The 60,948-nt window shown below is 41.7% G+C and overlaps 1 protein-coding gene across 2 annotated transcripts; it reads left to right on the forward strand.

The window, feature by feature from the left end:
* The first annotated feature begins 2,070 nt into the window (after positions 1-2,070).
* Positions 2,071-49,590, forward strand: DRD4 (dopamine receptor D4). Of its 2 annotated transcripts, XM_020784179.3 has the most exons (4): positions 2,071-3,098; positions 31,053-31,165; positions 39,818-40,371; positions 49,265-49,590. In XM_020784179.3, exons 1-4 carry the CDS (start codon positions 2,838-2,840, stop codon positions 49,465-49,467), a joined length of 1,131 nt encoding a protein of 376 aa, XP_020639838.3. In that variant the 5' UTR covers positions 2,071-2,837; the 3' UTR covers positions 49,468-49,590. The 2 variants fall into 2 exon arrangements, with proteins under 2 accessions (XP_020639838.3, XP_078239782.1); XM_078383656.1 differs by lacking the exons at positions 2,071-3,098; positions 31,053-31,165; positions 39,818-40,371 and adding an exon at positions 40,430-45,632.
* The last annotated feature ends 11,358 nt before the right edge of the window (positions 49,591-60,948 follow it).

The raw sequence follows: 60,948 nt of genomic DNA on the forward strand, positions 1-60,948 counted from the left end.
AGTCAATGAAGCAGAAGTAGATATTTTTCTGGAACTCTCTGGCTTTCTCCATAATCCAGCGCAAGTTAGCAATTTGGTCTCTAGTTCCTCTGCCTCTTTGGAATCTAGCTTGTACTTCTGGGAGTTCTCGGTCCACATACTGCTGAAGCCTACCTTGTAGGATTTTGAGCATAACCTTGCTAGTGTGTGAAATGAGTGCAATTGTACGGTAGTTGGAGCATTCTTTGGCACTGCCCTTCTTTGGTATTGGGATGTAGACTGATCTTTTCGAATCCTCTGGCCACTGTTGGGTTTTCCGAACTTGCTGGCATATTGAATGTAGCACCTTAACAGCATCATCTTTCAAGATTGAGGAAATTAGTGCATAAATAAAACAATAATTTTGAGAAACCAATAAAGGTTGACCCATAAGAACAAAAATATCAGAAATCCAAAGGTGGGGATGGATAGCTCAGTTAGGAGTTCAACTGTACCTCCCTGGCAAGGGCTGGACTCAGTGATCCATAGGATCTCTTCCAACTCTGCAGTTCTAAGATTATTAAATACCTTTGTTAGGAACAACAGGAAATTCACAGAACTCTATCTGCTCTGAGAGTCTCTATACCCTTGAGGAGTATTAGTTGGTTCTAATAAAGACATCAAACTAATCTCCCATTGGATACGGTTTTGTTCTCATCGACCTGTAGATCTTGTCCTAAAGGAAGGGAAAATTATCTTTGTTTTCAGATCATATATGTGGTATAATCTTAGCAGAATGTCTGCATTCTCTCCTGTAAGGGCAGAAAGGGAGAAAAACGCATCTCTCAAGGCAAAAGCACTTGTATCTAAAAATAATGAATGGTGGTGGTGTTAAAATCTGCTACTTGATTTTCGAAGGGCACCTTTCAAATCAGTCAAGGCTTCCTTCCTTTCTTTTTTTGTAATAACCTGAGCGTACGAGTCCACAAACATAGCCCAATGGAGCCCTCACACCCTCGGAAACTGTCTTCGGACAAACGCCGGCTCTGTGGCTTGGAGACGGGGATAAGCACCGCGCCCTAGAGTCGGACACGACTGGACTAAATGTCAAGGGGAACCTTTACTTCACATATAACTTATCCATAATCCACTCATACGTAAGAGAGAGTGAAGTATATAGAGTCATCCAGCTAACAGTCTGGAGCTTGCCTCTGTTCTAGGGATATTATTTCTCTCCGGAGGAATGTGCTAGGAAACATTTTTTTGCAAGGGGTATGTGTGTAATTATCTTCTCCAGAGCGGTACCGACTCTTATCTTCCCCTGAAGGCTGCAGTCGTGACTTGCCGGGTCCCATCTGCTCTGCACACGCATCTCGCAGTTAACCGGCAGAATATTCCCTGGGAAGCATTGAATGACGCAAGGCGAGGACCCCCTTTCCTTTCCGTTTTTGCAGGCGAATTTGTCCAAGGTGGAGTTTTCCTCTTGAAGGAACTGGAGGCAATGCATTTTCCAGGCACAAAACACACACGCATCCATCCATCCATCAGGCAAACAGTTGGAAATGCCGAACGAGCCTTAGGCTCGATCTAACAGAGCTTTTCTTACGCCTACCAAACCCGCCCGATCATTTGGTGGGACAAAGTGCCCTTATTCGCAGCCTCCAGCCTCCTCGCCGCCCGGCTATTCCCCACCCTCGCCCAGCAGAGCGAAGGCGGCTCTCCCAAGACCCGTGGGCAAATTCCAGGGGCCTGAAAGCGCTTCGGGGGCGGGGCGGGTTCTTATTCCGACCCCCATGGCCTGGGGTGCTCCCCGTTGACCCTCTCCCTCACTGGCCCGGCGGGCCCTCTGCCGCCTCTGACACCGCTGGGCGGTTGGCCGGAGCCAGGGGCGCGGCGACCTCCCTTCCCTCGCCCGCCCGCTCGCCCGCGTCCCTGCCGCCGCTGCAGAGACTCCCCAGGTCTGGAGACCGCCAAATCCGCCCCGCTTGGGCCGCTTCAGGACGTCGCTGATTGGAGCTCCCTTTCCCACACGAAGACGCGCGGGCCGGGCCTCCCGCCGCCGCTCCCCCGCCCCATCCCCCCCCCGGCGCCGGTCTGGCTCTTCCTTTAATCCCCCTTGCCTCCCTCCCCTGAGGAGGTGACCGGCTCGGAGTTCCCTCCGGCGCCGTGCATTCTTCTTCCCGTGAGGAGGCGGAAAAGTAGCCCGGACTCCCGACGGCGGCTCCAAGGCTCGCACGGGTATCCCTGTTCCGAGGAGAAGGCAAACTCGGGGCTGCTGTCCCGGAGACGCTGTTTCACACCCACCCGCACCCCGTTGGGTGTGACTTGCGCTGTCCTCCTTGGCCCCTCCTTTTGAGGAGAGAGAGAGAGAGAGAGAGAGAGACATAGGATCGCGGGTGGCAAGGGCTCATTTTGCGGGACGAGGAGACCAAACTTTTGGGGCTGGGCGGCGGGAAGTCTAGGCTGCAGCCGCGGGGGGGGGGGTCGGGCAGCGTGACTGCAGACTAGACACCGGGCTCCTAAAAGGTCTAGGCTGCGAGGCGAGGCGCTTTGGGGCGGGTTTCCCGCGCCTTTTCCTCGCCGCGCCGGTTCCACCGCCTGGAGGATGGAGTGGGGCAGCCTGGGCGGTGTCGAGCCCGGTCCCGCCGGTTCCCGGGAGACGTGACTCTCTCTCTCCGGTCAGACGAGCGACCTTCCTCGAGACCTCCGCTTGGTCATTCCTGCCCGGCCAGGAACATGAGCCCGTGAACCTCTCCCGCAAAAGCCGCCCCTTTCCCCGCGCTGCACCGACGGGATCCTCGGCGGGCTCCGGGTGTTTCAAGAGGGGGTCGCGGGAGAGGAGGGCGCGCTTCGAGAAGCAGGCGGCGGCGGCGGCGGTCATGGGGGCCAACGAGACGGGAGGCTGGGCTCCCAACTGTACCGCTCATCCCGCTCCGGAAGCGGAGCCGGACTACAACTTCGCCGCCTTGGTCTTCGGAATCTTCCTCATCCTCTTCATCATCAGCGGGAACCTGTTGGTGTGCCTCAGCGTCTGCACGGAGAAAGCCCTGAAGACCACTACCAACTACTTCATCGTCAGCCTAGCCGTGGCAGACCTCCTCTTGGCCATCCTGGTGTTGCCCCTCTATGTCTACTCTGAGGTAAAATAGACCCGCCCTGCCGCCCGGGCTCCTTCTCTGTTGACCTTTCCCCCTTTTCGCACCAGAGGGTCCTTATTGCCGCACAATCTTGTAATAATTTCTCTTTTCAAAGGAAAGACACCGTATCAGTATCCCTTAGTTTATGCTTTTGTTTGCATAGGGAAATCGAAACTGTTGGATAGCTCAGTGGTTCAGGTAAATCGCTGGGTAGCCAGAAGTTGGGAGTTCGGTTCCCCACTATGCCTCTTTGTCAGGGGTTGGACTCCATGATCCATAAGGTGCCTTCCAGCACTGCAGCTGGATGCTGATGGTGATGACTCCTTTGTTTGCAAATGGTGAAATGCAACCTGGGCAGGTGGTAGACAACCTGTGGCCCTCCAAATTTTGGTTGGAAGGCAACTTCATTCAGCATGGCTTATTCTGAGAGCCACTGGGATTTGGGGTTCAGTCACTCATTATGGGGACGGTCACAAGTTGCCCACTGCTGAGCTAGTGGGCCAAAGACAGAATGCAGAAGAGGAGATCTTGCACGTTTCGATGTCATGACACTGCCTCGGAGAGAGAGCTGTGCCTACCAAAGTTTTCTCTTCTGCATGGTTGCCCGAGAGATGTGGAAATGTTGCTATTGATAGTAAGTGACTACTGTTGTTGGAGCATCAGTTTTGCACAGGGCAGTCTTTTCATGGAAGCTAACTGTGCTCCTCTGCAGCATGGTGGGAAATGTCTGTGCTGAAGGTTACAGTAATAGGAACATTGGGGTGCTACTCCATGTGGACCATATGTGGCCTTCGCAGGGTCACATGTGGTCCACATGGTTTACAAGACCACTGTGAGCTCTGCAGCCCTGGCTTTGTTGAATTTGAGGTATTGCACTGCTTGATGACCCTGTTGTACTAGGAGGAACCGCTGAAACATCTCCTGCCTAGGCAGGAGAAACCTTGTCAGCTAGACAGGAGAGGAGCAAATTCACTGTGGAACTCTGCTGATAGGTGTCATTGAACTCATCTTCCTTCTGTGTATATATGTACATTAGTTGCAGAAGTGTGCCTGAATATGGTATTTATGGAAACACATTGGGTCTGCCTTGACCCCCTTTAGTTTCTGGACTTTTTCCTACCATTCTTAAAAGACTTGTAGCAGGTGTGCCTCTATATGCTTAGAAGGTATGTGAAGACATGCATTACACATCAAGAGTCTGAATCCCCCTCTCCTCTTGAATTGCACAGTTCTGCAGAATAAAGGCTGCAATTCTGTGTGGCCCACATTTTTTCTAATAAAAGTTTTTTTGCTAATAGTCCTCTCATTGCTAATGTATTATCTAATACAATGTGTATATTTAGAGCCACCCTAGGTGCCGGTAGAGAAAGAGAGGGAATAAATATAATGTAAAAGTGTTGCAAACATGTCAATAAAAAGGCAAGCAAACCAGCGAAATTCAATGCTGGTCTCTAGAATTTTATTTACAAACTACCAGTGTGGTAATTGTATAACAGATGTTGTTCTGCATTCATAAATAGATTTCATTTTGCTATTTCTGTGGCATCTGCAGATGTACAACCCTTTTTTGTCTTGGTGCTTCTCAGTAACACCTTATTACTTCTTTTTAGATATGAGAAACAGGTTTAAAGATAGGGAATTTGCCAAAAACTATTCAGTAAGTCTTCTGTTGGAATGGCGATTGTGGTTAGGTTTCTCTGGTCCAAATCTAGTGTTGCCAAAATACATGGGAACTTCTGCTAATTGCCAGTGGTCCTACCGTGAAGTCTGATGGGAAGTTGCAACATCTGTCTCCACCATGTCAGCTGAATGCCAGAAAAGTTGATGCTATAAAAAATGTATTGCTGTTTATAGTGCCCCAAGACTTTAGTAATTTTTGGAATAGACTAACATGGCTATTCTGGAAAATGTGTAACTTGAAGAAATTAACATACAGACTGGAAATGAAATGAATATTTTTAAGCATATCTCAGCATTATGGAATGGAATAAAAATTTGTAGAACAAATGCTCTTAAGACAAGCCACATCTTGGACCTCTGCATCTTTACTCAAAGATCTGTATCTTTATTCAAAAGTCAATCTCACAGAAAACATGTGAAGGAATACCAAACAAATCCTCCTACAAAGGATGCCAAACAAATGAGAAAAAAATTCTCATTCATATTATTCCTGTTCTCATTTGTACTAGGAACTTGGGTGGGTGGATCTTGTACAAAGCGTTTGACTAATTAGAAGTTGAGATAAATGAACACATCATTGATGCTAGTTACATTCGATAGCTGATGCATGAGAGGCTTACTATTCCTTTGGATAAGCTCAGCCAGTAAAGGAGTTTATTGAGTATAACAGATGAAACAAATATTTAGATCCTGCCTGTGGATTCAGAAAATATCTTTTTTTTTCCAGAGCTAAGTTTTTATTTAAAAGGCTTTATTTGTTCACTGTAGATTTAGGGGATATCTAAGATAGATTTGAAGATGAGTTAATTGGGCAGCTAAAATTAGGAACTGAGGGGAAACAGGACAATTTCTCCCTTGGTTTCCTCATAGGGGTAATTTTGTTGGAGCTCAGTGTGCGCACGAAGGTATACAGCAGAGTGTATCTGTCAAAAAGATATTGTATTCCCAGCTTAACTGAAAAAAATGTTCAAAGTAGGTGTGCCAGTCCTTCTTAGATCAAAGTCATTTGAAGTTAATGGAAGTCTTGTGAGGCAGAGGTGTGAAAGGAGCTAAATGTGGACTAGATTGAATGTCAGGAATATGTATTAGAATATGAATTAGAAACAGTGATGCGACACATACAGCACCCTATTATTATCCATTATCTTAGCAAGCTGTTATTAGATGAAAAAAGCACTTATGTTTCCAAGGGTACCTCTCATTTAAAGAAGAAAAGAAGCCTGATGAGCTAAAACATTATTCCCATATATAAATTAAGAAATACAGCTTTTCTGTATGGTTTACCAAGGGCTTCTACTCAATGTCCATTGATGTATGGTAGATGAAAGCATGTTGCTGGCCGTTCATGTTTGAAGCAAGAAGCTGTACACCTGTGCTTCATAATAAATGTGTTTGTATTTACCTCTTATTTTATCTGCAGTTTTGAAGGACCTGAGCTAATTATTTTTCTGCTACTAGATAACTGTGATCTCTATGATGAGAGTTGTTGATCGAATACAGGTACAAGGTTGGAGAGGTTGCTGTACGACTTCATCACTCCATGTAAAAGGATGATCTCAAGATGGTGAGAGTAGCAACTAACAAAACAGCTGAAAATGAATATTTGAAAGGCTCCTTTGTCTTTCCACAAGGTTTTAGACAGCAATATCTATGTGTGAGACATGAGGCGAGAGGGTAGAAGCTCTCGCCAGATTGTCATCCTCCCCCAGAAAGGAGCAGGAGGCTCAGACAGACCCGCCTACGCCACCTGTCAAGACTATACAACGGGGAGTTGGTACCCGTGAGCTAGAGCGGGAACTGTCAAAGATGACAGTGGCCACTCAGACTGGGGGAGAATTGGTGGGAAGAGAAGAAAGAGGGAGGTCCATCGTGGAGGCAGGAATGGGGGATATAAAAGGAGAGGTGGATGTGATACCAGGGGGTTGGGAAATGATTTGGGTGGAAGACCCATAGACCAGAAAATGGGAAAAGGTATGGGTCCCTAGAGAGGAAGCGGACTATCGGAGGAGAAGGGGTCTACCACCACGCCCTTCCTATTGGGGAGAGTCTGAAGCCCGAGAGTGGCGCCGGAGACTCTGGGAAGAAAAGGAGGCAGTGGAAAGGGAAGAGAGAGAATGACGATTATGGTCTCTAGAGGAAGCCCAGAGGAGGGGATTCCTAACGGACCGTGGGGCCCCTGTCAAGGAGAGGAGAACCCCTTTGAACCAGTGGGGGGAGATGAGGAGATCACCCCATTATTAGATCCAGAGACTGAACCTGTTGAGTTGGAGAACAGTAACCCCTTTTTGAAGGGACCTTGGAATAACTTAAACTATAATCCGTTTGATAAAGACGTTTGGATGCCCTCATGGGACCCGTTGCTCACGAGAGACAATGCCAAAATAGAGATTGATTACACAGACCTGTTGTCCCATGTTTCAATAAAACCTAGTTCTGATTTTCAAAAATGGACGTCTCCAGTGTCTCTGTTGAAACCAGAGGAGATAAAGTTTGAACCCTCACACTATTAAGGCTGTGACCTGCAAGGAGATCCCATTTTGATTGATTAACACAATTGATTGTTTAACATTGTAGAGAGTGAAAGGATGAAACACTATGAACCTTTATGAAGCAGTCAACTTATGACTCAGGTTTCGTTGAGACAAATTTTGAACTACATTAGCTTGGGCATGAAGTCAGAAATATTGAAAGTTGGAAAACCCATGTGTGGATAGTGAGTGGAAATGACAGATGATGATTGGATGGAATTTCTTCTTAAATGGTTTTCCCAGGTTGAATTCTTCAGCATCTACTCATTTGGGTCAAAGTTAGGTGACGAACAGAGTAAAGGCAATTGCACATGTGAACAGAGCCTATGAAAATGAGAGCAAGAGTTTTGCTGAAGGTTTATGAAATTAGTATGGTCTAGAGGTGGTGACAGAATGGGGTTTGGAACAGACTGGCATTTGAGCTGGAATGTTATGGCATTTGCAAGATCATAGCACTGAAGGAAAATGTGGAAGCACATCTGCCCAGCCTGTGGAACACCACATCATATGCAGCCTGCCGTCTGTTTTATGCTTTCCTCCAGGTGGCAGCTGAATTAACAGGAGACAATAGGCATGGCCTAATACATGATCCTGTGAAATTCTTGCTAAGTGAAAAGGTATGAAGGTTTTTTTTCATTGTAAATGAGAAGGTATAAATATGGCAAATTGGATTCTTGTTTTATCAGGTATGATTTGGCATTGGCTGTTGCGCTAATGATGGAACTCAAGAGACAAATTGTTGTTTGGAGAATGAAACTCATTTGACGAATGGGTTGCCTAATTAAATTAAAAGACAGACTAATCCCTATTTAGGAAGTAGCTATTTTCTGCTTTTGCTTTTGGGGATCCTCGGACTGGAGTTACAGGGGTTAACACCTCAGCAGGAACACCAACAGTAGTTTAATTTAGCAGTGATACTGTTATTTTTACCATTAATGGTAAACTATGTAGTATTGTGTATAAGCTGGATCATACTGGGACTGAAAATACTTTTCAACATAGCACGTCAATTGTTACAATTACTAATCACTGACAATGTAAACAGGTTTTAGAGGAAATGATCTGTGGGTGGTTTACTTTCAGTGTTAGTAGTTGTCAAAAATACTTCTGTATATATGAAGTCCATACTTGATCTCTGTATCATGAGACTAATACAGAACAGGAGCTAGGGCTATGCAACCTATTCAGAAAAATCCTAAATCAAATTGGACCAATTAATTTCAAAGTAGATCGAAAGTGGATGAGATTGGTTAAGATTGAATCCAGATCAGTCCAAATAATTTGATGCCAATTTGGTGATTTGAATACCAATGAAAGACAGAATGTGTTTCTAAAATACTGCAGAACAGCATCACATAAGGAAAATGCCAGGGTGGTGTCAGGAAGTGGGGTGGAGATGAATTGGACTTTGCTTATTGAAGCTCTAGCTTGTGATCATGGACAAGAATGATACCACCACTTTCTAGGCAGAGTTTGCCAGGAGGGATTATGTGATACAAATTCTGTCATGCAGCTCTTCATTCTTCTGATTTAATTCTTAGTAGCAGGTCACATAAAAAGCTTGAGTAAGTGTTTTGAAAGTTGTTCGTTGTCTTGGTTAGTTTGAATTTCTACACTTTCCGTTCTAATCATTTTTCTTGTTAATTTGAATAGTTTAACCTTGACTTCCTTTTTAATTTGTCTTTTTAAGTAGTAATCTATTGTGTGTGAATCTTAACATATCCTGATTGGGATCCAAATTTATTTATTGTATTTTTATTTATTTATAAAACTTCTAGAGCACCCAACTTAGTGAAATCACTACATGGGGTGGTTTACACAGCATAGAATAAACCATACAATCAATATTAAAAATAAACAAAAGACATACCCTCAGTGTCCTGATCAATCAACATTAACAAAAACAAAAAAGCAACCCACAGCTGACTTCTGACATTGATAACACAAACCACATTAACAGAATAAACAGAATACACAATATATAAAGGAAAAACAATAAAATGCTGTCATATCCAAACCATACATATGGATCACAAAATATTACTGTAGGCCTCCCCTAAACAATTCTGTCTATCATAATCTTCTGTAGGGAGGGGGGGCTGTCTAATCTCTAAAGGAAATTTGTTCTGCAAGGAGGGTGCCACTGATGATGGCATCAGGTCCAAATAGTACAACCTGAATCAGGTTCCAAACTAAATCAAGGGTCTCTTGCAGTATCTTAATAGAGGCAGTAGCTATCGAAATTTGAAGCTTGAAAGATGCATCGTAATTGACCTTCTCTTAGGTATACAGTGGTGCCGCGCTTGATGATTACCTCGTTAGATGAGGAAATCGCTTAACGATGAAATTTTTGCGATCACAAAATGATATTTTAATAGGGAGAAATTGCTTCACAATGATTAGTTCCCTGCTTCGGGAACCGATTTTTCGTTTAACAACGATCAGAACAGCTGATCGTTGGGCTTTCAAAATGGCCCACACACACACTGTGTAAAATGGCTCCCCGCTGTGTTTTAGAACTTATTCCTTGCTTTACAGGCACCAGAAAATGGCTGCCCTATGGAGGATCTTCGCTGGAGGCTGAGGTATTTCGCCCATTGGAATGCATTGAACGTCATGTGGGGGGCATTGTCTTTAAGAGCTCCCCCTGCCGCATCCTTGCAGTGGTGCAAACAGCAGGCTAAACTTCCATCTGTTCACATGCTAAATCAAGAATGATAGTCTTTCATCAAACATTAATTACATCTCTGAAGAAAGAAGAAACAATTTTTTTAAAAAATTCTACAGTCAAGTACCTAAAAAAATAAGATAAATATATTGCAACATAAAATCAACTTATTAGAATAGGAAAAAAGGGCAAAAAAATTAACATAGATTTGCAAGGCAAAACTTTTTTGAGAATGCTAATAAATCAGAAAGATGGTTAGCATACAGAATTTAAAAAGAGAGAGAAGTAACAGTGATCAATGTAATACTGGATAAGGAAGGACGTGAAACATACAAACAAATGGAAATAGAAAAACTAATTAAAATAATTTATATCAACCTTACAAAAAGAAAGAAATTGAGCAGGAGCAACAATAGAACTATTTTGATAAACTCCTGGACTGGAGATTTAGTTCTCAACAATTGGAAAATCTAAATAAATGAATAACAAGTGAAATTGTGGAAGCATGGAAAAAACAGAAAAATGGGAAAGCCCCTGGATCAGATGGTCTCCCAGCTGGATATTATAAAGCATTGGAAGAAACTATAAGTCCACATTTCAAAAAGTTAGCATAGTATATTGAAACTAGAGGGAAAATTCCGGATTCATGCAAAGAAGCGCAAATTTCTGTAATACATAAAGTAGGGATGGGAAAAAAACAAATTAAGAACTACAGACCAATCTCTCTTTTGAATGTTGATTACAAGATATATACGAACATCTGGGCAACTAGATTAAAGAAGGTACTTAAGGAAATGATACACAAAGACCAGACAGGCTTCATCCCTAAAAGGAAATCATCGCCAAATATAAGGTCAATAATAGACATTTTGGAATACTGTGAAATACATCCAGAAAAACAAATGATGTCGATCTTCCTAGATGCAGAAAAACCTTTGATAATGTCAACTGGGAGTTTATGTTGCTGCAACTGAAGAAAATGGGAGCAAAAGGAACTCTTCTACAAACAATTAAAGAAATATATTTTGATTTTGGCAGAAGGCGAAAATCAAAATCAATGGTCAAACAACTGAAGATATCCAAATTGAACAAGGCACAAGGCAGGGTTGCCCCCTTTCTCCATTACTATTTATTCTAACATTGGAAATTTTGAATAGACAAATAAGAAATACTGGAATTAGAGGCCTCAGAATCAGGGGAGAATTAAACATACAAGCATATGGTGATGATTTAGCAATAATATTAGAAAATCCCCAATAGTATGGAAGAATTATTAAGACTATAGAAGAATTCAGAGCTGTAGCAGGTCTTAAAAGAAACTACCCAAAAATGAAATTTTTGACTAAAATATATAAAAAAGAGGATGTTGAAAAATTGGTAATGAGAACTAACTTTGAAGAGGTACAAAAAGTGAAATATCTAGGTGTTTTATCACACACACACACACAAGCAATTTGATGAAAGAAAATTATCTTACAACTCAAAAGGAAATATAGTGATGCCTCGCTTAATGACAACAATCCATTCCAGGAAAATCGCTGTTAAGCGAAAACATCATAAAGCGAAATTAAAAACCCAATTGAAACGCATTGAAAACCGTTCAATGCGTTCCAATGGGGTAAAAACTCACCATCTAGCGAAGATCCTCCATACGGTGGCCATTTGTGGTTCCTGTATAGCAAGGAATCCATCCCTAAGCACAGCGGGGAGCCATTTTAAGCACCCAGTGGCCATTTTGAGAACCCGACGATCAGCTGTTTTGATCGTCGTAAAGCGAAAATCGGTTCCCAAAGCAGGGAACTGATGATCGCTAAGCAAAATTCCCCCATTTAGACCATCGTTTTGCGATCGCAATTGCGATCGCAAAAAGATCGTTATAAAGCGGATTCGTCGTAATGCGGGGCAGTCGTTAAGCGGGGCACGACTGTACAAAGAGACTTGGAGGAATTGAATAAGCTACAAATCTCAATGATGGGAAGAATCTCAATAATAAAGATGATGATTTTACCAAACTTGCTATTTTTGTTTTAAAACATACCAATTTTACTAAACTATAAATACTTTAAGGACCTGGACAGCCTGACCTTGAAATTTGTATGGAAGGCCAAGAAACCAAGAATAAAACTTAGAACATTGCAAGATTTAAAAGAGAGAGGTGGCTTAGGACTGCTGAATTGGCTATTATATTATAAGGCATGTGGTATGGTCTGAATAATAGAATGGATAACATTAGAAAATCAAAGATTGTTGAAATTGGAAGGTCATGATTTAAAAATGGGTTGGCATGCATATATGTGGTATGGAAAATTCAAAGAACAGACACATTTTGCAGAACATATTGTGAGGAAAGCATTGTGTCTAGTATGGCAAAAATTTCAAATGCAAACTTATAAGAAAATTCCAGTATGGGTAGCACCAATAGAGGCACTTGCATTGAAAGTATTGAATCAAAAGGAAGCTTTACTCACATGTAAAGATTTGTTAACTAAAGAACAAAATATGAAAGACAAACAAGACCTAGAGAAATTGGTTCTAGCTACAGATTGGTAGTCAATGCTGAAATAAGAATCAAGATATAAAAAGGACAAAAACATGGGCTTAAAAAACTTGTTTTTATTCATACATACCAACATACAGAACAAAAAACTAAAACCGAACAAAACATCAAAACTAAACATCCATACTACACCTGTAGATCAGAGATTTCACCATCATCTGTCTGGTCATCTGAGTATCATCAAAGGATTCTAGTGATTGATTCACCATAAACAAATTCTTCCCCTAAATTCCTGTCTTTTCCTGGGCCCAGTTATATATCAGTTTCCAGCTTTCCTTTACAAAGAGTCTCGATTGATCCCGTAGTGTCTCTGAAAGCATGTCTAGTTCTGCAATGTCCAATAGCTCTTATACGGGAATGCTGATTTTGTTTTTAAGGGTTTTTTGGTGTGGTTTTACTTAGTATATAAAGCACCAGAAATAGGGCTTCTTAACAGTTACAATCGGATTGAAAAGGTCACTGCTATCCCTACAAGTCTATTTTATTTCTTTATGCCAAAGCAGAAAATTTGAACTCCAAGAACCATTTGGAGTAGGCAAAGTAATGTGAAATGAATTTCTCTTTCTATTAAGATTCTTGTAGCTCTTCATATCAACTCCTGTGCAAATCTTATTAGTAATGCCAGTGGGCACTCCATTCAATATAATAGCCCTTTCTATGCAAGATTGCTACTGCGTCTATTCAGTCAAGCCTGGTTTAGCCACTTACCTACTTATTTTTAATACTGTTCATTAAGAAAGGAAAGTGAATCATCCGTGCTTGGCTGAGCACCTCCCTTTTGAGGGTTTTTATGACTTTCGCTTGCTAAGAGGTGGCAGACAATGAGATTCCATAACATATCAAGGGCAATTTGGCATTCAACAGGGAAAGTCTGAGCAGCTTTTGCAAAACTTTTCTGTTTCCAGAGGTAATAATATACAATCAGAATCATGTTTGGCATTTCTTTCTTTTTGCTCCTATTCTGCTTGAAAAAGAGAGAGAGAGAGAGTGTGTGAGTTCTTTTCACAGTCTCCTGTATATATAAACATTATAATAATCATGTGCTGTCAAGTCAGTTCTGACTTATCAATACACTTCAGGGTTTTCCAGGTACATAAGAACAAAAGAAAAGCCCTGCTGGATCAGGCCAAGGGCCCATCTAGTCCATCTCCATGTATCTCACGGTGGCCCCACCAGATGCCTCTGGGAGCACACGAGACAACTAGATACCTGTATCCTGATACCCCTGACATTTGGAGTACCTTCCTTTTAAGCCTGGAGGTTATACATCCCCATCATGGCTTGTAACCTGCGATGGCCTTTTCCTCCAGGAATCTGTCCAGTCCCCTTTTAAAGGCATCTAGACCAGATGTCATCACCACATCCTGTGGCAAGAAGTTCTACAGACTAACAACACACTGGGTAAAGAAATATTTTCTTTTGTCTGTTCTCACTCTCCCAACACTTAATTGTACTGGATGTCCCCTGGTTCTGGTATTGTGTGAGAAGGAAAAGAACTTCCCTCTATCTACTTTATCCACCCCCTGCATAATTTTATACGTCTCACTCATATCCCCTCTCAGGCGCCTTTTCTCTAGACCAGGCTTGTCCAACCTGCGGCCCAAGGGCCGCATGCAGCCCAGGTCAGCTCGTAATGCGGCCCAGTGGAATTTTTTATTTTTAAAGAAATTCCAAAGTTTCAAGATACACTGCCGGCACTTGCGGCCAGAATGCAGCTGGGACATGTCACAACAGTAGGGGGGGGAGAGGGAAGGAAGGAAGGAGTGGGAGGGGAGGGGACACGGGGGCTGCGTGACTGCATTGTGCCGTCCCCGTCAATAGGTGGACCCCCTCCCAGTCCTGGAGTCGAAGCCGGCAGCCTCTGCTGTCTGAGATCGCAGCTGCCGGTAAGCACACTTGGAGTGGGGCTGCAGAGGACGGCTAGGGCTGCCCCCCCATGTGGCCCAAACCAAATGTATGTGCGGCCTAAACCAAATTTTCATCTTCTAATGTGGCCCAGGGAAGGTGAAAGGTTGGACACCCCTGCTCTAGACTAAAGAGCCCCAAACGCTGTAGGCTTTCCTCATAAGGGAGGTGCCCCACCCCAGTCATCATTTTAGTCACTCTCTTCTGCATTTTTTCCAGTTCCACTTTTTTTTTTTTTTTTCGAGGTGCGGTGACCAGAACTATATGCAATACTCCAGGTGTGGCCTTACCATTGTTTTGTACAATTTCATTATAATGCTGGCTGTTTTATTTCAATCCCCTTATTAATGATACTGATGATAGGTAAAAAGTACTCAGAAGCGGTTTACCATTCTCTTCTTCTGAGAGCATTTTGAGACTGGAGCTTGCCCAAGGCCACACAGGTTGGCGGTGCTCACAGGAGGCACAGTGGGGAATCGAACATCCAACCTCTGACTCTGCAGCCAGATACCTAAACCACTGAGCTCTACAATTCATGGTAATGCAGCAGCTGCCCTTTACAGGGGCCAGCAGACAGAAGAGTTGCTTTAAGGGAGAACACTTCCTTTCAAGCAACATTTTTTTTGTATGATCAGATATGTACCATTGCAGCTGTCTGATTGCACCCCTTAGTCTGCAGGCCAGAAAGCTGTCCATTGAAGGTTGTGTATTCCTCAGCAAGGGGATGGAGCATGGTGTTGGTGTAGGCAGCATAAAAGGACTCAGTTGAGCATGAGATCTCATTGTGACAAGTGGTCTGCTTGTTAGTCATGCTGGAGGACCTCTCCTGACCTCCTTATTTTCAGGGTCCCTAATTTTGACTGAACCTTAGCAGGTTTTCCCTTCACTTGCATTCTTCCTACCTGCTTTACCAGGATAGGACAATAGGGTATATGCAAAATAATACTGGTTATACATTTGACTCTAATGCAGTCAAAATGTGAGTCATACATAGATATAGAATTAATTACTTAATTAATCCATGTTCATATCTCATATGGAAAGTGCAGAGACGTTCTGCTGTCATTTCTAACACTTGCAGGGAGGTCACTTGCTCAGTAGTAAATAGAACTGCTGAAGCAGGACTAGGCTCCCATTATAGTCTTAAATGGTCATTCATCTTTGCATGCCTTCAATCATATTAGGATGAAGAGCCCGACTGTTTGCTGGCCCTGTTTCCTGTTGCCTCAGCTCTATTGTGTGCCTCTCAGAGTGGGAAAAAGTTTGAAGTGGGCATCCCATTTACTACTTTGCTATATTTATAATCCACCTTTATTCTAATGAGAGAGAGAGAGAGAGAGAGACCTCCCTTCCCCAAGTTATTTTTGGATCTTTGTTATGGCTGTTATCTGCTGCAGACAGCCATCCAGGACATGCATTTCTGAGCCACTGGTTATGTCTGTATCTTGCTGCAGACTCTTTAGAGGGGTTTTCACCAGCCTTACTGCTTGTATAAGAAGGCATCTTTTATGTGCGTCTTCTGCTCATCTGTCTTGTCAAGCAAAGTTTCTGTCTTGAAATCCTGATTTGAAAATTGGCATAGTCCTCTTTGGAAGACCTCTCACTTTGCCGAATATAATAGTAGCTCTGAGTTTATTTGTAATATTGAAGTGCAAGTGGAGTTATGATTATTTGGAGATACGATTATGTGAAGACTGGATATTTCTGTTGATCTCATCCTATTTCCTTGTTTATTTTCCATATTATCAAAATATTCTTATTTACTTATTTAATGCATTTCTAGTCCTAACTTTTTTTTCCAGCATTTGCTCATGGTAACATACATGTTTTTCTTTCTCCATCCTATCCGTTGAGAAAGTGTAAAATTTGCAGTGGTTTAATGAATCACTGTATCCTCTTTTATGAACAAACCATCTTTCAGCATGTATCTTTATTGGAAGCATTTCCATTTTTGAGCACAAAAGTTATTCCATACATAGCCTGTTTGTCCCCAAGCAGCAATTCTACCTGTTCATAGTACTGTATTTTTCCGTGTATAAGACGCCACCATGTATAAGACTTTTCTAACCCAAAATTAAGAAATCTAAGTGGGGCTTAGCAAGTGGAGGGGAAAGCATGGATCAAAGCCCTGCAGGATCACTTTGATTCCTGCTTTCCCCTCCATTTGTTTTTGTTCTCTCCTCAGCTTACCTCTGTGTATAAGACGACCCTCAATTTTTAGTCTAAAGATTTTAGACAAAAGCATAGTATTATACATGGAAAAATATGGTATGTGGTGGCCATAATGTTCTATTGGCCATGCTGGTTGGGAATAATGGGAGCTGTAGTCCAAAACATCTGAAAGGTATTAGATTGAGCAGGTGGATTAGATCTCATATTAACATTTTTCAGAATGAAGGAGATGAAGAGCTTAAAAAGTAGGTATGATTTTCTAAACAAGGGTGCAATTACACAGTGGGAAAAATATGAATTGTTCCACCTGGGAAGTCAGGTTTTCCAGGATGAATTCACTTTACCTGACCAGACAAGAGTTGGGGAGCAGGAAATTGACAATCAACCCTTATTTGCAGCTTGTTAAGGGGCTTCTTGAGAGTCCCCTGGACTGCAAGATCAAACCTATCCATTCTGAAGAAAATCAACCGTGAGTGCTCACTGGAAGTACAGATTCTGAAGCTGAGGCTTCAATACTTTGGCCGTCTCATGAGAAGAGAAATCTCCCTGAAAAAAACTCTGATGGTGGGAAAGTGTGAAGGCAAGAGGAGAAGGGGATGACAGAGGACAAGATGGCTGGACAGTGTCATCGGAGCTACCAACGTGAATTCGACCCAACAAACCAACAGAGAAACAAACCAAAGAGCTGAGGAGGAGACTGTAAGTTGCAGAACATCCACCTTTCCTTTTCTGGAAACTGGTCCAACAGGACTTTTTACCTGGCTTGCAGATATTCCCTCTTTCTATTTGCCCCCCCCTCCATTGTTGTTTTCTTGACAGCAAATAAAGAATCCTCTTCATTTCCTACCACAAAATTCTGCTGAAGTCACTGTTGTGGCTGCCAGGTTTGTTTGCATTAAATGTTATTAGAAAGTACTGATGATTTCCACCGAAGAATTGATGCTTTTGAATTGTGGTGCTGGAGGAGACTCTTGAGAGTCCCCTGGACTGCAAGGAGAACAAACCTATCCATTTTGAAGGAAATCAACCCTGAGTGCTCACTGGAAGGACAGATCCTAAGGCTGAGGCTCCAATACTTTGGCCATCTCATGAGAAGAGAAGACTCCCTGGAAAAGACCCTGATGTTGGGAAAGTGTGAAGGCAAGAAGAGAAGGGGACAAAGAGGATGAGATGGTTGGATAGTGTCATTGAAGCTACCAACATGAATTTGACCAAACTCCGGGAGACAGCTGAAGACAGGAGGGCCTGGCATGCTCTGGTCCATGGGGTCATGAAGAGTCGGCCACAACTTAACGACAAAACAAGAACAAAGGAGCTTGTTAATAAATCCAGCTTTGTAGGAAGCACTGCTACAGCAGAGCTATTTTAACAAGCTGCAAATAAATGAGACTGCTTGTCAGTTCCCTCTCTACGTTTTGGTCTCCTAATTGCAGCATGGTCAGCAAGCCTTTAAAACAAATTGCATTATTAGCATTATGAGCAAAGATCTGAAGTCTCCTTTACTAGATCATTTCAATGCCCTGTGGTTCAACTCTTTTAAAGGGTGCTTAATTGAGGAGAAATGACCCCCCATAAGTGTCTCTTTGGTTTGTCTCTTCCCACCACACCCACCATCAGTACTCCTCCATACACTTTTTTTGCACCAGTTCAAGTGATCACACTGCCTGATCTGGTACTCCTCAATGGCGGAAGAAGAACATTCAGATTAGGGAAGAAAAACTCCAGACTGAATCTTATTAACTTTTCATTCAAGTAGTCAAGGAAAATAATGCAAATCTGAACATCCCAGTCCCAGAACAATTCCTGTATTGTTTGTCAATATAGTTCCCCTGTAGTTGCCTCTGAAGAACCTGCACCAGCACTAAAGCAAAGCGTGCTGCTTATATACCGCCCCATAGTGCTTCAAGCACTCTCTGGGTGGTTTACAAGTTAATTATGCAGGCTACAGATGCCCCCCCCCAGCAAGCTGGGTACTCATTTTACTGACCTCAGAAGAATAGAAGGCTGAGTCAACCTTGAGCCGGCTACCTGGGATTGAACCCCAGGTCATGAGCACAGTTTTGGCTGCAGTACAACAGTTTAACCACTGCGCCACGAGGATCTAGTTAGTGTGTCTGCTCCACTGATTCCACCTAACAGAAGTATAGGAGGCTGGTTGTCAGTATGGGCAGGTCAGTGGTACAGTGTGAGCCACAAGGGTCAGCTGCCTGATGAATCTTCCACGTTTCCCTGAAAATAAGACAGGGTCTTATATTAATTTTTTCTCCAAAAACGCATTAGAGCTTATTTTCAGGGGAGGTTTTATTTTTTTCATGTACAACAATCTACATTTATTCAAATGCACTCATGTCATCTTCTGGTGGAGGGCGGGGTTTCACTTAACTGGGGCTTATTTGGGGGGGTAGGGCTTATATTACGAGCATCCTGAAAAATCAGACTAGGTATTATTTTCAGGGAAACAGGGTACATTTATCTCCTTAAAACATGTCTATATAGTAGACAATAAGCATACCGTATTTAAGAAATTGCTAATCTAAAGGTTATTCACCTCTAAGAGAAAATCTGCATTTACTTGTGAGAAGTGCTAAGAGCTTTATAAAACATCTTGTTTTCTTTGCCTCCCCCCCCCACTCCCTCTGAAATTACTTCCTGCTCCACAATTTCAATTATACATGTTTCATTTGGAGTCAGGGGAAAGATTTGTAGTCTGCATCTGCAAGACACTGGTCTTTAAATTCTGAGGAAGTTGTTTTCTCTCCCTCGATAGTCTGTCCAAATGAGATGACAGAGAATAGTTTTATTCTCTTACCTTTTGCTCATTGGAGGTATTTTTTTCAAAGTGATGCACTATCTGAACCCTCAGAGAAGCAGATTGTTCAAAAAGTTAACTTGCTCTACTTTTTATCTCCTCATGTTGCAGTTAAAAGCCTGGAAAAAGTTCCCTTTCATAAACTACAGCTCACATGCTGGGTTGGGGTATTCTGGAAAATTGTAGACCAAAAACATAACTTCCCATCAAACACATCTGAAAATCCATCAATGTTGCATATCCCAGTTCAGGCCTGGTTATGGGATGGAGAGAACTTTGGTCACTTTGGTGGATGACCTATGCCAGGAACTGGACAAGGCGGAGTGTGTCCCTGTTGGTTCTGCTGGACCTCTCACTGGCTTTCAGTACCATTGACCATGACATCCTGAGCCTTCTTGGTATTTAAGAGAATCACAGGAGGCCTTCTATTGGACCCATTGCCAGCACGGGCACAACTGAGGGTGACACAGAAAAGGGCCTTCTCTGTGGCAGCTTCCAGGTTCTGGAATGCTCTCCCTTAAGAGATTAAGCTGGCCCCCTCCTTTTTATCCTTCTGCCGACAGCCAAAGACCCATATTTTCAGGCAGGCTTTTAACAACCATGACTGAATCCCTGAATGCCTTTTTAGAGTTAAGATAGTTTTTAACGTTTATTTGCTTTTAATTATTCAATGGTATTTTAATTAGCTTATAACTCAATTGTTTTTTTAATGTTTAACTTACTATGTTTTTAATTCTGTGCATTTTCATATTTTGAGTCGCTCTTATCAGGGGAAAAGGCAACCTGATGAATGAATGAATGAACAGGATTCAGTGACTAGTAGCTACACTTATACAGTATTCGCATGTCCTGTTTGCAGGCTAATACTCTGTTTGTGTAACTGGAGATGCAGGAGACTTTCATAGTTGCTCTCATTAATGAACATTCCAATCCAGCTTTTGAATTGCCAAGGCTGTTAATAGTCCCAACATAGACATTTCACATTTTTTCTGTTCCTTGAGGAGTTCAGGTAAGCCTGTTGTTTGTTGAGAGATTTGTTAAGACTGTGGGGGTAGAATTGGGTAGAAAAGGTTTAAGAGAGGAAGATTTTAATTTTTAGAGTTTGAGGAGAATCCTTTCTACTACAGAGGATCACTGGACCATCTGAGAACTTGAGAAATATGACTTATCCTGTTTTCTATATGGTGACCCTGCCATCTTGCAATTTGACATACTCTGGGTGATGAAATTCTACTCTACATGAGATTTAAGTGGCTGATTCCTGATGCCAGAGGTGGGCATGTGACATTGGGAAAGAGAGGGAACACTGTCAAAATCCCACCTGAATTTACCTTGGGCTTTGCCCAAAGGGGCATGCTGTTGGAATGTTGAGAGGCAGGTTTGCACTGGGGTGTGTGTGTCTTAAAAACCTCTTCATTATGTTTGTCATCTGAATCAGCCTTCTGTTTCTTAGAGTGACATCCAAAATGTGGCGATCCACAGATTGCATGAGAACTCTGTTTTGGATCTCTGTGATGCAGCATCAGCACTAAGGATTTAGTGCTGATGTGTTTGGAGATGTAGGTGGTCTCCTTAAGAGGAAATGATGTGTGCTGACTATCCCTTACCATTCTAGATAAGCCCCCTTACCTAGAATGTGGGAAGAGAAACTCTTACCATGGGTGTCTTCTGGTCTTAGTATCCATGCTGCAGTTGTTTGTCACGGAAACACTGAAAATCTCTCTGTGGAAGACAAGGGATAAAATAAATGCTGCTGGTGGATCTCTTGTTCTTGAACACTATTTAAAGGAGGCCTGAGCCATTTAAGATCTCTAAAGCTCTACATTGTGTACCTTGAAAAGCTAATCTCTGGCAACCAAGTGTAATTAGGTAACAGTTAACCATGTGATGGGGTGAAATAGATTTGGCTTCTGTTAATCCAGAATCAGTCAAGCATCATGGCTGAGTTACATGTTAAAACACATGCAAGGTAAATATTCAGAAAACAGTTTGCTGCTTAAAAGATGTGAGTACAACAGAGAAAATGGAGAGGCATTTAACAGAGATCTTACATTATTCCCTTGCAATCTGAGTTCATGTTCGTCTTGAGCTAGTGTTCAGAGTCCCAATAACGTCTTCAGTGCTGTGTTTTGTATTCAAGGATTAAAGGGTCAGTTCAGGTTTAAATTTTAGTTCTTGTTTTAAAAATGTGTATGTTTAGTACTGTTTTTTGAGTAAATTCAATGTGCTGAAGACCTGTTGGTACAATGTAATTTACATGTGATAAGTGAGAGTTAACATTTATGGTTGCCTATGTAATTATTAATGTATGTGTTTGGATTAGAAATTTAGTCTTTCAAAGCACGGGGTGAATTTCTGCCTTTGTTTTGAAAAATGTTAGTAACACTACAGATTGAGAGTATGCAGGGTGCATGTGTGGCTCAGCATGGCTGTTTCTGTTTCCTGGAAATGAGAATCATGCTGCTACATCCCCTATCTGCAATGGCAATGTTCTGTTCGTACATAAATATTTAGTACAACAGGGCACTTGAAGGTCAGTCACTACTAATTCTTTCATTTGAACAGCTTAGATGTATCAAATAAAAGAGCTTTTACTTAGATTTTGCAAATTGTATTTTTATCGTAAATCTCACCTCCTTTCTGCTGATTTCCGGGAGTCAACATTTTGGATTTGGGAATTAATATTGGCTACACTATGTAGAAATCACTATTTTGTCAAGTGTTCAGAAGATAGCTGCAAATGAAATATGGTAAGAACTTTGAACTCTTAACACTTTAAATAGTGTGTGTCTAGCTGTAGCATAACTAGCAGTTAGGGAATTATGGAATTTGTAGTCAAAAATATGTTCAGTGCCCCATATTCCTCATCCCTTCCTTAAATGAAATAGCAAAGTTTGGATTTCCGGGTGTGGGGCAGGGAAATCTTTGAAACTATCTTTGTGATTATCATTTTAAGCATTCTGATGAATTAAATTAGCCCACAGACATTAATCATGCAGTTGGCATGGTCTCCTATTCTGAACTGGCAAGACTGACAAGGATAATGAGCCAACTCAAAGCTGAGGCATCACTATGTTTTCTGTCTTGGCTGTGATGCAGAGGCTGCTGTTCATCTTCATTTGCCAAAAGGGTGGCATTTATACAACATACATAGTTCCTCTGAATGGGACTACCAGCACCGAGTATATACATGCATGTAAAATCAATGATGTGGAAATTTGTCCAGCACCCTGGGAATGAGGCAGCAAAATGTGCAACCCGATTAATCATGTTTTGGCAGAAGCCTTCAGTAGGCTGTCTGCCCTAGGTAGACATAGGATTGAGACCTGAAGTCACTCCAACCTCACAAATCCTGAAAGCCAGAGCAAAGATAGTACAGTATACATTCATCATAACCAGGTTATTCATTAGGAGCTACTTTTTAGCACTGCTTGGAAAGTAATTCTGACATGCAAGGAATGGGTGAGCAATTTGTCAAAAATGCACTATCAGAATCAGAACAACTATTCATGCAAAATTCTTTTCAAGCCACTAATTATTGTTTCAGTGTTTCCCTGAGCTTGTTTCTTCTCCAATCAATGGAAGCTTTCTTCTACCCCACTTAGTATAATTGACTTCATAGCAATGTCTGCATTGCTTTGACAATCTGGAAAACTTGATGTCTCACTCATAAGAGTACAGGAGAAAGAAAGTGGACACTCAGGAGAGGAAACACCCATTGTTCTTTTCTAGCAACATCCAGTTTTCCATAATTGGAATTTAGGATTCAGAAGTCCTTCCTATCTGTTTTCTCCTTGGGCCTGGAACAGTTAGGCTTTTTCCTGGTAGAGGAAATGGTGCAATAGTATCGAGAGAGAAAAAGAAGAGCTTTTGTAGAAACCTACAATATGTGTGGAATCCAGAGACAGTAGCAGTGCATGGGCAGTGGTTACAGTTAGAGATCTAGCTGCTCTTCAGCAGATGTGTTTCCTTTCATTTCTGTGTGTACGTGACCACGGGTATGTTGGGCTTACAGTGATATAGTGCGAGTCTACATTGAACTTCTGTACCCCAGTACCTAACTTGCCAAAGTCTACCTTTAAAAAGCATGCTTTGGAAACCAATGAAGGAGGAAAAAACAGCAGAAGAACAAAAGATGAAAAGAAAGCAACACATTTGACATAATTTATTTATTTAATTTCTATAATTCTTGTCTGCAAGTATAGCAACCCAAAGCAACTCACAAATGGACACAAGTGCTATTAAAAGCAGAAAAAGTCATTACGTTAAAAACCCAGTTAAGCATATAACAGTAGAGTATTTTAAAAGTTAACATTCACACACTATCTAACTGCCCACATTTGATGGAGATAAGAAGCAGCCGTAGAGATATTTAAATGTGGAAGTACAACACCGCGTCTAACCAGAATGCATCCTCTCTGTTTTTAGGGACTGGTTTTAGTCAGATACACTAAACTTCAGGTACATAGTCTCACTCTCATGTTTGAGGAAGCAGACTTCATCCACAAAAGCTCACTGTAAAATGTAGCAATTAGTCTTTAAGGTGCCACAACATTTTTGTCTTTTCCTTTTTTGGTTTTGTGTGTGGGTTTTTTTTTTCTCTGATAAACAAAACTTCATTGTATCAAGATTCATTTTAGTCTCTGTCCCCCTTCCATTTATTTAGTCAGTTTCCTGTCTTAACTGTACCCATATTAGGTGCTGCCCTTCAAAATGTTGTGGTGGGAGAGAGGAACACATGCAAGAGGAAAGGAAAAAGAGTAAATGGGGGCAGGGGCAGTGAACCATTTTAGTCTGGGTTTAGGATGATGTTCCCCTGAAAGGAGATTAGTGACCTGTACCTCATTTTCTTCACAAAAATACCTTAAGAGGGATGGCCATGGATGTAGCTACATGCTTTTGGTTTGCAGTTCATCACATTTTCTCAAGACTGGCCTTTGCTAAATAAGTCAAGTGTGCCAGACTGAAGAGATGAAAAGCTTTCCAGGCACCTGGAACAAGCTTCTTTGACAGTGGCCTGGCTCCCTCAATGAAGAAGCTTTCTGACATCATACCAGTGACGACTGGTGTCATGGAACAAAGTCTCTGAAGTCCAAACGCTACCCTGTACCCAACATACCATTTTTAATGCCTGGAAATACCGTCCATGGAAGGAGCAGGAGGAAATCGCTGCACATTTCCAAACACTGTGTCTAAAATGCACTTTTAGTGTAAACGTTATGTAGATCTGAACCCTGGCTGGCAGTACATAGCTGAGTAAACTCAGTGTCTCCAGGGTCTGTGATCTTGATAGAATCGCCATATCCAAGATGTAGAGATCCTGCCTGTAGTTTGAAGAAACTAATGCAGCAGCAGCAGCAGCAGCCCTTGTGCCTTCCATTTTAAACAATCTTTTGCCTGCCTGTTTCTCTGGGGCTCTGGTTCAGAGCTTGGGAAAATTAGCCTGTTGATTATGACCCCTAGAGCACCCAGCTATCATGGCCACTGGTTGCTAACAGAATAAAGTTGCACTACGCTCCAGGTGGGTGACAAAAGCAGTCGGCCATTAAGACTCTGCGTCTGCTCCAGATCTGGGGTGGGAGTTTGCATGCTGAGTGCTCACTTGCAATTCAGGAACAAACACCAGACTGTACCTGGCCATTATGGGTCATGTTTTCCTCTCTCCTTACCTTTTCTTCATGAAATATTGACTGCCAGTCTTCCTTTCAAAAATAACATGTCAGTCACAAAGTAAGCAGGTTTCTTCTGCCTCTCCAGCAACTAAACTGTTTTGTCCTTACTGCTTGCAACATCCTTTGCTTTGTCACTAACATTAGCCTGGTAGCTAGAACTGAATGCATGATTTTCATCTCCACTTCTGAACTTGGTCACTGTTAAAGTATACTTTAATTTAATCCACTTGATCCACTTCTATAGCCGTTATTTTGCTTCGTAAGGCTTTGATCTCCCTGTAATACTTCTGTCCCCCCACATCTTCCCCAGTCTGGCTGCTTTAGTAACCTGATATCAGTATGCCTTTTGCTGAGATGGGATGTACAGTAGTAGAATGAGGGTTTTACTAAACAGGCCAACTGCAAGACCTCCAGGAGTTAATATCCTCTTTCTGTTAGATAAAGCTGCTGGGACTTCTGATAAATGTAATAATCCAGAAACAGCCCTAAGCATGCAGGCAAGCTGATCTGTAAGGTTGATAGATAGGTTCTAATTACAAGCCACACTCATTTCTGTTTTCCACATCCAGACCATAGCTGTCTTGTTTCACGTCTGCAACTCATGGTTAGTCCTTCCATTAATTGGAGAATAACCTTTCTGATGTAGTGCTTGGAGGGGGTCAAGGTGTGATATGATATAAGGATTTGTAAGCACATGATCAGGATTTCAAAATATTTATTTATTTATTTATTTATTTATTTATTTATTTATTTATTTATTTATTTATTTATTTATTTATTTATTTATTTGCTTACTGTAATTTTTCTGCATGCTTTTCTGTTTGTTATGTTTGTTAATGTTTGTTAAACTATGAATACATTTTAGTAGACTGCTCGGTGTGTTGCTACTGCTTTCCTGGCCCTGCTATATAACCACAACAGTTATATGTGGAGAAAAAAACTGGTTTTGAATTCAGTTTAGAATGTTTCAATTCAATTTTAAAAATGCTGACTATATGACACACTGGGGAGCATGTATTTTTTGGCCTGAAATGTGTGTGTTTTGGTTGGAAAGTGAGGTATTTTACTTAGCCACAAGACGGTTGTTTGTTTTAAATCACTTGTGAAACCAATTTATTCTGAATTGTTTTGGTATCTGTGAAGTAGCAAGTTGGGGAGGAGCTCAGGTGGGTCTACAGCACTGGGCTGGTGAGGTTGAAGTTTTTCATGGCTGTTTTTGGTCTGTTAGTTTTTGTTGACCTGCCCTTTGAAGACGAAGTGTTGACCTGGGAAAGAATACAAATCCCTGTACAGTATGTGTTCTCCCCCCCCCCCCACTAGCAAATGGTGATTAAGGTCAAAAAAGAACGAAGCCATGGAAAACTATTTAGTCCTCTTGCCCCCAGTCTAAGCCTTCCCTGCCAAACTTTTATTTCAGCAGAGAGACAAGAGAGCGGGTAATAGGTGGCATATCTAAATACAGTCCCTAAAGAGACAGGGTAGTTCTCAAATTCTAAAGAAGTAGCTGGCAAAAGTGAAGAGAGAAAAGAGAAGGAAAAATACTGAAAGGAACCTGTTAACCTTTAAAGAACTACAATATTTTGTCCCCCCCTCCCCATTTTCTCTTTATCAGGTAACATTTTTTTTCTAACAAGATACAGTGACTTTCTCTGTGGTTTAGATATCTGGCTGAAAAGATTGGGAGTTTGATTCTCCACTGTGTCTCCTTAATAGGGGCTAGACTTAATGATCCATTGGGTCCCTTCCAACTCTGCAATTCCAATATTATTATGATAATAACTATTTTTGCACATCAGACAACTGTTAGAAATAGAGGGAACATGGGAGGGGTCCCTTGAAAGCTTGTGGGGTCTCTCTCTGATTTGACTCCCTAAAGGAACCACAGGCTTGGGTTTGCAAGAACTGAGGAGGGCAGTTGAGGACAGGACATTTTAGAGTTCTCTCATTCATAGGATTCCTATATGTTGGAGGCAACTTGACGGGATGTAACAACACCATCTTCATAGCAGCCCTATTGCTTGCTCCAAATGCAGAATTGACTCTGATGGGCAGAAATAATTTTGGAAGCAAGCACATAAAATGAGGCAGAGCCATGATAATAAAGCCATAAGCAAAGGCATTAGAAAGCAGACTGATCTCCTGTTCAGTTCTGGCACTGTTGGTCTCGTAAGGGTGACGTTTTAGACGAAGGACCAGCTGTTGGGCATGTGGAGATCAGGGCAGATTATCAGTCTGAGTGTGTAAAATTCCCTCTATTGGCACAGTAAGCATTCATGGCACCTGGCCATTGAACATCTGGTGCTTTTTAACTCCTCCCCCCCCCAAGTAATAATAGCGTGCATTGACAATGTCACCTTGGCTTGCTCTCCCCAGCTCAGTTTTTCTAGAGTCTGTTTCAAGCCATTGTCACGCCCAAACTCTTGGACTAGATTTGTTTAGCAGATAATCACAAACACATGGTTTCATCTTCTTACTTCCCCATGTTACAGATTCAGAGGGCTTCCCGTGGGTGACAGAGGTGTTGTACAGAGTGTGAACATAATTCTGGTTGATGAGAAAACATGGTTTGAAAACTGGGAGATCTTTAAGAGTGTACACTTGCTCTCTTATTCTTGAACAAGAATAAGAGAGCAAGTGTACACTCTTAAAGACCTTCCATTCTTGGTGACAAACTAAAATCTTATATTTTGTGCACTCTGACTCAAGCCCATGGTTTAAAAACAAAACAAATTCCTGAATAAACATGCTTTGCCAAGCCACACAGATTTTTCACACATACAGAAAGCTAGCCTGACACAGGGAAAAAACTAGAACAACATTCTTCCCTCTAGTGCCTGTGTTGAGGGGATTGTTTTTTTATGGAGAGACATTTGGCTCTGTGTGCCCTCCATCTCTGAAATGATACTAGACACAGTTCTATCACCTCAGAGAAAGAAAAACCCTCTATCCCTTTCAGGTTACAGTTTATAACTAATTCTAGGGAATAAGCTCCATTGAATTCAGTGGGACCTACTGTGACCAGGCATCTGTTTTTCATCCAAAACTCTCTCTATTGTAAAGCAGATTAATTTTAAGCTGCTTTGTATGCTTATAAAGCGGAATGGATAAGACAAATAAAAAAGCTATACTCATTTTCTGACAATGCTATACACCATGGTCTATTAATAGTTTTAAGAGAGTACAGTAGAAGAAGAGTATACAATTGAGAAACAAAAGGTATGTGCAGGTAAAGTTGAAGGTACAAAAGCACTATCAAGAAAACCAATTACAGAAGATAATGTGTTTAAAATAGTCAGACGTAGGTCAAATCAGAGCCCATTTCTGTTTTATAAGGCTGGGGAGAGAGCTGAGTACTTTCTTTGTTGTTGTTGTCTAGTCGTTAAGTCGTGCCCAACTCTTCGTGACCCCATGGACCAGAGCACGCCAGGCCCTCCTATCTTCCACTGCCTCCTGGAGTTGTGTCAAATTCATCTTGGTTGCTTTGATGACACTGTCCAACCATCTTATCCTCTGTCGTCCCCTTCTCCTCTTGCCTTTATACTTGCCCAATATCAGGGCCTTTTCCAGGGAGTCTTCTCTTCTCATGAGATGGCCAAAGTATTGGAGCCTCAGCTTCAGGATCTGTCCTTCCAGTGAGCACTCAGGGTTGATTTCCTTTAGAATAGATAGGTTTGTTTTGCTTGCAGTCCAGGGGACTCTCAAGAGTCTCCTCCATCACCACAATTCAAAAGCATCAATTTTTCGGTAGTAAGCCTCAGTACCTTCTAATAACATTTAATGTAAACAAACCTGGCAGCCACGACAGTGACTTCAGCAGAATTTTGTGGTAGGAAATGAGGAGGATTCTTTATTTGCTGTCAAGAAAACAACAATGGAAGGGGGGAGCAAATAGAAAGAGGGAATATTTGCAAGCCAGTTAAAAAGTCCTGTTGGACCAGTTTCCAAAAGAGGAAAGGTGGATGTTCTGCAACTTGCAGTCTCCTCCTCAGCTCTTTGGTTTGTTTCTCTGTTGGTTTGTTGTATACCGTGAACAAATAAATAATATTTTCCATTGGGATCACTACTAATCTTTCTAAAACCACAAGGCTCATCTGTATGTGCAGGCATACAATGTTACCTTTTCCTTACAACTTTTCCTTTTATGTCCAGAGAAAGTTATACAGTTTCCTTAGAGTTATGTTACTTTTCTGTTTCAGTTCATAACTACAAACGGTATGTGGTTTGATCTTACAGGCCTTTAATGTGTTGTGCAAGTGTGGACCCTTTTCTTTCCTTCTCCTCCCTCTCTCACAGAATCTGCCCATTTCAGCTTCTGACACCTGTTGGGTTTTGTTTTGTTTTTGACACACACAGCACGCATTCATATAAACACAAAATATGTGAAGAAACTGTCTCTCGAAAGAAAATTATAACAACAGTCTACATAACGGCAAGAGGAAAAGGGGACGACCGAGGATGAGATGGCTGGAGAGTGTCTGCGAAGCAACCAACATGAATTTGACACAACTCCGGGAGGCAGTGGAAGACAGGAGGGCCTGGCGTGCTCTGGTCATGGGGTCACGAAGAGTCGGACATGACTAAACGACTAAACTTAACTAAACTAAACATAACTGAGTAAACTAACAGGCACCTACTACTGATTCAGCTTCATTAAACATTTCAGTTCAATAGAAAGCTGTGTCTCCTCTCCTACACAAGTATTTGTGAGTAGGTGGCCTCTTTTTTTTTCCCTTACTAGTGCTTAAGCAGTTAAGGAGGACAGCTGAGATGGCCTCACCTCTTCTGCTGATGCAGCTCCTCGTCTGACCCTGCCTATACCTGATCTTGAGGTTAGGTTGGAAGGTGTTGAATATCAAACCTGTGATCTATGGTGTGAATAATCCACCTGTGCTGACGTCGTCCCAGGGAGGAGGGAGATTTATATTAACAGCAGAGCAAGGATTAGTTGACCTTTGGAGCAGGGTTTTGTGATTTATTTTCTTTCTAGGACAATCCGAGATTTTGCAGACATGTTGGAGATCACCTATTAATGCACATTAAGGTGATGGCAGAAAATTCTGTCCTGTCAAGAGATGGTGCTTTGGTACTCACCTGTAGTTGTTTGGTGGCAAAGGGTGCCATCTTGTATAGTTGCAGCTGGTGTAGAGGAAGAGGAATTAAAAACCAAATGCTTGAGACTGTCTCTGCACCTTGAAAGTACTAATGACCTTTTGTATTCTATCTGTGCCTTTCTCTAGAAGAATGTCATTCTATTCTGATTTTTAAAAATCAGAATGAGGTGCATATTATTTATAACTCAGGGCACATTGCATTTTTCTTGATTATCACCCTGTATCTGTTTGCAACATGGAGATTTGTTGTGTAGCTTCAAATATACAAATCAAGTGAAACACACAACAGCAGTTGATTTTCCTACACCCACCCATTTTCCTTTTATCCACCCCTTCCTTTGAAAGGGTTTTTGTACAGAGGTGGGCAACTTGTACCCTCCCAGCTGTTGTTGGGCTATAGTTCCCATCATTCCTAGCCAGCATGGCATTTGTGAGAGATCATGGGAATTGCAGTCCAGCTATGACAAGAGAGTCACATGTTACCCATCCCTACTGGTAGGTGTGATGGGCAGCAGACAGGATGGTCAAAGGAAGCAGTGTGCAAGAGAAATACCAGCTATTTCACCTCCCTCCAGAAGTGGTAATAATCAAGAGATCTGAGCTGTAGTTCTAAAACTACAAATCAAGTAGAAGGTATAGAGAAAGGTGGGGGATTAATTCTGAACTACAACTCAGAGAATACCCAAAGCAGTATGTTCAGTGGGAGCTGTAGTCTGAAAAAGTAATTTCAGTGCACAGTAAACCATTAAAAGAAGAAAAACAGCAGATCAGATTTGAATGTTTCTAGAGCTGTGATAGAAGAACAGAGGATAACAAGAGGCTATCAAAATACACTAACACTAATGCTCTCTTTAGTTCCAGGGAGGCGTGTGGTCCTTGAGCACAGTCCTGTGCGATGCACTGATGACCATGGATGTGATGCTATGCACAGCCTCGATTTTCAACCTCTGTGCTATCAGTGTGGATCGGTAAGTACTTCTGTCCATTCTGTCTTTTAGCAGCCTCAACTTCCAGCTTCATTGGGTTTCAGCTCACAACTTTTCAGAGATTGGCAGAATGCCTAGAGGGTAGAAGAAGAGAGTTTCTCAGTGCCCTCACCTCCCTCCCACTCAAATAAGGTTTGTAACCTTTTCATCATTCAGAGTCTGTTATGGCAAGGTTGGAATTCTGTGACCAGTTAAGTGACATGAGATAGATCAAAAAAGAAGGTATGGCACAGTAAAAATGAAGCTCAGTTACAGTATCTGATGGAATAATGCCCCCGTGTTCTGTTCATCCAATGCAACCTTGACAAGATTTCAGGACCTGACAGTTGAGAACAGAGCTTTATATATACAGTAAAGAAAATACTGTACAGGCCATGTGAAGCTTCCCCTGCATCTCTGTAGAATCCCCAGAAATATTTACAATTTATAAACTCTCTCCCCTGCCCCAGAAAATACTTTGTGCATCCTAGAAGTTGTGGGGAAATTCAAGATCCTCTGAGCAAACCTTGAGCCTCCCATATACTGTACTGCCCTCTATTTTTTGAGGGTACAAGGATATTTTTTTAAAGTTTAAAAATGTTATTAGTAATATTATTAATATTACTTAAATCCATTTGGTGTTCAGTTAACAAAAATTCATTGAAGCAACCTGTACATAACAGTAACATTAGGAAGCAAATTAGCCTCATGGTTGTTGTGGGGTTTTCGGGCTCTTTGGCCATGTTCTGAAGATGGAGCACAGAGTGCTGTCCTCTGAAGAGCCCAGAGTGCTGTCCTCTGAAGATGCCGGCCACAGAGACTGGTGAAACGTTAGGAAGAACAACCTTCAGAACAAGGCCAAAGAGCCTGAAAAACCCACAACAATCATTAGATCCCGGCCGTGAAAGCCTTCGCGAAGACAAATTAGCCTCATCCTTGCTTTTTTACACCTTCCTCCTGAGGATGTAACCCTCAGGTTGTCAAAAAATATATATGAAAAATGACCTTTAGCTTTTTTCCTGGATAAATATTTAAAAGGGAGGGGGGTCTTGGTGTGACCATGGGCTCTGTCTCTTGCTGTAACTTGTCCTAGAGGATTGTGGGAAAGATATATGCAACAATCTCTCCCTCTGTAGAAGAGCAGGAACAGTAGGGAAACTGGTTCTTTCTGGCAGAGTTTCCCATGTCCCATGAAAGCAAATGTGTGACCCAGTACTTGGAATGGCAGCCACTGGTTTTGTTGTCATCTTTATCTGGTTACACCAGGCAGTACTTTTAGGAGTCTTCTCATTACTCTTAGCAAAAAGGCATTCTGCAGCTAGTATCCTTTTTTTCCCTCTTATTAAATTTTCTCTGCTAAGCAAACAGTTGGAAGACACAAAAGGAAATCATGAGAAAGGTGTCAGCTGATGGAATTGACTCATTTGTTGCTTTGGATCACTGAAAGGCAGGAGAAAGGAGAGAAGACTGGTCCTGAATGGAGAGTAAAATTAGGAGTAGAAGCAAAAATATTTTATGGGCAGTGTTACCCTTCAGAAGGTGCAACTATACTGGGAAGTTAATTTGAGTTGATTCAGTGCTTTGTCCACCACTTCCCAGTAACTTTCACTGTTGTTATAGTAGTAGTTGGTCATTATTGATAAGACTAATTATCAAGGGAATATATATTGTAATAGTCCACAGAGTTGGAGTGGTGGTGGGAGTTTTTAGAATATTGCAATCTCATATAATGCCTTTGAGATATCTTGGCTGGGAGGGAGCTGCAGTGAATTTCAGTCCACTCAGGAACAGCCAATTGTTCCCTCTCTACTTCAGATACTTTCGCCCACCTTTTTCAAGTCAGGGTTCAGTTTGTGTTCTGTTAGAGTGTAAGAGTTACAGAGTCAGAAATGAATAGTGAGAGTGAAGTGTTCTGTCAACACTCTGAAGGACCGCCTCCTTCCATATGAGCCTACCCGGCAGTTAAGATCTAGCCAGGGGGCCCTTTTGAAAGAGCCGTCCCTTAAGGAGGTAAGAGGGACGGCTTGTAGACAAAGGGCCTTCTCGGCAGCTGCCCCCAGACTATGGAATGCCCTCCCGACTGAGATTCGTCTGGCGCCGACATTGATGACATTTCGGCGCCAGGTCAAAACCTTCCTGTTCCAGAAGGCTTTTAATTGAAATTATATTAGCTGTGGGTCTGATGGCAATTTTAATTGTATTTTAATTGTATTTTAATTATTTTATCTTTTGCTATATTGAATTTTAATTATTGTAAGCCGCCCAGAGACCTCTGGGTAGTTTGGGCGGCATATAAATAAAAAGAAAAAAGAAAAAAAAAAAAAAAACAAAAACCAATGTAACTAGTCAGTTAGTCAATCATGAAGTAAATTAAGCAGTCAAGCTCTGTAATGTAACAAATTAACATTTACACAAAATATTGTGTTTGTTTTTATATAAGAAGAACTGTGAGTAAAATGAAACTTTAAATTCTTTTTAATTTACCAGAGTCTCTGTGTGAATGTATTGAAACAAATAAATGCCAGTTGAGGTAAACTAACAAATAGGGGTGGTCTACTAAGGGAGAGTATAGTTCATTCTGCTCTGTATGTTCCTACCGGAACCATTTTTTTTCTGCTGCATAATTAAAAGAAAAGTTTATTGTTGTTAGTTGAAGCCATGCTCAACTATTTTCTTCACACCAAACTCTACCAAACAAACCCAACAGAATCTTGTGGCTTGCCACCTGGATTCCTCAGAGCCCCATCTCCAACTCATCTCTCCCTCCTCTGAGTTCTAAGCAAGACCACCTCCACCAGCAACCTGTTGGACAGGAAGAGGGACATGGGGAAGCAGTTGCATAGGAGCCTTCTAGCACACAGGATCCCAACCCAGCAATCTTTGTCTGCCACTTCTCCAGATTGGGACAAGGGTCCTACTGAGTCTTCTCCTGGCTGAACCCAACTTAGTTCCTTACTCCTCTGCAGTCTTTCCCTTATTCCCCTTCCCCTGTTTCTGCTGTCTGTTCTTGGGGAATCTACAAAGGGACTGAGCAAAATGACCACTTTTGCTATTCTGCTACTATCTCATGTTGCTGGAATAAGAGAAAAGTGTTGCAGTTTTACTATATATATAAAAATAGTAAAACTGCAACACTTCCCTCTTATTCCAGCATACAGTATATATATTTCTGAGGTGACATAGTGCTTATCTGAATCAGCACTAACTTGAAAGCATTTTTGGCATGGGGGAAAATCCTAAACTCTCTAATTTGACTATGTATTATTTATAGGAGAGATATGAAAAAAATAGGGTTTTCTTTTTTCGTGGAATTAAAAAAGGATAAAACTCTGGCTGTTGGGCATGTGTTAAAATACTTCAGCACACACAGATTTAATTAACATTGATCACCATCTAACAGTGAAGCAGAAGTAGACAAGCTGTGGACAGATGGAAAACCAGACTAAAATTCTTGACCAGAAAATGGGACACGGTGGATGGACTCCAAATTCAGAGTCAGGGGGTGACTACCTTGGCTGTTAACCTGGCAGTTTGCATCAGATTTGGCACTGAGGAATTAAACATTGAATTAAAAACTGGCAACTAAATGTCATAAAGCTAAACCCAGAGAAGCCCAGTGAGGAATCATCTCTTTTCAGTGGGGAATTATCTTTTTTTAAAGTTCAGTCAACAGGGGTGGTTTTATTTAGCTCAAATTTGGCTGGCATTGCTTTTCTCCACTTTCTGTCTTGTGTGATCACCTGATCAAATGCAAATGGGCAGTCACAGAGATGTCAGTTTCCCTCAGCTGAGCTCCTGTTGTTGCCAAAGACTGTTAATTTGTTTTTCAGAGCCCACTTAATACTTGGAATTCTCTGCTGACTTTACAGATATCAGGCGCATCCTAATAAATGGGACTATAAATTAGTTTGAGCCTACTTAACGCCTGCAGAATTGCAAAGATAACTTTTATTATCTTTGTGATCTTAATGTTTATAGTGTACCAGTTTTCTTCTACCCGTGATTTATTTTTATTTCCTATTATTTATTTCCCACTTTCCTCTATGCAATGTATCCAAAGGAAAATAGAATAGAAATATTTACATAGATAGATGTTGCAAATTGTTATAGAACAAAAACGGTTACAAAATAATAAAATAGCAGCAGCAGCAAGAACAGAAGGAAGTTTAAAAGATCAAGATAGAGACAATGATTTTCAAGGAGATAAGAGAAATAATTGGTCTGGATGTACAAATGTCCCCATGATTGCTTTGGTGAATCCAGTTCATAATAATCAATTGAAGAAAAGGAATTAATTATTATAATGGTGATATTGGCAAGGTTAATATTCACAAACAACTGGAAATGTAACAGTCAAATTAGTATAAAGGAGTGGTATATGTAAAAATATCTCTCCCTAAAGAGATGTGGATTGTGGGTCAGGGAGTCACTGTGGGCACAAAGCTACCACCTTTATTGCCCGAGGTAGGTCCTTTAGGCCTCAGAAGTGTGCAGTACAAGCCCCATAGACAAGCCTGATCCTAATAGTAACCTTTGCTTACTTTCAAAGCAATAAAACATTGACTGTGTGTTTCCTTAGAATGCACAACAACCTTACCAGGTAGGACCAATTTTCAGTAGTAACTTTGTGACCTTCTCAAATCCACACTAGATTTAGTGTGGATTTAGTGTGGACTGGTCTTTAGTTCAAAAGACCAGTCGCCCTTTGAAGAATTATTTGATTATATTAAGAAAATAAAGTAGTTTAATTAGAATACAGTTGTAGCTTTAAGGCATAAGCGATTGGCATATCCAGGTACTACAATAATTAAATAAATCTGCTATTTCCAAGTAAAATAAGAACAACTGTCTATGCTAAGTAATCATCTTTGTTCTGATTACATGTTCACATCTAGAAAAGCTGGGCTATTCCTCCCCCTTCTCCTTCCTCAAAAACAAACTTCTCTTTCTCTCACATTCCACTACATCCCCCCTCCATTGAACGAACACTTCACATACATAAACGACTATTTTTCTACATGTTTTGGACCACCTTCTTTATGACTCTTCCAGGTTGTTAACCAATTAAATCCAAGTGGGTATAACACAGCTCTCTGCCCATAATTCACAAGAGATCTGCAGGTATCTTATCTCTTTCCCAATTAAGTAGTATGCTGTTTGGTCTTCCCCTGGGTCCCTCCGGCCTTGCATTCTTATCTCTTTGCCAGGCAAAGCAACTTTGCAAAACAGTCTCATCACATTCCATGGCTTTTAAATTCATCTTACACAAAATCTCACAGACTCCATCTTTATATGACTACAATTCCCAGTTTCCTTCAGTTCCTCACAGTACAGAGAAATGTGGAATATGGCAATATGTTGATGTGAAGAAGAATGACAAAATGTAATGATTTTAAATGAATACGGAACTTGTTTTTGGTACATGTGTTAAAGAAAGGGAAGGGGGTATACGCCAGGAGAAGAATCAATGTATTGCTGGAGAGAAGTGGGACAATTTGAAATATGAGAACAAAGAATTAGTCCCGGGTTGGGGGTGGATCACACAGAGTGAAGAAGAGGGTTTGGGTTGTGTTATAAATGGACATATGGTATTGTTTCGTAAAACCATAGTTTTTGTACAGGGTCTTTTTCTTCTGTTCAGTAAATTTATATAAAAATGTAAAGATAGAAGATAACCTTAGACCTGAAATGCCTATGCAAACATCAAAGTGTTCACAGCCCATCTGAAAGCAAAGAGAAGAAGAGTACCTCTGCACAGAGACTGTGGTTGTGCGATGCTTTAGAACACTCTGTCTTTAATGCCTATGTACCAGGATTAGCTATGATGGAACAGAAGGCAGGGCATCCAAGGGCATGCTTAAGGTTCAGGCATATGGAGAAGGTTGAAGGCAGTTCATGAGTTTAAAGTTGAAACTCCAAACATCCTGATTGCAAAGCACTGTTGGACACCATATGACTTACTTCTAAGCAGATTTGCACAAGATTCCATTGTTAAGAGTTGGTACTATACCAGCTCTTTGAAATAAACTGGAAGTGAATAGATGAGCAGTGCAGTTGATATGAAACCAGGGTGATGTGCTTCTGTGGTTGTATGCCAACCAGCATTCTGCTGGGCTCATTTTGAACCAGTTTTCAAACCATGTCTAAAGGCAGTCTCACGCAGAGAATAGTAAAGCAGGCCAGTCTAAAATAGGGGTCTCCAAACTACGACCCATGGGCCACATCCAGCCCACCTTGCCTTTTTATCTGCCCCAGTCAAGTATACTGGCCCTTTTGCAGCTGCAAAAGGGTCAGTCTCACCACAACATGGCTGAGCAGAGGCAAACGGAGACCACAGCAGAAAGCCACTGTTAATGAGGGCCAGGGAGAGAGAAGGAAGCGGAGGAATGGCATGGTGTCCCTCGAAAGCGGGTGCCTGTGGGATGCTCCACCAGCTCCCTCCCAGCAATGGCGTGTCCCCACCTGGGTTGTCTGCTGGACTGCCCTGCCTGGCCTTATGCCCCATAGCAATCTTCCATCACCAAGGCAATCACCCACCGCACCCCCTCCCAGCCCTGCCTGGAAAGCACGAGCCAATCACCAGCTGCTATGCCACCTGACCCACCTAGGAGGTGGCAACGCTGAAGACTCAAGGAGATGACAGGGATGTGAAAGCTGGCTTGCTCTTGTGCTCTCTCTCTCTCTCTCTCTCTCTCTCTCTCTCTCTCTCTCTCTCTTGCTCTCTCTCTCTCTGTTTTCTCTGAGGAAAGAGGCTCGGGGGGGTCACCTCCCTGGAGAGTCCCCTTCCTTTTTGAGGGGCCTCTCCCTGGTTGCTGTGGGGGCTCATTGCGCTCCTTCCACTTCCTCCCCTCCAAGCCCAGCTGGATGTGGTCAAGATGGCAGCCAGGGCGCTCCTGGGGCTGCCGGGGAGTGTGGGCCAGCACCACATCCTCCTGTGCTGCTGCCCCCCCTTTCCCACTGCATCACCTGGGGGGACCTTCCCACCTTTTTCTTTTCAGGTGAGGGGAAATGGGGGGTTGGGGAGGGAACGAGGTGCAGGCGAAGGAGGAGGGGAGTGCGCCCCTCCCAGCTCAAGGTCATGGGCTGGTCACGTGGCTGCCAGCTGGCTTGCTGGCTGGCTGCCCCTCCCTCTCCTTCTTAATTAAAAGAACTAATTAGTGAAGGAAGGGTGGGTCCTGCCTTTTCTGCCTATGTATTTCTAAGCAGGGAGATAAAAGCAGTAGATAGATAGGCAGAGAAGCAGTCTTAACAAGTGTGCACATACCTCTGTGTGTGTGTGTGTGTGTGTGTGTGTGTGTGTGTGTGTGTGTGTGTTTTACACCTATATGTGTATAAATAAGTTACATATAGTACATATGGACAGATAGACAAGATCACATAGGGTAGTTTGTCTGCCTGCCTGTCCGTCCATCCATCCATCCTGTATATGTCAGGGAATTTTTTTAAACACTTGATAACTGGGTTTTGTTGAGTGACCTTGAAATATTATGCCCAGAAAAAGTAAATCTTTTCAAAACATTGAGTCTTGCACCAAATACTGTTGCTCGAAGAGTTGAAGCTATAGGAGGCAATATATTTAATCAAATTAGGGAGAGTAAAAAGTAATGACAATGGGGTATCTGATTGTAGGGAACCAGATACTGTACTCATCTGATACAGCCGTTTAATTTACATTTCACTTGGCTGGCCGACCAATGAATATCAGTAAAATAAAGGACTGGAGAACATGTATAATATTTGGTATAAAGATTAATAGCCTTATTGCTAGCAAAGTCTTCGTTATAGGCTCCATATCTTTAGTAGGTCCACTGATATTGAACATTTGCCAAACAAGGTAAACTGAAATTTGAAGTTGAGATATTTCTAGACCAGCCCCTTCTTCTAGCTGTTCAGATTGCAAGTGCCTTCCTACCCAGCTAGCATGGTGGGGGTGATGGGTGTTGTAACCCAGTGCTTCAGGGGATAAGAAGACAGGTTGCTGCCCCAAAGGGGTCACTATTAATAAACAGACATAGTGAAAACAACAGAGGAGGCAAATGGGGGCAGGGATAGATAGGAGGAAAACAATGATTATTGCAGTTATGTATGTTATGTTATGTGTTGTCAAGTCAAATCCGACTTATAGCGACCCTAATAGAGCTTTCAACCCAGTGAGCTTCTACAACTGAATGGGGATTCCCTAGCCCTCTGAAACCTAGTCCCTCACTCTATCCACTACACCACACTGCGGTATCCAGCTATATATACATGCTTAATTAGAGTAAGGTAGGGGTACTCCAGGTTGTGCCAAAACCTTCATGAAAAAAGTAGAGTTTGAGAACAGATGTAATGTGTCAGTAAATGAGGTGATAAGTGAGACAGTCTTTCCTTGGGAGGCAGTTCCAGGGTTAAGGGTAGGGCAGAGAAAAAGAGTAGAGTTGCTTCAAGGGAAGATGTGGAGCAGAACTGGACAGAGAAAGATTGCAGAGGCAAGAGTGTGCAAGGAAAAATGAACTGAGAGACAAGAGCATACTTTGTTCTCTTTACCTGTGATGACCCTTGTGTACATTGATGCTGGATTTTATTGAATCCCAGAGGCTCTTTTAAGGCAACATAATTGTCTGAATCAGGCCTTGCAAGGAGTCCCACTACTTCACCCTGTTCTTTGTCATCCAGGTTCATTGCCGTCTCCATCCCACTCAATTACAACAGGCGACAAATCGACCTGCGGCAGCTGATCCTGATCTCCACCACCTGGATCTTTGCTTTTGCTGTGGCTTCCCCGGTCATCTTTGGCCTGAACAATGTTCCAGATCGGGACCCTTCTGTGTGCCAGCTGGAGGACAATAACTATATTGTGTACTCCTCCATCTGTTCCTTCTTCATCCCTTGCCCTGTCATGCTGGTCCTCTACTGCGCCATGTTCCAAGGACTGAGGCGCTGGGAGGAGGCTCGGAAGGCCAAGCTGAAAAGCAGCATCTACTTGGGCAATCGGCGACTCTATTGCCCGCCACCGGTCATTGAGAGGACCCAGGCCAGCATCAGGTTAGAAGAGCACAGGCTCTATGCCCGCTCTGGATGCACCTATCCCAGGGATTACATGGACAATGGCATTCAGACTGTATCCTACCCACACCTCAGATACCTGCCACACAGAGGACTCAAAAGGAAACAAGCTAAAATCAATGGCAGGGAAAGAAAGGCCATGAAGGTGCTGCCAGTTGTGGTTGGTAAGTGAACGCAGCTGAGGCTGTCAGTGGGGCACTGAATCATCAGGTTGGTTAATGATCAGATTTGGAAGGCTTTTTTAAAGGGATAAACATGTTATAACACACATCTGTAATTTTTTTGTTCTCTCCTGTTCTGGTCTCTTAATGTTTCGAGTGCTGAGAGATGGCTGGCTACTGAATAGCATAGAAAGTGTGGGATGGGGTCTTGCTAATTTGCAGAGCTAGGGGAACTCCTAAAATCCCTCATCAGGTTGTACAAACTTGTACAAATATCTCTGTGTACAATCTACACAAAGCCACATGAAACTCCACAAGTTTACTCAGTTCATTGTGAAGCCAAATCAATGCTTAGTTTCTAAATGAAAGCAGACTTCGGAAGAATTATTTCTAGAATACAGCCCCTAGAATTCCCTAGCCAGCATAGCCTGTGGAGATGAGGAGATGGGGCAAGCCTGTTCTCCTATTCAGAATTAAGGCAGGAAAACACGCTTTTGATTTATCTTCTGATATGGTCTGATTGTGTGTGTGGCAACACAATATCACCAGTGCTCCTGCACAAGCACGGATTGGCTGGAGGATGAGAAAAATCTGGGATTGGTCTGCTTTTACTGTGTAAGAGCAGCCTTCCAGAATAAGAGTAAATTGGGTTTTTTAAAAACCCCGCAAGATCCATCAGACACTCAGAAACTCCTGTTTTTGTATCCCCACAAAATGCAGCTCAGAGCATGAGTGCTGGCCTTGGGAAAGAATACTCATATTTTTTGCTACTGTTTATTCATTTGTTTATTTATTTGAAATGTTTACATATATTTTTCAAGGCAAAGGCATTTTAAAGGTACAGTGGTGCCTCGCTTAATGAGCGCCCCGTTTAACGACGAAACCACTTAGCAACGAAGAATTTGCGATTGAAAAAGCGATCGCATTGCAATGTTTTAAATAGGAAAAAATCATTTTGTGATGATCGGTAAACTGTTTCGCTTACCGATTATCGCATAGTGATCTTTTTCCTACAGCTGATCGACGGTTCCAAAATGGCTGCCGGAAAAAAAACATGGCCGCCCGCTGTGTTTTGGGACGGATTCCTCGCATACGGGGCAGTGAAAATGGCCACCGTATGGAAGATTTTCGCTTAAAGGTGAGTTTTTTGCCCATAGGAACGCATTGAAGGGATTTCAATGCATTCCTATGGGCTTTTAAAAATCGCTTAGCGATGTTTTCAGTTAGCAGCAATTTTTGCTGCACAAACACTGCTAAGCGAGGCACCACTGTAGTTTTCAAAATAAAAAACATCTGCAAAGAGTGCAACCTCTGCCAGTACTGGACACATATCTTTCAGAGCAGCAGATTTACCTACCCACAGAATGTCTGCTAAGTGTCTTGTTAGTATTCTGGTCTTGGGCTTAGCTAGTTAAAGAAGACATCAGAACCGTATTGTGGTTATGAGGGTAACTGGAGTCATAATCGGGAACTTTCAGCAAGTAGCTTCTTCAGATATAACTGTCACGCTTAAATTCATGATTCATTGCCCTTGAAATCTAGCCAGACTCCGTGTTCAGGCTTTGGAGCAACGGTCCTTGATAAAAAGAGAGGAATCGGGAATCCCACCCTTCTGTGACATGTAGCTTCCCAACAGATGTTATGCTAATCTGGTTCTTCCATGATTTGCTCTTCTTCGCTTTTGCCCCACTGAGGTGAAAGAGAGGCTCTCAGCTGTGTGTTGTGGAATGGAAAAATGGCTTCAATTGCTGTCTGCTAACAGCTGATAAAATAGGAAAGAATCTGGATGAACCAAGCTCTGGATCTTTTTCCTATTAAAAGGATAGCATAATTAAATAGTAGGTTAACTTGTAAGAGGTGCCTCGCTGAGTATCATCAAACCCTCCTTATAACCTACTCTGTTTTCTGTCGTTGCAGAATATGCACTAAATAGCAGATTACATCCATTTTAATAGGTGCTGAAATAGGCCCTCATCTCAAAATGATGCTGTATAGACACAGTTTTTCCTGAAAATGCATTTCCCTTTTCTTTCACTTCAGCCACCAGAATGCCCTGTTGCAGCATCTTCTTTAGAGTAGCTGGATTTCAGATCACTAGGCATCTGTACTTAGCAAAGGGGCAGGTTACTGACAGAGAAGTCAGCTGACGTAGTGATCTGATGAGGGCAGAGTTGGGACATCTTTGGCCTTTAGAAGTTTTGCGACATGTGCTCCCATTGTCCCTTACTGTTGGCCAGGTTTCTGAAGATATTCAAGCCAGGCCACAACCACATAATCCCATTCCTTTGAAGGGAGGGGAGAGGTTTGAAAATGGTTTTTGACAGGGTTTGGATAAACCTGAAATTGTTAAATGCAGTTTGTACCAGCAGTAAGTATTTGTAAGGACCAGAGCTAGAGAGAAGCTAAGCAGAAAGCATGAACAGCTGAGTAAGAATTTACCAGAACATACCAGGATTGGTATATAACTGGGAGACCTAGAATACAACAGTGTGTGTTGCTCTTGGGTTGTTGCTGTGTTGTCGTGAAGTGCTGTAGCCATGGAGCCGTGCCTGAGAGTTCAGAGGAAGCTGTACCTACGTGCTTGGAGAGTGGAACTCTGGCAGAACGGACTGACTATATGGTATATGACTATTTACTGGACTGTGACACTGATTTAAGGCTCTGTGACTGAAACTGCTGTGTATAGAACAAGGACTGAAACTGTAAATATCTGTAAATATTCTGCATATAAACCAAGTATTTCTGCTACAAGAGTGTTTGCTGACTGTGACTGCACTTCACTGGGAACTCTACCAGTTATCACCACCTGGGAAAAATCCTGGTAAAATTCCGCTATCTCTTTCAATGGTTATGGGCCCAGCAGTGCACCAAGGGACATGCCCAGGAAGATACCAGTGAGTTTGCTGACCAGAAATATCCAGAAGGAAGTGCCCAGAGGTGTCCAAGTAGCAGCAGTGAGTACAACAGCTTTGTCCTGCACTGTGTGTGAAAAATGGCAAGTGAGCTGCAAATGTCAGGACTGTCTATCAGGAAGCTGAATGGAGATAACTGCTCCACCTGGCAGCAGAGAGTCCAGTTATTACTCCAGAAGGAAGCACTATGGGACATCGTAGTGAATGCACCAGCTGTGCTAGATGATGAAGAGAAGGTAAAGAATGACAAAGCACTTGCAATCATCTGTCTGACTCTAGAAGATTGTCTCCTAGTCCATGTAAGAGGCCAGAACTCAGCAAGAAAGGCATGGGAGGACCTGAGGGAACTCTTCGTACGAGTCAGCGTGGGTAGCCAGATACAAATTGCAAGAAGGCTATTCCGTACCAGATTGCAACCAGGTGGGAGCATGCTGCAACATTTAGAGTACATGAAGACTATGCTTATGGACTTGAGAGAGAAAAATATCACATTTACTGAAATTCAAGAAGCATTTATAATTCTCTCTTCACTTGATGAGTCATATGACCAGCTTGTAGCGAACATGGAGGTACTACCACAAGCTGAAATAACAGTGCTAAATGTGACCAGTAGACTTCTGGAGGGGGAGCAGAAAAGGAAAGACAACCAGGAACTGCGTGACTCCAAAACCTCTGTGAGAAACAAACCAAGTGTGGTTGGGGAGGAGGAGGTCACAGCTGCAAATATTCAGCCTGGGCGGAGATGTTTTTCCTGTGGGTCCAGATAGCATTTTATCAAAGAATGCAAATTTAAAAAGAAGATAAGAAAACAACCACGACGTGAGAAAGTTACAACAAACCTAACAGAGACTATTTACAACCACCACCACGAAGAAGCTGAATGGGTAGTAGACTCAGGGGCAACAGCTAACATGTGCAGAGATAAGAGACTGATATCCAATTTTAAGGCTGTGTTTGATCAAGTAATGTTGGCTGATGGAGTGAGTGCAAAAATCATGGGCAAAGGTAAAGTAAAATTACCATGTTTAAAGGTGCCAATAGAGGTGTTATACGTGCCAAAGTTAAAACACAATTTATTGTCAGTTAGCCAATTAGCAAAAGAGGGGTTCGTTAGCACATTCTATAGAAATAAGTGTGTTATAAATGGTGATAAGAATGAAAAGCTAACATGTTATGTAAAAAACAACTTATATAGGCTAAGTAGTGCTAAGGCAAACAATGTGTATGAGAATGTAAAACCTCATAATGAATGCATACATTTGTGGCATTTGAGGTTGGGACATGCAAACTATAAGGCAGTAAGAAAAACAATTGAGAATGCAAATGGAGTGAATTTAAGGCAATGTGAGAAATACATTAATTGCCAAGCCTGTCAAGAAGCAAAAAATAAATGTGCTCCTGTAAAGAAGCATAGTAACATAGAAGTTGGCAACATTCTAGATTTAGTGTCAATAGATGTAATAGGCCCCAAAAGAGCATCTTTGGGAGGAGCAAAATACATTCTCTCAATCCAAGACCAAAAGTCAAGGTTTGGATTTTGTTATTTAATGAAGGACAAAGGGCAAACATATATAGAATTTAAGAGATGGTTAAAATTTGTGGAGAGAAAAACAGGCAAGAAGGTGAAGCAGATTCAAACTGATAATGGTGCAGAATTCACCAATGCTAAGTTTCAGGGAATATTGAAAAAGCATGGTAAAAGTCACAGGAAATCTGCACCTTACACTCCAACACAGAATGCCTTCATAGAGAGGAGAGGCCAAACACTCCAAAATATGGCAGAGGCTATACTGAGAGGGAGTAAGTTACCAGACCACTACTGTGGTGAAGCAATTCTATGCGCAAACTTTTATTTAAATATACTTTGGCATAGTGGCATTAAAGACATACTTTACACTATCTGGACGGGAAGAAAGCCAAATTTAAAATTTTTGCATGTGTTTGGGTCACCTGCATGGGTGCACATACCCAAGGAGACCAGGAGAAAGGGTGAGAGGAAGGCAAAACTAATGTACTTTCTAGGGTACCAGCAGAACAGAAAAGCATTTAGGTTTGCTGTACCCAACACTAATGAAGTTGTAATCAGCAGTAGTGCAACATTTAATGAGCATGCCTACTGGGATAAAGTAAGTTTGCCACCTGAAACAATCATCCATACACATGACATGCATGAGAGTGAAGACAGTGAGGAGGAGAGCTCACACCCAGAACAGGGAATAAAAGGTGAGATTGAACCTGTTGAGCTGCAGACAGATAGTGAAGCCCCATCTACACCTGAGAAAAAGGAAACTCCTGAAGAAGAGAGAGAGAGCTACCGAGGAGGTCTGCAAGGGAACGCAGACAACCTGAGAGGTACAAGCCAGAAACATTTCATTGTGTGAATATGAAAGAGCCTGTGAAATATGAAGACAAATGTAAGTCTGGGCAGGATAAGTGTAACAAAGCATTGGAGAAGGAGAAAAAGTCTCTGAAAAGGCTCAAGGTACATGAAAATGCACATAAAAATGTTGGGAATAAAGTGAAATGAAAAGATATGCAATGAAATGTATAAAAGTGAATGTGAAAGTGTGGAAATGTACTGTAACATGCATAATAATGATGAAAAACAATTTAAAAGTATATGTAAAGCATTTAACAATTTGGAGGAGATTGACAGGGTTTGGATAAACCTGAAATTGTTAAATGCAGTTTGTACCAGCAGTAAGTATTTGTAAGGACCAGAGCTGGAGAGAAGCTAAGCAGAAAGCATGAACAGCTGAGTAAGAATTTACCAGAACATACCAGGATTGGTATATAACTGGGAGACCTAGAATACAACAGTGTGGGTTGTTGATGGATTGTTGCTGTGTTGTCGTGAAGTGCTGTAGCCGTGGAGCCGTGCCTGAGAGTTCAGAGGAAGCTGTACCTACGTGCTTGGAGAGTGGAACTCTGGCAGAACGGACTGACTATATGGTATATGACTATTTACTGGACTGTGACACTGATTTAAGGCTCTGTGACTGTGAAACTGCTGTGTATAGAACAAGGACTGAAACTGTAAATATCTGTAAATATTCTGCATATAAACCAAGTATTTCTGCTACAAGAGTGTTTGCTGACTGTGACTGCACTTCACTGGGAACTCTACCGGTTATCACCACCTGGGAAAAATCCTGGTAAAATTCCGCTATCTCTGTCAGTTTTAATAGTTTTTTACTTTGCTATGTCAAGTGTATACCAGCTATGTGAGCAGCTATATTATTCCTGTTTCTTGTGCTATTCAGTCAGATCTTTTAAAAACAGGTCTCTCTGGGCTATATCTATGGCCCACCTCTCCCAACACCTTTGCTTTGTGGGCACTTCCATGTAGAATCTGTTCCATGCAGCAAACTGTTTCGCATGCACCTGCCTGCAATCCATGCTGGACCTTATGGATTTTTCTCTGCCCCTCCACCACTAATTGTATTTCATTAGCTAAGCATCATATTGGTACTTGAAACTGCTTGCAGGAGGGAAAACCTACTGCACAGAAGCACTTTTGACTAGCCTCTATGTAGCAGCCATATTGTGATGAGTGACCTTAGCTCTTTGTCCTTTTAATTTTCTTCTATGAAATCTATGCCTTTTAACTTTCCTCTGATGGGAGCATGTGGTTTTAATGTGAATCTGTAATGTTTTTTTCAGTAGCTTTGCATAAACTTTTGCTAGAAAAATGAACATAAGGGGGAAAGGAGAAAATAGCAAAGAGGGAACCATTATTGCCAGAAGTATTTGAAATTACGAGAGGGAGAGGTTGTGCCTGAAGCCTGCCTCCTTCTTTTTCTTTTAAACACACAATGTGTCTTGTTCTTTGATCAGGTCTGTTTAGAACAAACTAATTGGCCATATAATGGGCCCTCAGGTCTTTAAAATCTTTCTTCCCTGTAGTCATTAGTTTAAGGGCTTCCCCCCCACCCACTTCTTCCTTCACCATAATTTACTTCTCTGCTAATTGTAGAACTAAATACATAAACTTCGTGAAGTATTAGTTAAAGTTGTAACCCAAGTCTCTCCTGTTGAGCAGTAAACAGTACCTGTCTGTGGAAAGGCACTCAGCCTACAGAAGGGAGTTGGAGCAAACCCTTTCACCATGCCTCTTTCAGTAAGGCAGAGCACAGTTACGTAGTATATACATACCCTCAGGCAATCTCTTCTCACAATTGGAGAGTACAGTACATTCTTCTAGTTGGAAATGGCTTAGCTTTTAGTTTAAAGGAACAAAATTCTTCTGGGTGTGAACCATTAATCCCAGTTTAAAAGTACTTTGATGATTCCTGCTTTCCCCCGCCACTTTCTTTTCCCCTCCACTTCCTTGCACGTTTTTGCAAGGAAAGTGCTTTCGCCCTCCACTTTTTGTGAAGAAAGTGGAGGGAGAAAGCAGGAATCAAAGGGCTTGGATGATTCCTGCTTTCCCCCTCCACTTTCTTGCGAGGAAAGTGCTTTCTCCCCCCACCACTTTCTTTGCAAAAAGTGGAGGGGAAAAGCAGGAATCAAAGTGCTTTGATCCCTCCCCTCTCTTTACTTCCATGTATAAGACGACCCTCAATTTTTAATCTAAAGATGTTTGAGAAAAGTATCATCTTATACATGGAAAAATACGGTATATGTTTATCATGTTTTTGACAGAAGTAATCCCTCAACTGTTGAAATACTGTATGTGTTTCTACTATAGCACATGATTTTCTTTGCCTACCTATGTTGTCATTTCAGTGTCACTGGGAGGTAAAAATGAACTTTACTTGTAAAAAATGCATAATTTGCAAGTCGAAAGCAACACTTCTGAGAAAGTTCCAATGTGGATAGAAAAGCAGGTTTTAGCTAGAAATGTACAGTATTGTCATTACTTAGTTTGCTTTTTGAGTTCTTGAAATAAATTTCAGTAGCATAGTTTACTAAACAGGTAAATATATCTAGGAACCTCCATGCAAAAGCAAGCTGTTCCACTGACAGAAATCCCAGAAATCTTACTTAAGAATCTTGTATGTGCAGTTTGTTTGTTTGGCTTTTATGCCACCCGTCTAGACGAATCTACTCTGTAATTGCTGGCAAGATTTTTTAAAGTGCCTAATATCAGGTTAATCTGTGTTGGTGTACATACATACATAGCCCTAATATGCCATCATCACATCCCCTGGCCACATTTCCTTAGGGGTAAACACTGAGCAAGATGTTACAAAAATGCCCTTAGAAACCAACTAATATTGCAATGACTCAGAGTGCAGAGACTTTTATTGAGTAATTAGTCTATTTCATTATGGAACGTTACAGGGGAACAAATTTGTCTCCTTTGATTTGTAACAATTCATTGCTTTCTCAGTGCTACTTCTGTATTTTCTCTTTCATCAAAATGCTGTTCAGGAAGGAAAAGAACTCTTCAATGAGTTTTGACTGGTAGTGGCAGGTACCATCTGTCTCTGGAAGCACCCTCGGTTTAAGCATGACACTGAACATGGAGCCATGCAAGGGAAAAGTTTGCTGCCACTGTTTTTACTCACTCAGTGACAGTTTCAGTCGGGCATCAGAAACAGGAAACAGGGGAGGGCAGGAGAAGTCCATATTATGGGGGTAATGGTTTCAAGTGGGAAGAACTCAGGTAGACGTTGCAGCTTCATATTGTAGAAACCACTCAAAAGAGACGAGGAAATGTGTTGCCATCCAGATGTTGCTGGACTAAAACTCCCATTTGCCTTAGCCAGTATAGCCAGTGGTAAGGGATGATGGTAATTTTTACACAAAGAGCCTCTTTAAGATCACAAAATTTCTCATTCCTGGTTTACTCCAAGTTACACAACAAATCTCCACTATGGGAACAAAGCATACCAGAAGACTTTGGCCTTTGTAACTTTAAGTTCTTTTGCTACTGAGAAGCAAAAATGAATGAATGAATAAATAACTGGCCCCTGATTTCAAAAGGTACCTGTAACCGTCAGCACTTAATTTTCTTCTCCTTTGTCTTTCTCTCACAGGTGCTTTCCTTTTCTGCTGGACTCCCTTCTTTGTAATCCACATAACTAGAGCTCTCTGTGAGTCATGCAACATTCCCAGCATAGTGACCAGTGTAGTCACGTGGCTGGGCTATGTCAACAGTGCCCTCAACCCTATCATCTACACTATCTTCAACACCGAATTTAGGAACTACTTCCGCAAAGTTTTACACATTTTCTGCTAACGCAGTGGGATTCTAAACATACAGCTGGGCTCTGAGCATAGAATGGACTGTACGGGACAGTGCAAAGAGCTGAGCAAATTGACTTCTTTGTATAGTTTATTAATAAAGTTTTATTTCTTGATACATTCTTGTGGGTTTCAATCTTTTCCCTTTGTTTGAGTGAAGACAAAAGCTGTAATACCACTCCTCTTTGGAAAGGACAACACTTATTCATACTCTTCATCCCTTGCACCTATTTTCTTGAAAATAACCTTGAAGAACAATGCTGAGGAATATACATATTTGGTGAGGCTGCCAACATGGCCTGGAATTGATGCATCATCTTCCTGGTACCCCACTGTTATTTTCTAACATTGACTGAGTACTATCTTTTTGAGTTTTCCATCTACGTGCCAAATTCAGGTAGGATGGCGTTGTGTAGAGAACCATGTATGGCAGTTGCTTTATAGATCATCTTTGTCCCAGAGGAAGGTATCACCATCTGATAATACTGTAAGCCTTTTTTTACATTTGCATTGCCATTTGATGGCTTTGATAACAGCTTTTAAAATAAACCTTTATAAAAATAAAACTGAAAAATAAATAGCCATCAGAAGATTGTTATTCCTGCCTGGATGGTTTCCGAAAGATGGACAATGAAGCTGAATAAACAGAGATAGGGAAACAAATATAAGTGGAGGTTTAAACTACTGGGCATGTGAGGAACACACGTATATGTACTGTACTCAATGTCCCTCTTAGTCAGATAGAGTTAGATGGCAGTCACACCAAGGAAATCTTACCCACTTCTAATGATACTTTCCATACCTCTGTTGTAATGCATTGCAGTCACGATGTAAATCTACCTAGGTGAACGCCCCAATGAATTTTCTTCATTTGACTTGTTATACCATGATACTGATGGTTAAAAATTCCTTTGTTGCACTGGCGCCTCTGGAACCAATGCATTGCACTCAATGGACCTGGCACACCCTCTCAGGGCTGTGCTGCTTGCCAGACAGTAGGCTGAGTGATGCAACACCTACCAATGACCTGGCATACCTGGCGGACTTGGGGCGGAATGGGCTGTTTTCCGTTGCTCTCCTTTTCATTTCAAAGTCTGTTTACTTCCACCACTAGCTGTTCTGTTTTTTTTGGGGGGGGGGGGCTTCTGTTGCCATTTGCTTTCCCCTTTCCTCCTCCCCACTACCCATAGTGACTGATTTCTGAAAAATGGCATGTACAGGAATTAATTACCATACAAATGGGTATGAAATATATTGGATGCCTAGGGCAGTAAGGATACCTAGATACCTAGTGCAATGAGGAGCACCTGGGTATAATGATGTGGGCATATATATATATATGCCTGTTGCAGCTGCTCCTGTAGTGAATTTGCTGGGCAAATGCATTTTGCTTAGGCCTGTGGCATTAGAGTGATACATACTTCTGAGGTAACTCTGATGTCTACAAATTTAACCCAAGAGGTAAGTGACAGGTAAGCAGATGGCAAGGCCATCTGCCAATGCCACCACCGATTAATCAAGATTATGTTTTCATATGCTTTGATTTTACCCACAGACATCTATGTAGAGAGGGTCCATTAACTGTATTTTGGGCATGATGCAGATCCAAAAGCTATTTGTCCACGATCCTCAGATTTGCTTGGGAATTTCTATGGGAATGATCAGATCCAAAACAAAAAGTGGTAGATAAGAAGATCCTGAAGAGTATTTAGGACTCAATGTGGTGAGAAAACATCAGAAGGAAAAGCTAGATTTCTTATCCCTAATTACAAATGTTTTCTCACATTTAGTGTACCATGTTTTCAGTCTGGTCAAAGGTATTGTACTAGAACGATGCAGAAAATCTGCTGTACTTTTTGAGAAAAATCAGCATTGTGGAGCCACCTGCAGATAGAAGTGAAAAAAGCATTATTTTTCTTTTGTAATACTTACTGTTACCAGCAGAAACTCGTTAGCCTTTTTTGTATTTGCCTCTTGTCTCATTCTCATTAATATTGGTCCCTTTGCATAATATATTCTAATCTTGGTTTCCAAGCTCAGAAGAATCAAGGCGCTTCTCCTCTTGTCAGCTCACAGAGAGGGGCATGTCAGTTTGCCATAAAACTTTAGGGAGTGGGCTTATTTATCTTTTAGCCTTAATGGTTGAAATCCACTTGCACAACACAGTAAGTCACAACTAGAAAAGATGTGTTTGAATCCATGGAACATATGGAGGAGTTGACTCACCGAATCCCCATTGATTTAATGAGCCTATTCTAGTGCAACTTGCTGTGCTATTTGTTTACATTTTTAAGTGATCCAAAAAAAGGCATCACCTACTCTTGCATTTGTCTAATCCCAACATGTGCCACAAGAATTCTTTACATCAACCAGAGATAACTAGCAGGTGAGCGTTATGCTCACCAGGTAAAACCACTAATCAGACTTTTAATTTGGCACAATTGATTACTTTTACCTGGTGAACTCATCGAATTATAAGCCCTAAGTTTTGCTAAAACCTGCTGATTGCGTTGTTCCCCCTCCCAACTAAAAAATCTTTGTTTCAAACAAGCAATGGGGAGGGGAGAGCAATCATAGGGTAATTTGCAGCCTTTTCATCTCAAGAGCCAGGGTTTAAAAATTCCAAACTCAATGCAGAAACCTCACAAGAAGGATTGATCATCTCTCCCAGATATATAACATCAATTTCTGGACACTTTTTCTGTATCATCCATAATGGTGTGCTTAGAGCCTGAGGAAGTGGATTTCATTCATTAAAAGCTTGCTATTTATGTAATTTTTTAGTGGTCCAATAAAAGGTATCACCTAGTCCTATATTGCTGTGCTGACCAACAGGATTTCAGCCACTGAGGGCTGGGAGGCTTTGAACAAGACGGGATCCAACCCATTGTTTGGAATTTTATTTAAACACATATTCTGCTTACTCTTTAAGGACTATGATAATTCAGATTCTGGAATGTTGCCTATTGTCAGCAAAACGAAAAGGAACTGTTCTGTTGTGCTAAAACCTTACAAGAGGACAATTCATACATATATATGTATGTTTGATTTTTGGCGGCAATGTTCCAGGAATTATTTTCTGACAGGACAGTGTATGTATGTATGTATGTATCTATGTATGTATATATCTATGTATCTATGTATCTATGTATGAATGTATCTATGTATGTATGTATATGTATATATGTATGTATGTATGTATGTATACACACACATACACACACACACACACACATATATACATACACACACATATATATATACACATACATACATAGATAGATATAGATAGATATAGATATATAGATATAGATATAGTCGTGCCTCGCTTAACGATTGCCTCGCTTAACGAGGAAATCACTATACGATTAGGTTCTTGCGATCGCAAAACAATGTTTTAAATGGGAACCGATTTTCGTTTTACGATGATCAGCAAACAATTGATCATTGGGTTTCAAAATGGTCACCGGCTGAAGAAAATGGCCCCCTGCTGTTTCCTAGTACAGATTCCTCGCTTTACAGGCACCGAAAATGGCCGCCGTATGGAGGATCTTCGCTGGACGAGCAGGTATTCAGCCCGTTGGAACGCATTGAACGGTTTTCAATGTGTTTCAATGGGTTTTTTTGTTTCATTTGACAATGCTTTTGCTTTACAGAAATTTCGCTGGAACAAAGTAATGTTGTCAAGTGAGGCACCACTGTGTGTGTGTATGTGTATACACACACACACACACACACACACACACACACACAGTCCTATCAGAAAATAATAATTCCTCTAACATTGCCTTTAAAAATGAAACAGCAGTTCCCTAGCTTGCAGGCTGAGCTTAGAAGCAAAGAGTTAAATTTGTTGTCTTATAAGCAAAGAGTTAAATCTGTTGAATTGAATATTTCCTTAGTTACCTATTTTGCATTCTTCTTCCTCCAAAACAACAATCACATTTTTAAAAGGATAATACATTTCTTAAAATAGAACAACAGTGTAGAACTCGGAATATCTAATTAAATCTGAATTGCCAAAAATTAAATAATAGATTTGTCATCAGATAAATAGAATAAATCAGAATGTTAATGCTTTTCTTCCCATTCCTGCTTAGGTTCTGGCAGCAGAGCAAGATGGCTTTGGCTGTGTGCTACAAAGCTTTGATCCAAACCTTGTCCAGCTCAATAGCAGTTGCAGGGCTTGGATCTCTGCCTCTACCCACCTCTGGCATTCCTCCCAGTTTATCTGACTTGAGCTATCAATAATGTGATAAGTCTAGAAACACTGAAAGGTGAATCCTTCTTTTTAATGGTCAGTTTTTATTTTTCATATGCTGTTAGTGTTCTTTCTCCCTGGAATCATTTAACATGCTGTCAGTTTTGCCAATACAGGGCTATGGAATATGAATTGGGAGCCTGGAAAGTAAACAAGTTACATCAGGGATTTCACAAATTGTAAGTAAATGAACACAGCCTGAAAGATTAAAAACCAGTGGTCACCCACTTGGCAAAATTGGTTTTAAAATCAAGAAGCTACTGGCCTAATATATCTGAATACTGAAATAAATCAAGACCCCAGCTTGTGAATCCAAAGCAATGCTTACTCCAGCAACTGTGACAACCAAGAAAGCTTCGATGCACAGTTGGATTCACTTTCTTATTTAGAGTTGGTAGTTACGGTGCAACTCACAGATGCTGAGATTATAACCCTTATCAGCTCCAGCTTGCACTGGTTTGTGTAGTGCCCTGCATTTTAAATTTGTCTGCAATTTTGTATCAATCTTTTTCAAGAGACCCCAACCCCAGATGGAAAAGGGAATAGGCAGAATGTAAGGAGTGATTGTGATTTGTCTAGGAGAATCAGACTTTCCAGAATAATGGGCTGAAGGCTTTTCTGGGCTTGCTCATAACCTCCAACTCCCTGAATGTCATGCACTGGGTGGGTGGGATAGCTTTATGGCCAATCTTTCTTTGCTATAATGCTAACGTCAGCTCCCATGTCAATCAGGCCATTAAGGACCAGCAATCCCATTTTAAGAGGGAGTCCGAGCTGCAAGTGCTCGATGGTAGTTAAGGCAGCAACTCGAGTAGAACCAAAGCCTCCAGTATGAGGGTTGGTAGAAGGACCCATCTGTGTTAATGGAAGCAACAACAATTGAGTGATAGATTCACCTGCAGAAAGGCCCAGTGGTATATTAAACCAGGTTTTAATAATTAGAGGTCCTACAAAATCCCCATCAATGATGCTTGGTACAACAAATAAACTCTGTGCAGAGATGCTAGAGTGGGGGAGAATGAGACCTACAGTGTCTTTAGGTATTGGTCCATGATGTGCTGTTTTGACTTTGTAGGCAGGAAGAGGGAATTGATAGTCAACCCCTTCAGCAGTGATCAAAACATGACCAGTACTTTTAAAGTAGCAGGTCAGATTTCTTGAACTGGGGTACTATTCACTGAGTTCCCCTCACTTGACTCGGGGCTGGGGGACCACACGACTTGGAGTTTCTTGGTGTTGGAACAGACTGGCATTGATTGGTTCTGTGATAGCCTTTTTGGCACCGAGGGCACTTCTTAGAATGGCCTTTATTATTTTGGGGAAATTGATCTACATTCCCGACTGAAGTGCCCTTCCTTGCCACAGAAAAAAGTATTTACGGTTTCTGGTGGGATTCAGGGAAGTAGCCATGGCTGTGGCGAGAAGCTGAGTTTTCTGACTTTTCTGTCCCAATGTTTTGACACAATTTTAGCATGGTAGCAATGTCAGTCTCTGGTCATTGTAAATAGCCTGAAGGGCCATTTTACAATCCACGTTAGCATTTTCAAAGGCCAGCTGCTTCATTAAAATATTAGCAGCGTCCATATTTTCCACCTGTTGTTCAATCGCTCTTTGCAATTTGTTAATGAAAGACATATAGTCCTCTGTAGGACCCTGAAGCAAATTGACAAAAGACCCTAAAGGGGTACCTTGTCTGGAATTTTTATCCAGGCTGCCCTAACAATTTCAGCCACTTGTGCCAATCCCCTGCTAGGGATGGTAATCTGCTGTGCTATCATGACAAAAAGTCCTTCTCCAGTTAGCATATCTTCAGACACAGCAATATTGTTTTGTAAATTATCCATGGCCACAATGGCAGCAGCATCTTTCCATTCGTCCCAAAAAAGCAAAAATTGCACAGGACAGAGCATAGCTTTAACCAGGATTTTTCAATCATTTGGAATGAGGTTTCCATTTTCTCGTAAGCCATCAACCAACCCAAGAGTGGAACTGTTATGGAGGCCATTTTCAGCTACACTTTTTTTTCAACTCTTTAACCATAACAAGGGGGAGGCTTTCATGAACCCAAAGTCCCTGGTCATTACGAACCACAGGATGAACATAAGGGGGAGGGCATCGGCAAGATCCTCTGAATTGCCTTTGGCCATAACATCAGATAACATTTGCTGCACTGCTGAGCGAAGAGGGGAGGAAGAGGGAGGAGGAAGGGAAGGAGAAAGAGGAAAAGGGACTGTAGCAAAAGCAGCAGAAGCTGCATAGGAAGGGAGATTGTTTCTATTTTCATAGAGATCAGGTGGTCTAGAGGGTGGCAACATCTGAGGGGCTGTTGGCAGATTAGCTAAAGACTGAGCTAAGAAAGGGTTTACGATCTTTGAAATCGCATCCTGACAAAGATGCCATGTATGGAGCACTTAAGTAACTGGGTCCATATGAAGTTTATTTCCAATTTTATCCCAGTCTGAAAGCTTAAAGCTTCCCTCCTCTGGGTACCATGAACAAAAAGTACTTATTTGCTGCAGTAATTGCTCTACTGAATCAGAAACACCACAGTGACCCTCTCTGTGAAGTAAATCTTTCAAGTCCTTTTAATGTTTTTTTTTGAAGCGGTGAAAGGGAGTTTCCCATTGTTTCTTTTTTAGCTAAATACTCACTGGGATCCTAAAAAGGATGTAAAGACGCATCCGTAACCCGTGTGGCGGGTGAGGTGAGCTGCCTATCCTCAGGAGATGTCTGTGTTTGAAGTCTCTACTTGATGGTCCCTGTTTGGGTGCCAGATGTGGATGATCACTGAACAAAGGGAAGGCAATTAGCCTTCAGAGAAAGTACAAAGAAGAGTCAACAACAGATGTTCAAGCCAGTGGAACCTTAGGCAATGCCTTGAGAACTCTGTTTATTAATTTAGCATGATTACATAGAATGTTGTGAGAATTCAGATAGGATACTAGTTACCTAATCACCACTAGGATTGGCCGGAGAAAACCCTTTGCTCTAATGCTCTAACTCTAAGCAAAAGGGCAAAATGAGGGGTTACCCCGCCCACTGGGAGCCGCCGCTCTCTGCCAGGAGTGTATGCATGTCACTGAAACAGAATGCAGCTAACAACTGTTAAGCAGGAGTTTCCCAAATTTTGGCCCTTCCACATCTCGGCTGCCGATGCAGCATGAGGCAGAGAGCCAATTGTAAAGTGTGGCAGGAGATGTGTGGGGTGCTGCTGAGGTATGGAAATACAGTGGTGCCTCGCTAGATGATGATAATCTGTTCCACTGAAATCGCTGTTTAGCGAAATCATTGTCTAGCGAAAAGCATTTCCCCATTGGAATACATTGAAACCTGTTTAATGCATTCCAATGGGGAAGAATCGTCGTTGTCTAGCAAAGATTGGCCATAGGAAAGCCTTTTTGCAAACCGCCGGTCAGCTGTTTAAATAGCTGTCTTGTGAAGCTTAGGTCAAAATCGTTGTCTAGCAAAAATTGGTTTGCGAAGCAGGGATCAAATATTGCCCATCAAAATTCCCCCATAGGAATCACTGTTTTGCGAATCGCTATAGCAATCGCAAAAAGTCAATGTCTAGCAAAAAAAAACTGTCATGTGGGGTAACTGTCTAGCGAGCACCACTGTACCCTTAATAATCAAATGAGAATGCATGCCTGTTGTCTAAATAACATTAAACACATCTTGTTTGCAATAGTAGGTCCCACAAGCACATGTCACATCTGATGGTGTCAGCACTGGTGAAACCTCACCTTGAGTATTGTGTCCAGTTCTAGACACCTCACATCAAGAAGGATGCTAACAAATTGGAATAAGTTCAGAGGGGGGCAACAAAGATTATCAGGGGGCTGGAAACCAAGCCTTATGAGAAAAGGTTGAAAGAACTGGGCATGTTTAGCCTTGAGAATAGAAAACGGAGGAGTGATATGATAGCACTTTTCAAATATTTGAAAAGCTGTCATACAGAGAAGGGGCAAGATCTGTTCTCGATCATCCCAGAGTGCAGGACACGCAACAATGGGCTGAAGTTAAACAAAGCCAGATTTTGGTTGAATATCAGGAAAAAATTCCTAAGTGTTAAAGCACTATGACAGTGGAACCAGTTACCTCGGGAGTTGGTGAGTGCTCCAACAGTGGAGGCATTCATGAAAAACTTAGATAATCGCCTGGCAGATATACTCTGATTGAGCAGGGGGTTGGACTTGATGACCTTGTAAGTCCCTTCCGACTTAATTTTTTTATGATTCCATAAATTCAACTGTCTCTGCTTGGGGAAAAAACACACTGGAAGCCATACACCTCCATAAAACCTAAGCCATGCATGTGTACAAATAGCGAGAGCATACATATGTTTATTTCACATGACATTGTGACACAGTGTTGTCGCCTACAAAGTTCACGCTCAAGAACCACAAAACTGAGTTACCAAAAAATAAATAAATCTAATAATGTTTTAAGTAAGTGTACAATTTTGTGTTGGGCAGCAGTCACAGCCATCTTGGGCTGCAAGTGGCCTGTAGGCTGCAGGTTGGAGACCCCTTATTTAAAGTAATCAGAAAAACAACACAGTAATCCAACGGAAAATGGTTTTTAGGGTTTTCCCTCCCCACCCCCGGTTTCTGGAAACAGTTTTTGAAAGCAGCTAGTTGCTGCTGTGGGGTTCGCAGCAAACATCTACTGGTATTGAAACTGTTCTAGTTCCAATTTAATAATGCAAAAAGAAAAGGAGATCCAGCAGAAGAAATTTTTGAAAAGGTTTTTAAGGACTGCGGAGTGTTTCATCAAAGGTTTTGAAGCCTTTTGAAAAGGCTTTGGTCCATTTCTTTACAAGGGTTTGTTTTTAAAAAGACAAAAGAAGTGGGGTTGTATAGATATCAAGCCCAGTTAGCATAGTGGTCAAGTGGCACTTGATGGTACTAATCAGCAGAAAGCAGGAAAGAACAAATTCTACATCTGGATGAACCCTCTGGAGTAAGACGTCCAGCAATAGCTTCTCATAGCGTGATGACTAAATTGATTCTCCTGTTTTACTGATGTGAAGACGGACACCGACTCCAACCATTTCTGTAACAAGCCTACTTTCAGAGGCCTCAGGCAAGGCAACTAACAGATCTGCAACAGGCCAGGGAAAGCCTGTGGCCTCAGTGATGTGGGGGCCTGTGAATGAAAGCCTTTATTATCTCTGTCTCCTATAGAATCTAAAACTCACTTTGGCTTTCCTGGTAAACTGATTTCATAAGCCATCACATCTGGCCCCAGTTTGGACTTTCTGCTTGAATGCCATGCTTTATATAATCCTTGCCTGAGCCAGAGTTCTGTACAATGCAAAAAAAAAAAATCACCTTATTTGTATCTTTTCAGCAATCCAATAAAGCTATTGACTAATTTAAAATTTTGCCGCCAGGAATGGACCATACAAATATTGTTTTGCATGGTTTGCATTCCTCAGCTACTCCATTATCTCATACCAGCAGGTTTACAATCTGGGAGCATGAAATGCAGATCAAAATTCTAACTTTTCCAGACTTGGCACAATTTAAAAATAACACCCTCTCATCCTGCCACGGAATTCATACAGAACAGATCTCACTGGGATTTTATTGGTATCCACCACTGGTCTCCCCTTCACAGATTGCTGCCTTGGTGTGACAAAGGGGCTTGAGTAATTCAGAGAAGCTATGGCCTATGCCGTGCAAGGACACCCAAGACAGACAGGTCATAGTGGAGAGTTCTGACTAAATGCAATCCGCCTGGAGCAGGAACTGGCAAGCCACTCCAGTAAATTTGCCAGGAAAACTCCATGGACAGAAACAAAAGACTAAAAGATATGACGCTGGAAGATAAGCCCCTCAGGTCGGAAGGCATCCAACATACTACTGAGGAAGAGCGGAGGACAATTACAAGTAGCTCCAGAGCTAATGAAGTGGTTGGGCCAAAGCCAAAAAGACACTTAGCTGCGGACGTGCAAGAAAGTGAAAGGAAAGTCTGATGCTGAAAAGAAAAATACTACATAGGAACCTGGAATGTAAGATCTATGAACCTTGGGAAGCTGGATGTGGTCAAACAGGAGATGGCAAGAATAAACATTGACATCCTGGCCGTCAGTGAACTAAAATGGACAGGAATGGGCAAACTCAATTCAGATGATTATCGTATCTACTATTGTAAGCAAGAATCCCGTAGAGGAAATGGAGTAGCCCCCATAGTCAACAAAAGAGTGGCAAAAGCTGTACTGGGATACAATCTCAAAAATGATAGAATGATTCCAATATGAATCCAAGGGAGACCTTTCAACATCACAGTAATCCAAGTTTATGCACCAACCACCAATGCTGAAGAGGCTGAAATTGACCAATTCTGTGAAGACTTACAACACCTTCTAGAACTGACACCAAAGAAAGAAATGTTCTTGTCATTATAGGGGACTGGAATGCTAAAGTAGGGAGTCAAGAGATAAAAGGAACAACAGGTAAGTTTGTCTTTGGAGTTCAGAACGAAGCAGGACAAAGGCTAATAGAGTTTTGTCAAGAGAAGAAGCTGGTCATCACAAACACTCTTTTCCAGCAACACAAGAGGCGTCTCTGCACATTGACATCACCAGATGGGCAATACCAAAATCAGATTGATTATATTCTCTGCAGCCAAAGATGGAGAAGCTCTATGCAGTCAGCAAAAACAAGACCTGGAGCTGATTGTGGCTCTGATCATCAGCTTCTTATAGCAAAATTCAAGCTTAAAGTGAAGAAAGTAGGAAAAACTACTGGGCTAGTCAGGTATAATCTAAACCAAATCCCTTATGAATACACAGTGGAAGTGAAGAACAAATTTAAAGAACTAGATTTAGTGGACAGAATGCCTTAAGAACTATGGGTGGAGGCTCATAGCATTGTACAGGAAGCAGCAACAAAAACCATCCCAAAGAAAAGGAAATGCAAGAAAGCAAAGTGGCTGTCCAACGAGGTCTTACAAATAGCAGAGAGGAGAAGGGAAACAAAATTCAAGGGAGATAGGGAAAGTTACAGAAAACTGAATGCTGACTTCCAAAGAATAGTAAGGAGAGACAAGAGGGCCTTCTTAAATGAACAGTGCAAAGATATAGAGGAAAATAAAAGAAAGGGAAAAACCAGGGATCTGTTCAAGAACACTGGAGATATGAAAGGAACATTTTGTGCAAAGATGGACGTAATAAAGAACAACCCAAATAGTGTGGCTGCTGACTTTGAG

The sequence above is a fragment of the Pogona vitticeps genome, chromosome 1 (assembly GCF_051106095.1).
Source record: "Pogona vitticeps strain Pit_001003342236 chromosome 1, PviZW2.1, whole genome shotgun sequence".
In the NCBI taxonomy this organism is placed as follows: Eukaryota; Metazoa; Chordata; class Lepidosauria; order Squamata; family Agamidae; genus Pogona; species Pogona vitticeps.

What these genes read in the sequence shown, in the direction of transcription:
- DRD4 (XM_078383656.1), top strand. Translation starts at nt 44,192, where the DNA reads ATGTGCAGAGATAAGAGACTGATATCCAATTTTAAGGCTGTGTTTGAT. An exon ending in GAACGCAGACAACCTGAGAG is followed by an intron (nt 45,633 to 49,264) that starts GTACAAGCCAGA and finishes TTTCTCTCACAG; the next exon opens with GTGCTTTCCTTTTCTGCTGG.